This window comes from Vanellus vanellus (assembly GCF_965231255.1).
Source record: "Vanellus vanellus genome assembly, chromosome: 7".
NCBI lineage: Eukaryota > Metazoa > Chordata > Aves > Charadriiformes > Charadriidae > Vanellus > Vanellus vanellus.
Genome location: NC_138912.1, coordinates 7902291 through 7974379, shown reverse-complemented (window position 1 = coordinate 7974379; position 72089 = coordinate 7902291). Strand labels below are relative to the sequence as shown.

The 72089-nt window shown below is 39.3% G+C and overlaps 1 protein-coding gene across 1 annotated transcript; it reads right to left on the bottom strand.

Annotated features, from left to right (window-relative positions):
• Positions 1 to 39090: 39090 nt before the first annotated feature.
• RAB11FIP2 (RAB11 family interacting protein 2) lies at positions 39091 to 68947 on the bottom strand. The gene is made up of 5 exons (XM_082486230.1): positions 68462 to 68947; positions 56849 to 57291; positions 55667 to 56129; positions 43392 to 43437; positions 39091 to 39629 (listed from the first exon to the last, which is right to left on the bottom strand). Exons 1-5 carry the CDS (start codon positions 68812 to 68814, stop codon positions 39402 to 39404), a joined length of 1533 nt encoding a protein of 510 aa, XP_082342356.1. The 5' UTR covers positions 68815 to 68947; the 3' UTR covers positions 39091 to 39401.
• Positions 68948 to 72089: the final 3142 nt, after the last annotated feature.

Below are 72089 nucleotides of genomic sequence, written 5' to 3'. Positions count from 1 at the left end.
AAATAAAAGATTGCAGATAATTGAGGTGGTAGTGGTGAAATGGTTGATCAGGCTAAGAGCTGTCGGCTGCATGAATTCAGATCGGTGTCAGCCATAACTTTGAATTTCCTGCCTTAATATGTGTGTCAAAACTATTGTTGTTTCAAAATAATTTCTTGTTTTTTTTTTTTTTTTTTTTTAAGAAAAAAATGCAAAGGGTAAATAAAATACTCCACTGCAGAAAGACAGCTTTTCTGTCCTGAGCATTTACATACAAACAGTTTTCACACAGGTTGTTATTCACCCATTAGGCTGATAGAGCTCCTCCAAAATGATTTCTGTCTAAGGGATCAATACCCATTTATAAACTTCTTTGCAACGCTGTATAATTTACCTGACAGGCCAAAACGGCTCCTGCAGATATGTTACAACTCCAGACAACCACGGAGACAATTTTCAAGAGAGCAGCTTACATATCAGAAAATCTTTCGAACACTGGTAAATGTGTAAGTACAGCACATATGTTTCTCAGTGTAGTAACTCAGCTGTTTCATTTCTCTCTTTTGCTCAATGTTCAGCCCCTTGAGAGTTCCGACCCTGGCTCCAGTTTGGCAGTTTCACACACATAAAAGTCTTGTTCGTGCAAGTTTTGTGAGCCACCAGATAGAAATAAGATATTACTTTTTTTTCTGCTGACTTTTCTTGCATTGCATCTCTAAATCAGAAAAACACAATTGTTCCTGAGAAACATAATCAGGTCCTTTTCATTTTAATTAGCAGCATGGCTGCTGTTAATTGTCTGCCCACGATCTTTGTCGTTAGACCAAAATGAGATAAAGAATACAGGTGAATTAATCATCTATGAGGACAATGAGATGACTGACCCACAGTTACATTAGACAGAACAATAAAAATTATATTTGTCCTCTAACTGATGAAGGGAAGAAGAAAATTCCTGATGCACGGGTTATACTTGTGCTTCTGTTTAGGTAAAGTGTCTGAACAACCAACAGAAAAAGACAACTGGACTGCAAGTGTCCCTTGCATCCAAGCTGCCTCAAGAGATCTGCACCCCAGATGATACTTCTCTTCCTATGAAACGATGGTCAGAAACACCACCAGGAGAGCTGTAGCCCAGCAGCACCCAGGAAGTAAATTTAAAACCACTCTTCCCTTAACATATCTCCTCCTTGCACTGTTGAAAACCAGAACCCTCCACGCTCCAGATTTGATCTGGAGCTCATCAGTTCTGTCACTAATCTGAGGAAACCTGTTAAATTTGAAGTCATTCCTCTGAACTCCTCCAGCTGCCATTATGAGAGAGTAAGGCCATTAAAATTCAAGGTCAATTAGAACTAATAAGTTTAATAATTTCATCACATCTAATACCTTTTTCGTGGAAACACTGAAGTCAAAGACTTCAGGAAAATTTTGATGCTTTAGCAGTACCTTTTAAGATCTGCTAAAAGATTAAGAGCCACAGGCAGTTGCATCTCGTTACTTCTTCGAATACGAATTTAAGAGCCCAAACTGACTGACAGTCTGACTCCTTACGTGTGGGAACACGTTGATTTGCTTGCTGTGTGCTTGCCAGTTGAGGACCATCGCTGGGCAGAATCTTTTTTCTGCCCTTGGCTCATCCACAGAAAGTAATCATGGCAGGTTACAAAAAAAAAAAAGGCAAAAAAAAGCAAACCAACCAACCCCAGTTATCTGAAATAATAGCAAGAGTCTATCAGAGAGACTTCTGTGAGGTCTCATGTACGGACAAATCTGTAAATTTTAAAGGACGAGAAGGAAAGATGTAACAAAGCTGCCGAACTCTTCTTGACAGCAGATGCCGCCCAAACCAGATTCTCATGTAGATATTGATGTCGCTAAATCTCACAAGGAGCTGCACACTTGTAATAAATGAAAATTTGTCTAGAAAAAAGATTGCAAATGCTGTAAAATTTTTTATCATCATCAGACTCTGTGCAACAACTATGAGACGTACCCATCCTTTGCTCACTGCATGTTCCACGAAAGTGTCAGTAAGGGTGAGGGCTCCCCTCTGTACCGTGCATGTCCATGCAAAGTCACACACATGCACACAGACCCCTTCTCCCCTTTCAGGGTTACATTCTTCTAAAAGAAAGTTGAGAATGAGGGATGCATATTGTCCTCAGTGCATCTACCCATGGGAATCACGTCAACTCCTTCCTTCAGCCTAGTGAGAATTTTATTTCATGGAAAAAAAACCCAACACAACAAACCAACGTGAAAAATACAGGCCCCAATTCCTGCCACAGCAACTTGCACTGCAAACGTAGGAGGACGAGAGTTGTGTGAGAGCAGCATTAAGTAGCGGATTTCATTCTACTCCGCGGGAGATTTATCGCTGTGGATATGTGCAACGCATTGAAAAATTCGTGTACCAAAGACTACCTTCAAAAGGATAGTGTAAAAGCGAAGGAAAATTCAAAGTAACAGAACAACTGCTAGGGAAGAAGCGGCTGAACACTTTTTTCCACCCGTTAATAGGTTGTCAGCTGGCACAAATAACGATTCCCCTTACCTGAGGGTCACTTTCCTGCGTGCCTCTCCTTCCCCCGTTTCCCCAGCCGCTCCGAGCAGGTCACCGGGGAAGGGGAAATCAGAGTGCTCCCCATCAGAGGGAGAAATCAGAGAGGGTACCAAGTTTCACTTAGCTGTAGATTAGTCTAAATTAAATAGAGTGGCCTGGGGAGGGGTCTCAGCTGTGGGGCAACCTGATAGTGAAGCTAGAATCACAGTCTATCTATGTTCTAAATTGATGGCAATGAAAATAATACTCCCCAGACACAAAAGTACACTTGTTTTCAGATTAATGCATCCTGAATGTGAGCTTTTCATCTCCTTTCTGAATGAGTTAACGTGTGCTCGTTCGCCTTGGCCAGAAACTGAACTGCGGATTCATTATTTGGAAACTTGTTTGCGCTGAAGTCCATAAGGCCAGTGGCTTGGGAAGATGAAAACAGCTTTCCACAGGCTCTCATTTTGGGAAAAGCTGGTGGCCCAGGGCTGCCAAATGCATTTCCAAAGAACTCCTCCGTTTGCACGTTATGTTTGGGCTGAAATTGAGACAGCGAATACCTAATTGCTCTCAGGCCTGACCCAAGGATCTCCAACGGCTCTTTGCGAGGGCAACTGATGCATTTGAAAAACAATTCCTACCGCTCACCGAGGAGCCCGAGAATGCTGTCATCTCACACTAGCGCTGCATGTTCCCTCTGCTCAGAGAAGAGCATCGCTATCCGCCATAACTGCCAGATCCCGTGCTCATATCAATTAATTCCTGGAGTGCACTGTCAATTAGTATGTGTAATGGATGATAATTTCACAAATGTTCTAGCTTCATTTTGTGTTTTCTGAATTGTTATTAGTACAGAATTAAATTATTCTTTGATTAATACAGCAACATTTTTTTTTGGTGCTTTCAGATATTGCCTTTTCAATAGTGCAACTCTGTGTATTTTTCTCACTTACCTGCAGATAGAAGATGGAAAATAGAAGATAGTTGTAAAATACCTTTGTCAAGATAAGCTTGTAACTACTGTTCTTCCTGTAATGGGAGAAAAATTATGCTAATTTAGACACAGATGTTTCATTACACTTAGCTTCAGTTCAACTTTCAATGGAACAGAATACTGAAAAAAAATTAATTTCAAAGTTGGATCGAAAAGCCAAGCCAGCATCATCAGTTCATTCCAAAAGATATTTTTTGACACTGACAAAACCTTTTCAGACGTTCTGGCAACACCTGACTTCGCAGAGTATTTCAATTCTGACAAATGATGTGTTCTGATAGAGCGTATTTATACACGGTGTTTTCAAAGCTCCTCCAATCTGACGTCATTTTATATTTCTCGTTAATATTAGACTATCCAAATTAATGGGACTGACGTGTAACATATTTTTCACTGCCATTATAACTCTGCACAAACAACTGCCCTCAGGCTCAGCTGACAGAAACTCCCCGAGCACAACCGGCATCAACACTGTTAAACCAGACGAACCATCCTTGGCCCAGTTCATTAACATACCTTGATCAAATCTCCTTCTTTCCAAGCACTAGTCCATTATCTCCCTGCTCTCTCTGCCTATGACTGTAACTTCATCCCGGAGAACACTAATTCCACATACTGGGAGCAAAAAGAAAAGCCCCACGACCGCTTGTTCTAGAGTCCTGGACAAATGGCGGTTGGTTCCTTGAATCCAGCCCCCCTGAAACCTGCCTTCTGCTTTCACACCCACCCTGCAAACGCCATTCCCGGGCGTGCGACGTTGCTGTGCGCTCATCCGCGGCCGCTTGCTACTTCCACCACTGGCGGTGTCTTGAGAAGACCTGAGGATGAAAGCCCGACGTCACAAAACTCTGACTTTGTAAACTCACGGAGTCACTTTGACGCTTGGAAGAAAGCTGTTAAATGATCGGGTTTTTTTCCCTATGATGCATACGGTGATAATATGCATGGGATAAACCGAAGAACCGAGAAAAACCTCTTTCTCAGCTCTGGAATTCCCCCTCGTACAGTGGCATTGCTGTCCAGTCCAGGAAAAACAGTATCAGGGTTTGCATCAGTGAGAGCCCGGGCCAGAAATAAGCACATCGTGCTACAGGACGGGAATATAAAGGCACAATTCAAATTCCTTTACTGGTAAATCACAGAATATCATCCTTTAAGATCACAAACTCTTCACAAATACATGAGCTGAGAATGTTTTCAGAGGTTTCTGTAAGCTATTAATCTATTTTGGTCTATTTAGTGATTGCCCTGTATTATAGGGCGCATTTCACTGTTGTCTTGACTACAGACAAATCATGAAAAATAGACAGGCATAGTTTTCTGTGTTCATAAACAGAACAGATCTAAATTTAGCTTAATAAGAGCAGTTTATTCAAGTACTAAAATACTTAGAATGAAATACTTATAGCGTAACACTCACGTAAAACATGAGACTTCAGGGTTGCCTTGGCACGACTCTGAGTGACAGCTCACTTGTGACTTTGCGCCTACAGGTAAGCTCACTGTTTCTCACCGGTGTCACTAAAACCCTCTGATCAGAGTGCGTAATCGCATCCGAACCAAGGCTATTCTGTCAAAGGCGAAATATGTCATGCAAAATAAGCTAAAACTGGTGAAAAAAATCCCCAAACAGTCAAACAGCAGCATCATTTCCAATGGTGTTTTAGCTCTGATTTTGGGAAGATGCATGCAGGTATGTAAGTATCTCCTTCTCCTTGTGGGATGTTCGTCTGCATTCCAGCATGTGCGCTGGTGAACCGCTGCGAACTGAATGATATTATCCAGTTAATTCTTTTAGACTCCATTTTAGCAAAGCTTAAAATTAAAATTACTCTCACAAATAAAAACGTTAAGACATTTGAACTCACTGGAGCTTTTGAACACTGGTTAAATTTTAAAATCTATGCTGGTTAAACATGAATTATCATTTTACTTATGAAGCACTTTTAAAAAATGTTACAGTATAGAAGAACTACACAGCCATCCACTAAAGCGAGAATATAAATTCCCCAATCTAATAGTTATTTGACTGAGCTAATATTGAAACACTTAATAGCATTTAAACAAAAAATGTTCAAATTTCTTTTAAAAGTAGTACTCTGATCATAAGATTTAAATCATCTTATTCATTAGAGAAATCCTGTGCTAGGAGCGAAACTCTCACATTGTAGCGAACCAAATTGACACACAGAAATATATTTGCCTTAAAAAGAAGATAGACGCTAATGTGGGATATGTTGGCACATGGAAATACTCTTTGTCAGGGCTCCTGTATTTTTCCCCAGAGCAAGTTATCATTTAACTTTCCCCATTTTTCCATTAAAAAGACAATCAATATTTTGAAAGAATAAATTAACAGTAGTTTCAAAACATGACGGGAGCAGGCAGAAAAGCCACGGTCATATGTCTTCATTCTCATTCTAAATATAAATGAAAACATGAGTGTTTATTTTTAAGCCTGCCGACCAAAGCATCTAATTGATCCCACTTGGGAGACGGGGTCTGAATAAAGGGCCATTATGTTTTGATGAGATACGCAATTGCCTTGAACTTGCCAGGAGTTCAGGTGCGGGGATATCTGTACCCCGAGCGCTTGCAGGAATGTCGGTTTCTGCCCACTCCTGCTCATGCATCTGCCTCGTGCGGCCCTTGTAGGCACCGGCTCTATTTCACTAGAATAACTTCGCTATTCATGAACAATAAGGTTCAAATTGTACTTTTCTTTAACACAACATTAACTCTCAAAGAGCTGGAAATTCGGTATTCTGTTCCCTAAGCTTAGATTCCAAATCAGTCACTGAGAACATTATATGAGCGGTAATCCCATTAAATATATCATCTTGCAAATATCTAAATCCAGTTAATTAACTTGTATTGCAAAAGAACTCCAAGATACAGTTTTCAGTGAGCAAACTTACATTTTAGGTTTCTAATTATATCAGAAATAAGTTTCATATCTCCTTTTTATTTAAAAATTAGAGTAAAATCACCTAAAAATCTATAAGCATTGGCAAGATAGGTGTTATAGACATACAGAAATTAAAAAAATCTCAGTATTCTTTATTAAACTCTTATCTTGTGGAGAGATTATATACAATAGAGGCACCATAAATGTTGAAAAAGAGGAACATTATCTGAAGAAAGTTGTAAAATATTTTCCATTTACTAACTAAACAGGAACAAATAACTGAACAGGTAATAATTGAAATAATTTTGTAGTTTGTGAAGAATGCAGTATTACAATTCCTGTACTTGGAAATTAGTTTACTAAACGCTAGCGCTAGTGACAGTATAAAAAAAAAAAATCAGAAAAAATTCCTTTGCCGCCCAAAGTGATTAAAAAAAAATGGTTAAAAAGATTTTTCAAGAGATATGAACTAAACCATTTTATTCTGCCAGCGGTTACGGATGAGGCGCTCTTCCAGCGAGAATATATTTAAACTGCGAATTTATGTCTTCGTGTGAGTTCAGTTTACAAACGGATATAAAAATAAAGCCGACAGCCGGCCAGCTCTCGGGCTGCTGCTCCGCAGGCTCTGTTCCTAACGTACTCACCTGCGATTTCCCCTCCTTTTCCACGGGTGGCAACGCCTCGCCAAGTCACCAGGACAGCTGTGTTATTCCAGAGCCGGATCGACATCCGTCAGCAGAGAGCGGAGGGGAGTGGAGCAGCGAGGGCTGAGCCAACCTCGGCGTGATACGGAGCAGGATTCGGCGCAGGGATCGGATGGGGAGAAATGAACGCCGTACTTTCAGGGCTGCCCGCAACTATTTACTTTGCTTTCAAAAGGAACAGCAGTCGGGAAAATGTTTTAAGGTGCTTTAAAATAATTTGTCACTGCGCCCAGTTTAAAAGGAAAAAGTGATTCTAAAAAGCCTTCTTAAAGTCCTGTCTGATACCACGCAAAAGATCAGTGGCGTGGCCTGAGCATCTCTCCTCATAGTCCTCTACAAAGATGTATGTTGAACTGTAAACCTCAGCTGAAAATGTGTATCTGCCCAAGGTTTCGCTGCAGTGGAGGACAGAGGCTAAGTTAGACCCAGTTAGACCCAGTTAGAGGCTGGGTTAGACCTGGGCTAACTAGCTAATTCAGAAAGTCCTCCATATGTTAACCGCTCGTTCTTCTCTCCATTCCTACCCCAAGGACAGGGTAGGGTTATATTGGACAATGTCTCTCATGGTAAAAATACAGCTATTTTTTATTCCACGGAGATATTTTTGATTGCGATGTGTTCTCTTGCAGCTGCACCGCCTCCTGCTCCTCAGAGACCTGCTCGTCATTGCCACTCCTTTGGGTCTGCGGGCTCAGCGGCCGCTGCGAGTCTAAAGGAGGTGATGCAGCCGGACTGCCGTGAGCCCTATAGGTCTTTGCCAGTGCACTCGTTTGCTCTAAAAAAAAACCAAAAACCCAACGTAGGGATCATTCACATGAACAGCCCGGCTTACGGGGTTGCGAAGGACGTGTGGGAAATCCGCCAGGAACACGAGCGCGTTAGCGAGGTGAGGCACAGGTCCTGCTAGCTCTGCAGCCTCAGGAAACCTTCTCGGCATCCGTAGGGACCAATCTAGCCGCTTCCTTTGCTACCTGGAAGCGCTCCTCATCACCGTGTTAAAGTCTGCAGTAAGTTTCGCAGGCTTTTTTTCCTTCGGTGTCCTGTGTAAAGGTCTGTTTTCGGCAGCTGCCAGGCAGCGTTGCAATGTCACTCGCATCCATACGACTCTATGACCATATATGAAGTCACTTGAGATTCTAGACAGACCTCCCACCAGTTTCAGGCACAAAGGACGGGGCTCTTTGTTTTCAAAAGGTGGATAACAGCAAAGATTAAAAAAAAATAGGGCAGAAGGGATAAACCCTGCTGTCTTTTTAAAAGACTGACCACAACAGACAATACATTTGCCTATTAAAATAGAAGCGAGGATATTTTAGAAACAAATCAGTATGTGGTTTGGTGTTTTATTAATTGAATTCTGCCCATATTAACAAGTGTTACTGCTTTTTTTTCTTCAAATTATGCCAATTATGATTTCTCTTATGAAAATAACGATTCATGTTTTAGATTGAGTTGTGTGAACATGAAACAAAAGCGGTATGGAGTGAAACTGAAAAGAATTTTGAATTATTTCCCTCCGGTTTATCAGTACGTCAGGTCACAGTCCACTCACCAATTACCCAAATGGTACTCGGTCTCAAAAGAGCTAATAACTACTTAGTCATCAAAGAGAAGCTTCTGGGATTCACAAAACCTCCACAGCCCCATCCTCACTTTAAACCGCCACGAGCTGCATTGTGGTACCGCAGTGCCACTGGCTGCGCGGCACAAAAAAGCCCATCCAAATGCGGGGTCACACGAATACCGTTATCTTCGCTCCCCCGTTGTGGAAATTTCTCTCTTTCTTCCTAGCTGCCCTTTCTCCTTTTGCCTTTACACATTTGGCTGTTGTGGTATCTGTTACTCTGGCCTACCTGCCCGGCTCAACTTCTGCCACGGGAAGGTTGTCGTTTCATCCCAACATCCATGCCGTCTGCCTCAGGCATCATTCGGTCCCCCAGCTCTCCTTCCTCTAGGCCTCTCTCCCTTTTCTTTGGTGATAGGCTTCCCATTTTGGATCTCTAATACACACCGAAGTTATATGGCTGAAGTGGGCCCTGCCTGGGGACACCCCCACCGAGTTAGGTGGTCTGATGGGAGAGCTGCAGCCTACCTAATGCTCTAGTAACTCTGAACAGGTGGCACCCAGAAAGTTCAGGTCCACTGCTCTTGAAACATTGAAGATGACACGATTTTGTGTCACACTTCCAGAACAGGCAATGGTCCCACCATGGCTCCTGAAGAACAAAATATGAGCTAGACTCCATCCAGAACAGTGAGAAAATGCACTGTTTGCACTGGAAAGAGCAAGGCCAGTTTTAGGCAAGGGTGCTGGGTCAACTCAGAGCTGTGGTCCAAAGTCCAGGAGCATTTAAGCACTAGGCAGGAGGTGTCTTGTGACAGCATCTAATAGCACATAATTTTTTACACCGTGGGCTCTAGCTGCAAGCATGGCTGTGATTTTGGATCCATTTTGGATCCAAGAGTTGAAGGTCCAGGCCTCCAAACTAAAGAGAAAACCTTGCGGTTATGTTGTAGCATCATCTGCAGCTTGAAAGTTATAAAAAAATGGAAGTATTTTTCACTTCATAGATTAAACAGCTTCTTCATAGGTTGAAAGCGGCCTTGAACTACGCTGTTGTCTGCAGCCCAGTGTGTTATCTGCTCCTGGCTCCTTCTCAGTGGTTTGGACAATAATTTAGTGTCAGAAATTTCACCTCACGTTTTCCAGTCAGGCAACAATTAGATCAACAATAAAGCACGTCTTCTTTCCCTTTTGCTTGTCTTGAGAAACACACTTCACCATTTCTCCATCTTTGGCCTCTGGCATGACTGTGAGATGGCCAGCTACCTTACTCTTCTGTATTGTTTACTACTGGAATTTTTAGAAAAAGCCCTTGTGAATTTTCCGGAAGCCTCAAAAATATTATGAATTAACTTCAAAATAAACTGTCTTCTCTTAGCTTGCCTAAATACTCAGCTTTATTTTCTGTGAAAGGGTTAATACCTGTATTTTACCTTTTTGGATCCAGTTGTTGAAAGCAGGAGAGCTTCATGCACCATAGGAACCTGCAGTAGTACCCTAATGACAGTATAATTAGAAGTATCATTGTGGTAATGATTCTTTTCATCTGGCAAAAGGCTTTAACAGAAAAGATCTCTTATTCAGTTAGTTTAACCTGCCCGTTCTCCTGCCTCTGCAACGCTCCTTTTCTAGGTCAGCATCAGAAGTTAATACTGGGTGTTTGACAAGGCTTCAGACTTTGTGCTCATCAAACTAATTAAAGAGAAACACATCCAAAGCCTAGTGAATTATTTTACTTTTTAAAAATGCTGCCCATTCATCTTGTTTAAAGATTTACCTGGCTCGGTGGGTTTGATTAATGAAAAGGACAATGGGGCTCTTGTCAGTGCAACCTACAGTCACTTGGTTCAGGGTCAGCAGGTTGAGCGAGAGGCCTCCATGTCTATATTTAGTCTCTCTCTACTTTAAAAATCCAAAGGATTGAAACGTTACTGATTTTATCAGCATACCACGGTTTGGAGGAAAAGACAAGAACTGTCTTGATCTCAAGCTTCATTCAACTCTTTTTGGTTTGTTTAAGTTAAATAACACACGGCTGATCCCCCATGGTTGTCCGGGATATGGATAGGTAGGAGGGCTTTACGTTAACAGCAAAAATGAGTCTGAAGGTTTTGGAATTGGAATACAGACCCTAAGTAAGCTTAAAATGTAGATTCCTATAAACTGCTATTGGGGAAAATTTGCAGTAACATACATGTATGCATAAACTCTGAAAAGACAAAAAGAAAGGGGGGGATATGGTGCATGTTAAATACTGGTGAGCTTATAAAATAATCATAAACGCCTTGATCCTGCAAACATTTTTGCATACAATTAGCTACACTATCAGAAATGCTCTGTTTAGTGTCTTGGAGCTTTGACTCCGCCACAAATTTGAAACATGGTAAAAAAAAAAAATCAGTCATCCAACTCCAGAAACAGCAATAAACCAGATTTCTCCTAAAAATCAGTGTGGTCCACGGCTGCCCTTTGTTTTGACAGAAGGACGTGACGTCCCTCAGACTTTCTGAACTTGAACTGCTTCTCCGTGTCCTCTGTCGGCGCTGCTGCCGGTTGCCTCGGGAAGGGATGAGGGCTGAGGGTTGGCTCCCTCTGCTCCGCTCCGCTCCCCTCCCTGCCTGCCTGCCTCCACCTGCCTGCCCGCCCCCGAGAGCTGTTGCCTCCTTGCGATACAGCCAGCCAGCAGGAAAGCACCCAGCACGGATTATAATCTGCCCTCTAGTGATTAATACAGTTAACATTTGGCAGCGTCATTAACATTATTTATGCATTACATAATTACATATTCATCACACAATGATTTCGTTATGCAACAGCGATAATGCTTACGCTTTACACCTTGCTAAGAGGTTCCTTAATACGATCGATGGACCTAACATCTGATAATTACGGGCTATGATCATTAATAACTCCCTCTACTGATATGTTTATGGCCGTATAAGACACCAACCATGCCTACCATCCTAGGACAGCTACTGTTGCCCAAAGCCAGCTGCAAGCACATACGGAGATTGGGCAAAGCAACCATCCAGTTGCTTCACCTCGGTGCTCAGGGCCGGTGTTTTCAGTTGTGCGGGTTATTAAGCAATAATGCCCAGATCCTCTCCTGTGAGGCTGAATAAGATTTTCTTACTGATTTAGAAGACATAGAAGCAGGGCTGAAACACACTTCTTTAGCCAAAGGAGCTGCACGACAAGAAAGATTTGGAGGGAAGGGCATGGTCCCTAATGTTTAGTCTCGTAAGCAGTCTTTGACAAGTAAAAGGTTTTGTTACCTTGATTTTAAGACAACCCTTGAGGTCCTTTATCAAGAATTAATCGCATCATGCCAGAATAACTCACCAGTGCATCATGGCGGTGCTCCACTGCCCTGTGACAAGCTCTGCTTCAGGAATCTGGACGAGCTTCCATAGCTGCTCCAAATGCCAAACCTTCTTCAGGGCAGGCACCGAAACCCCACTGCGATCCTGCTAATTCAGCTGGGCAAAAGCACGGGAGAAGGCGTCATGAGAGTCTTGGTCCTGAGTTTGGCCTGTGATGTACTCTAGTCCCCAGTGTAGAAACGGGAGAACAAGTCCTGCAACGATTGACCGTGCCTGCTGGAGCGCCGGGGCACCACCACCAGGAACGCGTCCCCTTTTATCTGCACACGCTGGTCTCGCATCTCATCCGCCGAGTCGGCACCGACTGCAGCTGGTGGCTGGTACGGCGGTGGAAACCCACCCTCATCCAACACTCACTTTATTCTTGCAAATAGAACACTTATGGGCTTGATCATTTTATCTACCCTATCATCTAGGAAATGCATTTGGATAAAGGGACATTTATTGAACTGTCTTTTATCACACAAGTATTTCTACTAAAGAAAGATTGCCTGGATTCAACTCTGTGTATTTAAAATGCAAAATTCAAAGAAGTTTTATTGCCAGACTTTCACTTCTCAATAATTATGTCTTAATTGTTCTACAAGTGTGCGTTACAATTTGTCATACATTCGAAGAATTAGCATAGAGGAAAATCCACCTTCCTCCTGCTGAATAAATCAAGAATTTGTGTTTTTAATGTGGCTTTTTAAATGCAGTCATGCACTAGCATTCTCCCTAGATTTTTAAACAGGTAAATACTACACTGGGATGTTTGCAAGAATAAAAAAGAAAAGATTAAAGAGAGACGAGACTGTTGGGGGGGAGAAAAGCGTCACCATTTCCACATAGCAAATTAGATAGCAAATATGGTCAGCTAAGAAAAAGATCAGACACTGAACTCGATTTTTTTATTGTATTAAATTTGAAATACCACATCTCTTCATTCCCGTGAGAGAATTTTATGTCATCTTTCACACTGTACTTCTGCAAGAGCCATTTGCAACCACGCCGCTACGGTTTTTCAACCCTTTCTAAGGTAGGGAGGCGAATTTTTTTAGCGTGCCATCAGTCACGGTGCACCCACCCACTGAAGGTCTGACCATTTCCTGCAGTGGCTTTGAGATAAAGATTTCCCGACACCTGCAAGCCCTGTAAGAAAAATATTGTTTACAAATGAGAAATTCTGATGCCTGATATTGCAGGCAGCACTAGGTGTTAGATCTTCCTTCTCGACATCATTACACGTTTCCAGGCATTAGGTATTTCATTATTTAAGAGCAGGTAGAAAACCCAGACAATAAGTATTCATAAAATGTCAGACATTCTCCAAAGGGCTGTTGGAGTTAATACAGGCTATAAAGCTCTCGCTTTTATTGGGCTTGAAAATGATAGTTACTTAAAGGAAATTATGTCACTACTTAAAATATTTTACCAGAAGAAACTGCTTAGCACCATCTCTTTAAACCACCGAGAAAGCAACCCCAGAGTTTCCACGACGTTACAGCTTTCTGACAGCTCTTGCTAACGTTGCGAAGCTACACAGGTAAAACAAGAAATAATCTTCCTATGCCGGGTCAATAATACCAAGGCCATCAGCGCTATTTTTGCGCAGGGCCTGTTCCAAACTGTGCGCCTTGCTTGATGAGCAGCCACGCTCTCGGCCCTCTCAGCGGAGTCCTTCGCAACCCTTCGTTGGAATCTTGGATTCGTTGGGGTACACGAGGCGACGCAGGGCCGGCTGACGGGCAGCTCACTTCCAAAACACATATGAAGGTGGGGGCAGACAAAACCTCAGTTTAAAAGCAGAATTAAGAGCTAAAAGTCGATATGAAACAGCTCTCGACACTACCCCGCGGCTGAAAGAGTTCTTGAGATCTTAGTTGTTGCCTTGCAGCTCCGGAGCGGAGGAGCAGCAAGCGGAAAGTCTTGCTGTATGACAAGAGCATGACCAAGACATACCTGCAGAGTGGTTCTCTTCAGTTTCTTATTCAACCCTGTGGGGGACCGGAGCAGCCGATATGTTCAGGTGGGGCAGGTCCCTGCCGTCGGGCACGGGCACTGCCCCCGCACAGCAGAGGGCTCGGGGCGGCTCTGGGAGGGGGAGAGCCAAGGTGCAAGAAGACGATGCACGTGAAAGGCGACAAGATCAAACGAACAGCCAGGATGAGGGAAGCAGAGACCGTGTCAGATAGGTTCCTGCTATTGGTAAGGTGTGGGTATCAAAACAGAATCGAAATATGCGGGTTTGGGTACGGAACGGGCTCCAGCTCCTGCTAGAGAGTCAGGTCTGTGACAAATACTTGCAGAGTGTATTTGTTTGAAGTCTGCACATCAAAGTCAGCGCATCAACTATGCTGTCACTTATACCTTTACAAAACCCCCAAGATACTGAAAAACCCGAATGGCTAACGCAAGAAGAGGAGTAATTCTCTGAGACAGCTGAGAACTACGGTTGTATTTAAGAATTTTACACTGACATAAATAGATATCATTTACCTGTACAGCTTTACGACACTAGCGAGAGCTGTTTACCTCCTGGTGAAGAGTTCTTGTTATTTGTACACACACATCTTAAAACAGGATGAACAAATAAAAAGTGCCAAAGTATCCCATTGCTGTCCACGTTTCTGACCTCCCAGGATAGGCTCAGAAATCAACTACGCTGCGTAGGACATTAGCTAATTAAGAGGGGTGAAAAGGGATATATAGTACATATTTTCTGAACAGGGGCAATCTAACAGAACCTCTTTATCTGTTATTACAAAAACCTCTGAATTAGCAAATAAATGCCGCAGCAGAGAATCTTTCCGGCACGTCTGCTCAACTATGCCATCAAAATTGTTGGTGACACAGCGGCTGTGATACAGCTGCCGGTTCGCCTTTGCGACTTTTGCCGGACCCTTCAATACAGTCCTTCTGAAGGTCCCAGATGTTCAGCCTAGCAACCCACAAGCCTTATTTGTGTTACAAGGCCCTCACTCTTCGGTGTGGCTGTGCTTATTCCTGTAACGACAAAGTAGGTATTTCTTTCAATAACATTCACTTGTCATTAGAAAAATATCCTAATTATGAATTCAAAAGTGACAGATTGTGAGATTCAGTTTGCAAAGATGATGTCACTGGTGGGGAATTGGTGGGTAACCTGCAATTACCTCTTTGAATAAAGACATCAGTGTTGTATCTCGAGAAATAATGGCTAATGATATGTCTTCCAAAAGGAAATAGCGTTATTAATTACCTTACTGTGAACACACCACTTATTGACAGCTTTGAAGGCCATTCATCCAATTAAGTATAATGACTAAAAGCTTCATTTGGCCTTCATGGTTATACAGATGGGCTAAGAACAGAGAGCAAGATCCTGATTTCATTTATAACCTTCATAAATATTCAGAGAAAGTCACAAACACCCATGGAGCCACCCCGGTTTCTATTGCTGTGATTAGAGTCAGACTGTGGCAGGTAATGATGGTATAGAAAGCGCTGTAAATTGATACCTCTAATACCTTGAAGACTTATTGTTGTGCAATAATACAATCTGTCATCTCTTCTGATTGTTACTAAGCACTTTGCTTCCAAGCACTTTCCTATCAACATTTAGGGGGTTTTTCTTTCCCCAACTAGCGTCCAGGCCTGCATATATTTCAGCGACAGACGATTTAGTTGCAACCACAACCGTTCCTAAGTTACCTCTTATCAACAAAACTAATTTTTGCAATATTTCGCAGTTTCCGCAATTTTTCCCTCCCTCCGATGAATTTAACAATCATTCTAAAAATCGTTCGTTCATGTTATACTTTGCCTCAGTTTTATGGACCTGCTTCTGATTTTATTCACACGCTGCTCTAAGAAGAGTAACGCAACCGAAGCCAACAAAATTTCTTTGGATTTTCCTTTTTGTAAGTGAGAACAGAACCTGGTCCCAGGCATAAAGGATCATTCGTATGGACCCATCTCGGCACCCCTACAGTTCTCATTTACATGCCATTTTGCTGATTAATCATTTTAACGGATGGCAAGACAAATCCTAGTGCACGGCACAGCTCAGCTAACGTGTCTCTGAGATAACGGTGCGGCTATTAACATTACTTCTCCCATCACTGGCTTTTATCTTTGAGCAGCAACAGGTTGCTAATGATATGTGGTTATCGTTTTCACATTTTGGAACATCAAAAATGCTGACGGACTAAGGTGGCAACAGTTTGTAAGCACTCAGGTAGAACATCAAAGACCTTACTAAAGGTTTAGTACACACCAGCAGTAGCAACAGTTTTAGATCTACCGGTACCACTGGTCTAATCGCTCAGAAATCTGACACTGATGCTCATATGACGTCCAAGAAATGCTTTTTTTTGTTCAGTGGAAAGCAACATTACAGCCAAACGGCAAAGCATCTGCAAGTGCTTTGTTTCTATGCAACACCGAAGAGCCAACGAAACTCACAACCTTGTAACAGCTGACATTGTAGAATAACTCAATGCTGCCAACAGGGCTTGAGAGAATGCAGAATTATATGTAAATATATCAAGTAAATGTTTTTAAGTGATAGGTCTTCACCCTGTGCAAACAAGTTGCCACAGCAGTATTTATCAAAAGGGTGCCTGATGCAAAGAAGTCAGATTAATTGTTTATGCAGAGGCATTCAGTCTGCATTGCAATGAGTGCCAGCACAGAAAACAAATGTTTCTAGAAACCACCTCCTTCGTGGGAATGACTGTGAACGAACAAAACACAGCGGCAGCAATTTCTAAGCATGATTTTAATACCTTCTGCCACTTTGCATTGGCTGGGTTCGTCACGCCTGAGTATATTTAGAGTTGACGAGAAGCAACTGTTACTGAGCAGGGCAGAAATACGACTGCTTTGTAGATGAGCCTCACGCCTGAGCGTACCGAACTGTGGAAAACCACACTCTTGCCTGAGGATCCCTGGAAACCCACCATCCCACAGACAAAGTGATTTTTTTGAACTTGAAGCTAGTAGATATTGATCTCCTCTTGCTGCGTTACCGTATTCCGATTACTGTAATTAAGGTCTGATACTGTGGCAGACAATGCAGGATGGGCAGCGATCCCCAGGGTTGGTTTAGTTTGGTTTTCTTGGCTATTCTTCAGAAGTTACATCTGGCCCCATAGTTTCCCAGAGAGGGCAACCATTTCTGCCACTAGGCAAGCGGGATGTGGCCATCGTCAGAATAGAGACAAAAGACAAATGGAGCAGATGGGCCCAAGTGAGAGTCCGGAGTCTGGTGCAGCGTTACCTCCTGGCACACGCTTCACAGCCCCGCAGTGTTGCAGGGTCGGTCCCACAGTACGGCTTTGCAACCTGGTCAGCCTGGATGGAGATTCCGACTCAGCTGTGGCGCTGGAATTCCGTTGTTTGGTTTTGTTGGTTTTTTTTTTTTTTCATTTGAGACATCTTCATTTTGCTTATGAAAGCAGGAGTGAAAGTTTACCCTGAAACATTATCTGCAGCTTTGAAACTAATTAAGGAACAGGACTGTCGAGTGGACTTCGCTTCCACCATATCATGTGCCAAACAGCAACGAAGCACAGGGACCGCAAAACGGTGGCGATACATCCTCCAGCCCTATGTGGATCTCCATAAGGGATCTCACGCACCAGAACCAGACGAGGATGAATTTTCTTAGGGTAACAACTGGTTGAAACTGAAAGCTGAAAAACGAGTCTAATGAGCACGACTGCCCCCCCAAGGCAAACAGAAACATCGTGACATCCCCGTGTGTCACCCTGCTGCCCCCAACTCTTTCCACTTAAGGACATCAGAGGAAACTGAGGAAGGCAGCAATGCCGAAGTTTCTTTGGGTCCCTTCACTAATACTTTGCCACCTTCAGTGGCACACTTCTCTGGTTGTCTGTTTAGCCCATAGCAAAACAAAAACAATTCCCCCCCCCCCCCCCATTCCGCACATTAAATGTCACTGGATGGCAAAGTCCACATCAGAAATGGCATAAGTTGGGAGATACAAATTCTAAGCATCTCGGCAAAAAAATCGAAGAGGACAAGGTCACTGTGCTTCATAACACGTATCATAAGCAAAACTATCTTTTGATCTTGCAACTGGTTACGTGCCAGTAACGACACATAATGAGGAAAAAGGTTCAAAAGCCTCATAAAATCATTGGGGGAACTGCTTTACATTGATCATGTCATCTTGTAATGAAGCTCATGCAGAAGTCATACAAAAATATCAAAACTTCTTCTCAAGAAGTACACAAAAAATATTTTCCAATTAAAGCATTTAATTATGACAACTACTATGATGAGTGAAAGAAAAGAACATTACCGATGAAAATCTAATTTCTCTATAGCACCCTAATTCAGGGTGTCATTTTCCGAACAGGTTTAACTTTAATAGCAAAAATAGCAGCACTGATTTCATGTGATCTTTTCTGATGCTAAAGGTAATCATGAATACAAACATTTTCAAGAGTGGAATTTAAAGTTAGCAAATACGTGATAAAATTTAGGACTGTCTCCACAGTACAGAAAGAAAGGAGTGTAATAACTTTTTTACCTTCTACAGTACACAATAACAAGGCAAGGTTTATGTAGGCTCTCGATTTCTTAAACCAAGTCACTACCAAAGCGCCTTTGTCGCAAGAAGGGATGAACAGTTGAAGTTAGCAGAAAATATTATAAGTGCCAATGTGAATGAAGAACAAATCATTGACAACAGCAATCCTGCCACCCAAAAATTACTCAAATCAGTGCGTATGCACAAAGAGCGCCGTAATAAATAATGTTAGAAGCAAAGCATAGGAGGAAGAATCACATTACATTATATACCAGCGCACAGCATATTACACACCTGGGATGCAAACACCCGCCCCGCATTCAGTTGTACATTACTTAACCGGCCACAATAATACTGTTAACGTCCTATTAACTTTGGGTACCATTAAGTAATTTGTGGCTGACAATGATTTAGAAAGACGAACGCAATACTTGTGCTTCCGTAATTTACACCAGTAGCCAGGCTATGTATCATCCATGGCAGGTGTTAAAGCAGGGCTGAAACAATAGTGTAGAAACTATATCCCAATAAATTATCTCTACTGCATCGTTGAGACAGAAATTAAAATTAAAAAGGAGATGCAAAATTAAAAAATTTGTCAGAAGCACATTAAAAATAAAATAAAATCGGTGTTCTGTTTAATGTTCTTGCCATGAGAAAATCTCCCAGTGGAGTCAATGAGAGATTATCTTGGGCTGGGAGTACTGAGCTGGCCTTAACACATTAAAAGATAAATCATATATAGCTGAGGCAAGTCGGGGGGGAGGGGGAGGGGAATGTTACGGGAAATGTTTATCTTTTCCAAATCTTTCTTGAGGGCAGTGTTAAAAAAAGGTTGATGTGATTGAAGCATAATGTCATTACTTGCCAGGGGAAATACAGGATGTTAAGAGGCTGATTAACCTGCCTTCACAGTGCAAGCATGTCGGCCCTAAATTTATATCGTATTAACTTTTTATCTTCTGAAGTTCTCCAACGGCAAACGCACAGCTAAACTCAAAAGGTCCGTTTACTGCAGTCAAGGTGCGAGATGGGAGCTGTGTGCCACATTTAAAGCCAGGGCTCATCGGAACTTTTGGCAAATCCGAGGAGGGTCAGCTCGAAGGATTTCGTTTAGATCCATGCTCAGCTAAAGGTAATTGAGGGCAAATTATGACCCCTTCGATCGGGGGAACTACAGAGCAATACCGCTTTTGCCAGTGCTGCTTGGGCTTGCGCAGAATTTCTTCGCGTTTAGAACAGAATTTGATCTAAACCGCACAAATTTCTAATCCACGCTCTCTGAACTGCATGTATGTTTGGTTTTTTATGCTCCGGGACAGAGCTACTGCTAAACAACTACTTTCCCGTGGCCTCCCCCAGCTCGGTAACTAACACTTTCCTTTGATTTACAAAACAAACTTCTCACCTTCGGTTGTTAGGAGTTTCTATTTTGGGCTCGGGCAGCGCTCCTGGAATGCAGCAGAGCACGACCGGGCGCTGCACCTTCTCCCCAGGCATCCACGCTGCACCTTCTCCCCAGGCAGGGCAGAGTCTCCCGGGAGCAGCACCCGCAGGTCTGAGGAGAGCCCGACAAAGCGCAGCGCTCCGGCAGAAAGCCCCGCAGGCAAATACGCGCCTGCCAGCTCCCATCTCTTAAAACTGTAAGAACAGGCTGTTCCAGAGCATATATCATGAGATCCCCGACCTCGCTGACACCTCGATGTCTGTTGAACACCAACGAAGGGCATCATTACTCTCAAATTCGTTAATAAGGTCACTTACTCCTGGGTGACTCTCCAAAGGCGTCAGCTTATTCACCCGCATTACAGTGAGTTCATAACTCCTCCCAGCGCCAGTGGCGAACAGCCTTATGTTCAAATTATATCAAATTATAGATTAAGAAACGTTAGGAATATAAGTTGCTAAAGTCAAACGCTCCAAAGCTGAGAAATAACAGGATTAGGGTCGCCCTATTATTCACATCTAATTTTTTCCCCAGGATGTGCTGTGCTCACGTTGAGAGCTGAAATTATACCTCTTGCTCTCTCCCTGCCCCCTCTCGATTAACGAGAGGAGACACGCTTTAAAGACTCGTTTCTAAGAGACTTTTATAGGCCCTCAACGGTCCCTTGCATCCGATATGTTTCATACTTGTTAACTAATTATTTTACAACATCCGAGTGGGGTGAACTGGCCCTGAAGCCTCAGCAGCTGCCGTGGAAGCACAGAGCCCGCAGTCGGCTCTGACGGAGGGACGGACGAAGCAGAGATCTTGTAGGAAAAGGAAAAGCGTGTGCCTATCGTACCGGGAGAGTACGGCTCTTGAGGCGGGTGGCCAATGGAGCACATCTCCATTGTGATTTTTTTTCGACTTCTGCCAGTCCGTGTGGATGCAACCACTGCAGGACAGCTGTCAGTGTCCCTGCAGGCCTCTCCGCCCCGTTGGGCTTGTGGGTTTGTACCACACCTATTTGTAACTGTCACACCAGCGGGTTCTAATTATGCCTCTTAGAATTCTCCCCTGTGGAGCCCCCAGGATCTGCCACGGAGAGGATAACTTACAAACAAACCTGATCCTCGTCATAGGCATCGTCCAGGACAGACAGCAGGGCCAGAGGAGGAGGACTGGCTGATTATATCACCAGGCTGAAAGATGGGTGGCTTTGGTTCAGGTTCCTTCTCCATTACCGCTTTCTACATGATTTGTGGCAAATCGCCAAAGCCATCACCTGCCAAAGGACGCCAGCACAAAAAGCAAGACAAGAATAAAATGTAGGCACTCGGGTACAGACATACGACTCCTCGAGTCACATATGCGCATACATTATCAACAGCAAAACTTCCTCAGTGTTTGTGGCCCAGCACCACCGTCATCCTCTGAGGGCTCAGTGCCTGGCTCTAATGTTATGCCTAAACATGAGTGGCATCGTCTTTAACGCTGAATGTTCATCAGCAGCTCTTGTAGCTTTCAAGGCACCAAATACTATCATCACTGAATCAGAGAACTGAGATTCTGCCTCCTCCCTTGCCCTGCCCCATACTTCGTGCAATGCTGGCAACGCTTCAGCTAGGCAAGCGGAGTGCCCTTGTGCCCGAGGCTACGGGGGCCAGCGGCAAAAGCATCTTCCCGGAGAGCAGATGGTTTGGACCCTAATAGATTCATGCAGAAGCAGACAGAGAACCTGAATGTCTTACAGCTTGGCCAAGCCCTCTAATCACTAATATGCTCTTTAGCCTGCTCCCATCTCTCTTTCCCTTCATTAAAATAAAATAAAAAGGACAGTTATCACTTCAATTGTTAAAAGGAACTACATACGCATCTTAATTACAGAAGAGCACCTAGCTCAGCGGAGTCTCCATATTATTTTGGCTCAGTCAATCAAAACGCCAGCTTCAATATCTCAACGCTGTCCTTAGATTCCATTGCACCAATGAATAATCTGCAGTGTAATACAAAAACCTCTTCCACATATGCCAGCGAATGTAAGAAAACTCTATAACCGTATACACAGCGCGTGGTGCCAATCAAATATTTTTGAAGTGAATCTGGACAAACAGAAGTGGTGTAATTTACATGCTACAGCGAGCGTATATGTTACTTGATTATCAAACCCTTTATTCCATTTGCTGCAACAAAGGTTCCAAAATTGGAGCGCACCCATGGGATCACCGTTTACAAGATTCGTTCAGAGAGGTATCAACAATTCGAGCCCACTAGGTACAGGAGAACATTGTAGAACATTCACAGTTCATAAAACCTAATATAGCAACTGCCAAACCCTATAATACCTTGCTTTCAGAAGAACAATTCACCCCTTTATACATCAAACGGCAATTTTCTTAACTGCAGCGATTTTGTATGTGATGATAAATTTGGGTGGAAATTAGCCCAGTAGTTTCTCGAGAAAAGCAATGCAAAGAAACTCCCTAAACTTACGGGTGCATCTCTTTCAAAATTCATGTGTGATTTAAATACTTAAATATACTTGCATTTCTTTGGAAAAAATGAGTACCTGTGCTCCTGATACTTGCACGGGTCTTTCTCTCCCAGGATTAGTCTCACTGTAGTTTGCAGGATTTACCATGACTACTTATAATCACTGGTTGAAAAATTGACAGGCAAAGTATTTTTTCCCAAGAAAAGTACTTTGTAGGGCTTAAGAAATAGATATCTTGCTAATCGAATTCAGAAAGGGAATGCATATACACGTAAAGAAAGGTCATTGTTAGCTGAAGTGTGACAGATCCAGTCCATATTAATCTACACTGACTTGACGAAAACCCATGACTTCACTGAATTTTGGACTGACTCCTAACAACTGCAGATCCCGGCCAAATATAACAAGCTCTTACTACGGCGATTTTCAGATTGACCCATTTGGGATAATACGCTTCATAAAAACCTAGGCTGTAAAACTTATGAGTTCTTTCTAGCTTAAACAGCTCCAAGGAACTAGACCGACTGCAAGATGAACTCTGGTTTGTATAAGCCTAGATGATATCTTGAAGTATCATAATAAATCCTCAATTTTTTAATTATTGTACATTAAGTACCCTAAGTCTCTCTCAGGAAAAAAAAAAAAGTAAGTCCAGCAAACCCAAATAATAAAGTCTACTTCAAAAGGAGATTTGTTCTTTTCTTTTTGTTTTGCTTTCTTTGTGTGAAAATATTGTGCCTTTCTGAACCGCGAGTTTTGCTTCAGTCCAGCAACTCGGGATTTCAAACGTGAGTTACCAGCTACAGCCTAAGCCTGTATCAATTTACTTTAGGGGAGTTTGGAGAAGTTAAATAATGATAAATACATGATAAAATGTGAGGATTAAAAATAATTTCTGTTTTATGAGCATCAGTACTGTGGTCAAATTCCACTCTTTTAAATCAAGATAAAATGCTTTTTACTTATTTTCATTCAGCATCAAGAAAACCGTGATTTCGCTTGTTTGGAAATCAGAGCACAGTTCACATCCTCCTTGTCCTTGGTTTATTTCTCTCCCCATTTATCTTCCCTTCTGCTCGATCTTCTGGTTTCAGCTTGAGCAGACCTTGCACTGGACTCAAACAATTAGAGAATTCTCCAACAACTGGATTAGGTATCTTAAATTTCATATTCTTTGGTTTGTTTTCCATTTATCCACTGTAAATTGGTATGACTAACAGAAATAATCTAAAAAAGCTAGATTTCAAAAAATCTTCCCAAAATAACTGCATTTCAATAATAATTTCACAATAATTTTTTGTTAGTTCTAATCTTACTATTATCTCTTCAACTACATAAAATTAAGAAATATTCATAGACGTTTTTTCTATATTTTGAGGAAAGTCAAGCTCCTGAGCTAGCTGAAGTCCTGGCTAAACATCTGGATCAGTTTGTTAAGTCTTAAGTCAGGTTTTGATGACACTATCCTTTTCCATTGTATAAGAACACTATTTTTGCCTCAGTTTATTCCACTAGTTCTGATTAGTAATTAGTTCCTCCGCAGCTGAAAAAAAATCAAACAGGAATTGAAAAATGGAAGAGAGATTATTCTCTTCTTTCTGTCTGTGTATACAGCGTAAGAGGAAGAGATCTATCATCTCTCAAATTACGAAGGATAAGGACGAACGTCAGTAAATTGATTCAATTTTCTAATTAAATACAATATTCTCTTTGTTAAATAATTGAATTTAGATGCATTTATATTGTTTTCTGATATATCTAGCCTACTTAGGGTAAGATATTTCAGAAGCATCAACAAGATTAATTCCTAGATTTTTTTTTTATCCATTGGAATTACAATTTCTACACAAATGAGGATACAATCATTACCCAGCACATAATAAATGCAAATATATGAAAAAAACTATACCAGAGCTTAAATAATATATACTAGGTATTTTGTGCCATACATATTAGCAAACTTAACACAAAGTTACAGCAGTCTTAAAGGTGTTCTGCTTGCTTATTAATATTATTTAAATGCCTTTTTAGTATTTGGGTTTAAATCAACTCAACGTGGCTCACAGAAACATCTTTTTGTTTTCTGTGGCTTGTAGGTTTGCTCTAATCTTATGGTAGGTATTTGCTGACCTTTACGTAAAAAAGATGAATTTCAGTTAATTTTCCTCTTTAGAAAAAACAAGTATTGGGTTTTCTTGGATGAGCTTGATGAGTACAATCAAAACATTTGCTTGTAAAATGTTTACCTTTCTTTGGATGTCTTTGCTCCAATAAAAAAGAAACCAAACTACTGTGGCTTTTCAACCTCTGTATAAATCCGTTTATTTATCCACACTGCACTTCTGTCTGTATTAAGTTTTAAAGCAAGCTTGAAATTGCCTTCAGAGCTGCTCACTCTTGGAGGTCTCTCAGTATGCTGTCCTGAAACTTCATGGGAAGCTGGACTTGATGATCCAATCTGAGGTCCCTTCCAACCTGACTTATTCTATGATAAAAATGTCCCTATAGCACTTGGTGAAAAGAGACGTCCCATCCCAGCGAGTCATTGGATATTTTTAAAACTGATTGGGAATTTCTTTCCTGCTGGTGCTTTAGTCGGGAAGAAATAATTCAGCCTTCTTGATTAGACTTGCTGATGGCCTTGTTGCACAGACCATTTCTTCCACAGTGGACACGAAGAAGACATGTTTAAGTCCAACTTTTTCTCCTCTCTAAGGCTGTGTCACTATCTTCTCAGCGGTGGCTTTTCCCAGTGCCTCACCAGATGATCTCCTGACTCCCCACAGATGCCGAGTGCTGAGCAGGTAGTAGAGGTGAGCGCTGGTGATGTGGCAGATCCTGGAGGGGAAGGAAAAGCTACTAATGGGAGGAAGACCCTAAACCAGGATTTCACCTGCAAGCTGTGGAAGGCAGGGGAGACGTCTCGGGGGCTAAACAACATCGAAGGATGAGAGCAGATCCCGGAGGGTGACAGAGGTAGTTAGGGTTTAGAATTTACTTCCTTTACTCCATGGAATTTGAGTAATATTTACAAATATGTACACTTTCCTAGCATAAGAAAAGAAAAGGCTGTTCGGCTCAGTAGAACTGTTACAGAGTTAATTGGACAGCAAATTCCCACATACTCGGCTAATTACACAGGGAGATGCACAAGAGTCCTTCCAGGTGCCTTAGCCCTGCCTAGTAGGAAGCGTCACTCTGTCAAAAGCATTTGAACAATTGTCATAGTAAATTTGTCAGTTTAGAAACTCAGGTTTTGGGCTGCTTGAAGGAGAAATGCTTTGCAAAAGCAACGCGTGCTTTTTTCCTCCTATTACAAGAAGATACTTACAATAACTTAACATTTGTTCAAATGGTGACAATCCCTTTTAATTATATAAATTTTCTGAAAAGCTTCATAGCTACAATAGTTTTATGAGTCATTTATTAGAAAAGATTGAGGTTTTTAAGAGGATCCAGCTGTAACTTGCCCTGAGCACTGTACAAATTCTTTAGTGAGTACTGATGACTTTTTTTTTGTGTCTGCGTGATTGAAAAAAAATACCCAGTAGTTTTGTTTATCAACGCAAAAACTTGTTTAAACATATTCAGAATGGTGTTTCTGTTTTTACTGAACATAATCCGTCTGCTTCTCTTATTAAGAATGCTTTCATACAAATGATCAAAATTTTGAAAGCTTATACCTCAGATTCACACAGAAATTGAGAAAAGATAATGGTGGTAAGTTTTGATGTTTTCCGAAGTAGCAAGACTACAAAATATCTCTACCGTGTTTTGGCTTGGGGATAAGTACTTTAAATAAAAGCACAGCACGCGATGTTTTCCTTTCACCTAGAAAAAGAGAAGTAAAGTAGAATTTTTTTGGCAAATTAATTATCCTAACTTCTGCGTAAATCATCCGAGTAAACTGAGTCTGACCTCTCCGCTGCAGCCTTTCTGGGAGCCGCTGTCTGGCACCACCGCGTGCTTGTGATTTCCAATTATCTGAGGGAAAAGAAAACGAAGGATAAGGAAAAGTTAAGATCTTGGGACAAAACCACTTGGATGTGACAGCGTTTGTTTTAAATATTAAGAACATAAACAGTAAAATCCGCTCCGCCTTAGCGGGTCCCTTGCTGTCTCTCGACCGATCTATTTCTGGATTCAGAGGTGTTGCCTGAATGTTCTACCTGTGCAAGCCAATGAAATGCGACAAGGTGCCAAATGGCTCCAAAGTCTCCCGCTGGTTCGGCCGCCTTCAGCGAAGTGATGTGTCTACTACACATTCCTGGAACGAGAGTTTGCCTTTTGAGTTACTGATCTAAAAATGACAAGTTCTGCCAGAATCGCATCATTCTTTGTCAAGATTCAGGGAGAAACAAAAGAAAAAAGAAAACCCCTCCTGAAATTCCTCTGATATTTTTACCTTGGCAACCTCACAGATCCCAACGGAGACTTGAGGCTGTAACTCAACACATGATTTTGCATAATTGGACGCATCTTAAATTGCAGTCTTCTGGTGTTGCTAACCCTGGAGTCTGCCCTTGGCTTTAATTTTTAAAAGTTTACTTTGCCGAAGCTGCTCCTTCTCAACTTCAGTGCTATTCAAAACAATGACGGAGCAGCTAATAACTACAAAGCGGGCAAATAACACAGCGCTCATCGAACTTTTTTGTACTCGGATACCATTTTAAACACGAGCGATATTAGGAACAGAGCACGATTTAAATGTGCTTTGACACGGAAGATGATACCGGCTAAGATAAATGTTTTAAATCAAACTCTATTTTAAGATAAGCGCGGCATACAAAGTAGCTACTTGACTCTTGAATTTAAAAGCGCAGTTATTCAGATACATACTTAAATATACAGAACTGTATCTGGAAAATATGTTCAATGAGCAATTATATTAGTAAAGAAAATAGAACGTGCTCGGGCAGGATGCCATTTTATTTATTATTATTCTTCAACTAATTTTTACAGCTTGCCAAAGTGCATGCGCTATACTGATCTGAAGCCAAATTGAAAGTACAGGTGCACCAACATGTGAGAAAGCATTTCAACAGCTGAAGAAAAAGCTCATATTCAGAACTGAAGCTGTGTAAATCAACGTTTTCCTCTGCTTAGCTGTGTGCCAGAGGAAGGCAAGGGCTCGGAAAGACACAGACTGATGCTACCGCCATCTCACAAAAATCCTGGGCTACAAACACAGCGTTTTTGTGTAACTTTACCTTAGGACAAGCCAAAATGTTTCCTTCTTAGGGACCAGGATTTATACGCAGCCCTAAATTTTCCTTGACGTCAGCAAAGCTAATTGCCACTTTGCAAACAGGTGTGGTAAAGGTCCACTGCCCGGGATCTAAGATAGGCATTAAAACCAGTGCATAGTGGGAATAACCGTTAATATTGAAATGTAGTGGCCTTTTAAGCCCCTTTTGACCTGGTATAATGCCAAATTTTGGCATTAATGTCGAAGCAAAAATACCCCCACCAATTACACTTATTAAGAATTCCACAACCTTCTACTTAGTAACGGTCTAGAGACAACAAAAGGAAAAAAAAGTTTTAAACAGGAGTGAGATTCCTGAGTTTTGCCGCTCCCAAGAAGTGGTCCGAGAACAAGAGATTCGTGTGTTTTTCAGCAGATATGCTGCCGGCTTTTCTCACAGGTAGCAACAGTGTAAACTCCAGGGCCCCGTCTAAAATAAACACATTTTATTCCTGTGGGAAGCAGGGGAGGTTCAGTTTTCCAACGGTCTAAATAATTCATATCCAGCAGCTGCGAGATAGCAGCTGATATGACATGCAGCGGTTCCAGTGGGTGCCGCAGCAAAAGGATAACAGTCATCCAAACGTCAGGCTGAGACCTGCTGCCGTGCAAACTGCAAGGGCTGCAACCAACTAGCTCAAAGGTTTTCAGACGCTGACTCAACCGTCCAAGCACCAGTCCTAGGTTAGCAATGAGAAAAAGACGAAATCCTGGAAAAAAAAATACATTAAGTTACGATCTCATCCCCCAGTGTCTTTTTAAGTGCCCCAAAGAGAAAGCGTTGCCTTCTAGAATCCTTCAGAAAAAAGCATCGCTTTGTGTTTGGGGTTGCACTGAGTGGTTATTTCAACCGGCCAGTGCTCCGCCAGTAACTCTGGCCAAGCCAGAATGACGGCTACTTTGGATGGGGATTTATTGAGGGAAGGATGTTTCCCGGGACATCGCAACAAGTGCTGCTGCCAGAAGATCATCACTTCACAGAAAGATTTTCCTTGTAAAAAGAACTCTCCTAGCCTTATATATATATATCTCCTCTGTAGCTGCATCACTCCTTGTTTATTTGTCAGTCTTTGAACAAAGCCGTGACCCCATTAGCCTTTTATCGAACGAAAAGCCCCAATTTTTCTTTCAGAGACAAGTCAAAGGAGGAATCAAATGAAGCAGCGAAAGACTTAATATTTTGTGTCTCTCCTAATTGTCCTTGCAGTAACAAATAAATAAATAAACACACACATTCAGGGGGTTGTAATTTAAGCAATTTACTCTGGGGGAAAATTTGTGTACTTTTTTCCAGGCACTAGGAAAACCTGAGAAATCTGTTACTATTTGTGCTCACAGCATCTAGCACGCTCCTGGAGTGTGGTGCTCGCTGTAGCTACTCAGTTATCGCCTCCTGTAAGGAATCGGTTATTGCTTCTCCTACCTACCACAGGAAAACTCAACAAGCTCATTCTTCACCTTTTATATTCTGAGCAAGATGCTGTTCCCTTCCACAGCTACCTTATATATCAGCATTTGCTCAATCTTCAGTATAGTAACTGTCTAAAGCCCATCTTCCTCTCCCAAAATGAACACTTTTTACTGAAACGCACAACTCCCAGTTGCTAAAGACCGTCACTGCTGAATGGTTTTCTCCTACTTCTTTGTTTCTGATCACCTTAAAATATTTGGACTTTGGGAGACACCGTGATTGTGAGAGGGGCTTTGGTTAGGTTCTTGACAGAAGAACTCTCTTTTCTCCAAGGCTAGCTTTTATTTAACACACACATTCAACTGCAAAGTACAGCGATCTACTTACTCAGTTACAGCAGCTGTCGTTTGCAAGTCTATGCGTTTCTTAGACGGATACAGGAAAAAATGCGCTCTCCTCTTGATTCAAATGAAATGGCTGTAACTAATGAGTCGAAGCTGAGTATTCCCCTATTTTTAAGTTAGATGAGAAAGACGCTGGATGTATTTAACAGAAACCATCTCCAAAGTTGGCAAGTTTTCAGACAAGTTAATGATGTCCCACAGGACATTATCAGCAAACGCTACCTTTTATTTTGAATGCTCTTGGGCTAACACACGTGCGGGTAGGAAGCTCAAAAAGGAACCGCAAAGCTTTTTGGGCTTGCAGATGAAAAACACCCTCACCGACCCATCCCGATCGATACACATTTGGAAATTCATCTGCTTATTCGCTTCCTTTCCCCTAAGCCTAAAGGGACTGTCTGCTCTTAGGGGGACACGCACCCCCACACGTATTCAAGAACTCTGGTCCCACCTTGACGTTTATTTCGCTATGCTCTACTCTATTCAGACCGTGGCTTTGAGTCATGCTTCCAAAGTTCAAGATAGTTTTCCAATGAGCCCTTCAGAAACCTGCTTTGATCCCAGTTTTGGCAGTCATCTCTCGTCACATATTTCATTTGTTACTTTAGACGTAAGTCCCCATCCAAAACAGTCCAAGAGCAAAGAGGAGGAACAGCCTCCAAATATGGTGAGAGCTAAGCTGGTTTCTGGAGTAGTTTAGCACATCGGCGTGCGTAAGAATGAAGAGAACTGGAACGAGTTTTAAATAATGCTCTAAATAGACTGTGGTGAAATGTTTGGAACTTAAAACTACACAGAAAATCATGAAACAGATAAAAGAATAGCTAAAACCCCATTAGTAAATATAACTCCGTCATGATCAACTCCAGCAACAAAATGTTGCTGCAACTCTCTGAAATCATAACTGATGAAACAAAGCTTAAGCGAATGTATTTAACTTAAAACTCGGTTTGTAAAAAGCGAGTAAAGTTTACGCTCCCAAATATGAAGGATGAGGTTTTTTCCAAAGCAGTTATACTGGACGGTTATAATAAAAATACTTTCCAGAAAAAATACTCTTCAGTATCCACCAACTGAATCTTAATTCAGATCACACAATTCTTTTGCTTTTAATTAGGATTATTTTCTTTCTCCCCACTGCTGTTGGATGTTCCTTTCATTTAGTGTCCCAACTTAAAATTCACAGTATCTCACAGCATTCTGTGGGTGGATTATGAGGAGGCCAATTACGAGAGGGTCTCCCAAACAGCAGTAATGTTAATCAAGTGAACTGTTACGTATATTGTAGCCAACAATAACCTGGCCCTTAACAATAGAGTTATTTATACAAGCTTTTAGATGTGAAAATATAAGAAATAGGAAGTTTTCTATATCTGACCCTGGAAATGCATAAACCTGGTACTGACGCTTCTCACACACAAAAATCTCACGACCGCTTCTTACAACATGTCAGTCTTTTTTTCCTTGGTCCGTAAGAGCAGTACCGAGCACCGGTTGTAATCCGATTCCTATTCTCTTGTCCTCCACTTTATAAAGAAAAGAAAGCGAATTTGATGTTAGTCCCTCAGGTAAAGGAGCGCTGGAGGCTACAGACCCAACTTTAGTTGCACTGCAGGTCAACACATAGGCTTGTACAATTCTTTAGGAAAACTTTAATTCTCCCAGAGCTCATTTTTAACTTCTGCGTTACACAGAGGAGTGTATCGGATATTTTGGCTCTGTATACTTTGGAAAAAATAATATGGGATATCGCAATACTACAATTTAAAATACGTAATTGTGGTAGCTTTTGAATCCTAACTATAAAATATTGGAGCACATATCTAGAAAGGAATTAAAACTATAAATTGCATGAACACTTTAGATTGTTTCTTGTTATACACATTTAATAATTTAGTTTAAAACGGCGTGTAAACACTCCTTAAAAAATAGCGTATTGTAAAACACTTATCCAAATGCAATTGCTATGCACAAGGCAAAACTCCTCTCTCAACTAACCCTGACATTTTGCATTTTGTGCTTCAGCGTTCCTTAAAAATAAGTACTAAGTAATCTACAATTAGCAAAATATAAGCATATTTAAGCTATGAATTGTAAGTTAATGAAATAAGCTGCTTTAATGGGGAAAACATTTTATTAGGAAATAGAAAATACTCATAGCTGGAGAGTCAGCAGCTGCTTCTAAAGGATGCCATTAAGCTGCCATTATTTTGATAAAGCTCTGGCCTCAAAGAGGCAGATCTTCTTAATGCATTGTACAAGTCCTTGGCAAATTACATAATATTCATTAAATTTACATGCAGACCCTTGATGTCTCCTGTAAAGATGTCCCAGGGAGTCAATTTTCAAGGAATTCATAATGTAAGCAGCAAGTTATCGGAGAAGGAGACATTCCTCACCTAAGAAGGCCCCGAATGAATCATTTACAGAAGGAGGCGATATGACACATTTTCGAGGTTTATTTGTTTGATTCCACGAGACCCAGAGCCAGACGCCTCTGTCACGTAACAACAGAGGCAATCTGGCCAGCCACGTGCTGCATACACCAAATTTCCTCAGACGCTGCCTAACTTTGATAGGAAAGCGGTTCGTTTAATCCCTGAAGTTAATACTACAATGTCAGAGGGACTAAAGAAGCAGAGGCGACAGCTGGCTAAAGCGCTGTGCTTCTGCTTGGCATCTGCCTCGCACCTAACACCTTGGGATCTAATCCTTCGGTTAAACTCCCACTTTTTTTTTGGGGGGGGGGGGGGGTTTCACCCTGACACTGATCCTGCTAGTGAAGGATGCGGCGTTAACTTTTCCCGTTACAAAAAGAAGCTGGCACATGCTGGGCAAATAGATCCCTTAACATCTGGATCCTACTCCTATTAACTTTTTGCTGGTGGTTTTTTTTGGATCCCAACAGTGGAATCTTCCCAATGCTGCTTTTCCTCGTTCCCTCTACGTCACACAGCAGATCTGGTTAAGGCTGAAACAAAAGACCATTCCAGGAAGTTCTTCCCCTTTTTAATATTTGGCTTCATTTAAATGCGGCACGTCCCCAAAACCTTTTAAAACTGCCTACTTTGAAAGGACAAACACGTCAGTATTTAGCCTCGGAGGGTACTCTTCTGTCTTCATTCACCATCCATTTATCAAAGACTGATCTATGTTGCTAAATGCTGTAAAAACACATTATAAATACATTGCAATAATCTCCACGTAATAGCCACTGGCTTCCAGCATTGAATAGACTGATATTTATATAAACATTACGCAGACAATGCCACATGGTTTTCAAACTGGGCTGTACCTATTGTGGCAGCCTGCTATCATCCTTGCTCAATAAATCGTACAGACAAGAGAAAACAGCTTCCTTTAGCAGATAATCTTCTTCATATCTCTCAGAAAATGGCACTATAACAAAATAATCCAGCAAAATAATCCAACATTTAATTTATTAATGCAGAATAAGAGACGGGATTTGTTTTTCAACATCATTATTTATAACTTTACTAACGTGCCCAGTGTTACACAGAAGGGCAATGTATCCCAAGTGAGCTGCAGCTTGCACAACACTCCCACAAAAACAAATTAAACAACTTAAAATATGGAAAAGAAATCCTGACTTTTACTCTGTATGGTTTCATAAAGAATTAACTTTAATAAATGTAACTGGAGAGAGAATTGTCCTTAATCGTGCTTCTAGTTTACGTCTAAGAATTTCAGTAGCTCTTTAACTACTAAACTATATTTAAAATATCCCAGAAAACCTTTATTAGGGGGTTGAGATGTTAAATAATGAAAACTCAAAAACCAAGTCCGTGCTGGGGAAACTGGAAGGTATTTAATGAAGCTGGGCTCTTACATTGTCAATAGAATTACAGTTGGTATCAACTAACAAGCATTGTGCTTCTGAGGTAGGGAAATTGCACCGGCTCCATTTCCAAATGGGCATAGGAACTGAGATTAAAGTTACCAGACGTGAATTACAGATGGAAGCTAGTATTTAATATGCAGCATGGTACTTTCGGAAACTTGTTTTCCTCCTGCCCTCATTCCTCATCTACTCACCCATCCGGACAGTTGCCAAGTCAGCGAGACATGGGGTGACGGAGCTGATGGAAACCTGCATAACAAAGCACGTATAAGTACATGTACTTCTCAAAAATTGACTGATTTCCCGTAGCCACCACGTTTCATGGACACCTCGATAAGAAGAAGCCTTTCTAAACCCTCGTAGGTCCATAGTTGCACGATGAAGGACCTAGTCACCGAGCAAGTTAACTACAAGGAAAGGAATCGCATCCCAGTGAAATTCAAGCTGCCAAGTAAGTGGGTGAGCTACTCACAACGTTCTTCTGAGCCAGGACCACTCTTCATATCTCCTTAGCATCCAGAAAACCTACTATCATCAGGGGACAGACTTGCTGTCTCAAGGAAGAGGAAAAGAAGATAGGCAAAAGCATTTTTTTTTTTCTGAGAAAAGTGTGTCGAAAACTTGTGGGAGCATTGAAAAAAAAACCCGATGGGGCAGGGAAGTGGGGAGGAGGCTCCAGTTTTCTGTCATTCTGGCTGGCTTTTATTGTCTCAGGCAGGGAGAGAAATATGCATCACGTTTTCCGTATCAAAATCTGCACAGTGTTTGTCCTCACGCTAAACGTCACTCTGGCCTGCAGCGCCGAAGATCTCCTTCTAATATTTACACAACCACAGAGTCAGAGGAATGGTGCACTTAAAGAACTGCAGCGGTCATTTAAAGAAGACATACATATTAGCCCATTAAGAACATGCCATTTTTTCACTAATTATAAGTTTCGGACACTACTGAAGAGATTTCCCTTAATGGCTACCCTGCAAACAGCTGGGATATTCCTTTAGAGCTGTCCTTAAGGAAATACCTCTCTGTGGTCCGAGAGTCTGAACAGCGCAGCTCTTACAAACACACAGTGAAGCGGAGCTTAGGAGTTACATGCTTTGCATAACGCAGATTCATATCACAATTCGAGAAATACTGCGGTAGTGCATTGTGGTGCTTTATTAGTGTTAGACATGCAATATTTATTTAATGAACAGAAAATAAAATATTAAGGTAACATTTTAATCAAATTAAAGGAGTTGAAGTTGCAACAATGAAACAAAAATAAAGTTTTTCATGCGTTCTAAGTTTATAGTTCTCACATGTGCATATAGTTGCGATTCTGTACCATTATTAACTGTAGACAAACTACCATTGATTGCACGAGACAAAAATCAACCCTTAAGTTATAAGTAATGTTCGTATCTTTTACAGACTTCCTATATAACCCGGATCTTCAGCTTTTCATAGCACATTGTAATACAAGACATCTGGAAGCTTCTAAGATGAATAGGAATGGCTCTACCATGGCTTCTTCAACGTACAAATTATGAAAGAGAAAGTAAATGCCCACCATGCTTCAGGAGACCATGACTTTTTCAACAGAAACAAACCACAAAACCCTTCATAAACAGATTAAAGTGCTACCTATTGCATATTAAATACTTCCAGTGACTGTATCTACATTTAGAAGTTATAAATCCCTGAAAATAGGGTTTCATACCGAAAGTGCTGACAGACCCTTAAATCTAGCATCATCAACACAGCAGCGCTATAATCCTTCACCATGTACTTCAAAGAGAGGAAGTTAGTCAACATGCTTTAAATATTGCCATTTTAAACCCACAGCAAACGCCTCTATCATACCTACAACAGTAATGGATACATAAAGAGCAAAAAAGCACGAGCTTACACTACGTACTTGATGCAGGACAATAATTTTTCTTTAAAGCTGGAAGTGGAAATAAACCTCCAGTGCAGCAGTAAACATATTAAGACAGCAGTTCTCTTTGTTGTAAGACGCATCTAAGAAAGGGCATCCTCTACAGAAAGAAATGCAGACTAGTACCTAATGAGCATGAGCTTCATTAGGTCCCCAAATCATGAAACCTTTCTAAATGCAAGGCAACATTTTCACAGCTGGAAAATTACAAATAATTCTTGATACAGAGCCAACAGCAATAAATGGAGTTATGTATAATCTAGGGAGAATGCTACATTCATGAGTAGGTGGAAAACCAAGCTCAATGTAAAATACAGCAGCAAGAGGTAACATAAATATTAAACAACCCTCTTGAATGGCAGAAAGTTCAAATCTGTTACTTACAACATTAAAGCATGGCCTTAATATTTGTTCTTTAAAGTAAATAAAGTACATGGCTATGAACAGAGGATATGGGTCAAAGGACAATTTCAAGTGTACCGTGTGTGTGGATGAACTCTTATGATAATTTTTGAGAGGAAAAAAAAATAAAAAAAACGTGATGTCCAAAATTTTCACCCATACATTTTAAAGAGCAAGAAAGGCTGATCATAAGTGGCAAGTTATTATGGTTTTAAAATGATCTGCAAGACAGTTTACAAATTTATCCTGTGGGAGAAACAGAACTTCCTTTGCTTTCAACATATAAATTATTCCATTTGAAACGTTTTCATTCGAAAGCTGCATAGTTCAAAAAATACATGCGGGGTGAAGATGCTTTTCAAAAATTAGCTCAAAATACAGAAAAATGTTAAAATCTTCCTTCTAAGCAGAAAATGACGTGCATGTAATCTTTCCAGAATTGCTCCAAAAGAAGCCTATCTCTTTAGCTAGAAGAACTCTATAAAAATATTTTCATAGTTGTAAATGTCCCATTCTGCCTCACTTAGTAACTTTACCTCTTCCTAAATTGCATTTGTCGTTCTCCCCTCTGTCTTGGTAAACTGTTAGAAACAAAAGGTGCTTTTATTCACTTATAGATCAGATAAAGACTAGATAGCACATTCAAAGCTTCTCTAAATTTCTTCACTAATGCACAAAAATTGATCTTTTCGCTACCTTTAATCTGCTTATCGTTCTTGGTATGCAAATATGTCAAACGATCTGCTTTTAGTCAATTATGCAGTTTGATATTCTACATTTACATTCTAAAAGAAGTGATTTCAGAGGTGCTAAATATAGTAGAGTTTCATTTTAATAATTATAAGTTGGCTTGCAAGTGAAAAGTCATTGGAGCATACTCTCTGGTTAAAACCCCATTGGTGTGTATGATTTAATCATTGTAGATACTACAGATGGTCTCATACCAGTTAGTTTGAAAATGACTGTGGAATTCAAAACAATTGCACAATACTTCCCCATTTACAATGTGGGAAAACCACTTGCTTCGGCCATACATTTGAAAATGTTTAAGAACTTTTATGGAAGTACTGAGTAACTGAAATACATCTTGGTGTAATTGGGAAATTAAAATCTAATTGAGTGCAAAACCTAACTTCCAACAGTAAACGTACCATAACTTAGTACATAACCTTTGGCACTTCAAATATATTACAACAAATTTACAGTCATTTAGATCTTAAGTGGGTCAAAAGAACATTCATGTGGTTTATGAGGTACCGAACTCGATAAATCCTTAGGTTGTCAAAAGAGAGACTACCTGCTGAAGCGGGCCTGTTTCTGTGTTACAAATGCCTAAATGCAAAGCACTGCAATTAGGTAGGGCTTGAATCACTCAGGCTCCATCCAGGCACAATTATCTATGATAAGGGATCCCAACGTTGGGCTGGGAACACTCAAACTGCATAAATTTTAGGGACATAGCGCTAGGGGGATGGGAGGTAGTTCCTAAAAAAAAGGAAAGAAAGAAAGGAAAAAGGAAAGAAAGAAAGGAAAAAGGAAAGAAAGAAAGGAAAAAGAAGAAAGAAAGGAAAAAGAAAGAAAGAAAGGAAAAAAGGAAAGAAAGAAAGGAAAAAGGAAAGAAAGAAAGGAAAGAAAGAAAGAAAGGAAAAAGGAGAAAGAAAGGAAAAAGGAAAGAAAGAAAGGAAAAAGGAAAGAAAGAAAAGGAAAAAGGAAAGAAAGAAAGGAAAAAAGGAAAGAAAGAAAGGAAAAAGGAAAGAAAGAAAGGAAAAAGGAAAGAAAGAAAGGAAAAAGGAAAGAAAGAAAGGAAAAAGGAAAGAAAGAAAGGAAAAAGGAAAGAAAGAAAGAAAAAGGAAAGAAAGAAAGGAAAAAGGAAAGAAAGAAAGAAAAGAGGAAAGAAAGAAAGAAAAGAGGAAAGAAAGAAAAAAGCAGTAAACTAAATCTGAGAACAAATGTACACAGGAATATTTTTCTAACAAGAATAATTCTGTAATGTCACACAACACTAACATTGTCAAAAGCATTCAGATCGTAGAACTTTTCCAACTTTTCCAGGTCATAATTATTTAAGACATTACTAATTTTTGCAGTTTTTAAAAATTAAAACATATTTAGATCTTTTACAACAACAACAACAAATTTGAATTTAATTTCAAACTTTTTTCCCTCCTCAGCAACAGCCATTACATGGTGCTGTGAGAAAAAAAAAACAACAGATCAGGTGTAGAAAAAGAAGAGGTGGAAAAGGCATCCAGTTTTCTTAAATCCAAATCTAAAATGTTCTCTCTACTTTTAAGAATATCTTACTTTTTCACAGCATCAGATAATCCAACTGAGAGTTGTATGAAGGAAATTAAAATTAAAACCTATTTATGTTAATATTGTGAGGATTCTTCACCTACAGTACTTTCCCATTATACATTCATCACTATATTTTGCCAATTTATTGAATAGCGGGTACCTTTGTCATATGTCATTTTACAAACGATTATTAAATGATCGGGAAGACATTTACTACATTCTTCTTTCATTTGCCTCAATGAAAACTGACTTACAAGGAATACATATTTCTTTTTTAATGAAAAGCCTTTCTAAGTACTCTACATGTGTTTAAGCAACATAGTCTATTTCTAAAGGCATATACTTTGTTGTCATAAGATTTAAAAAACCTAAGATATATATCAGGTAAAACTCAACTTTAAATTGAGTCAGTTCTATATTTTTTGAATTATCATGTCTATTTAAGTCAGCCTGTTCATTTCTCCTACATTTTCACTGTAGTAGACTTTGACTGAACAAAGTATTCATATTCCTATTCCATATTTTTCCCCAGTCCTACCTCCGACTCTATTAACACTGTTCAAAGTACTTTAACATATAAAAAGGCATGCAATAGCTTCATACAAAAAGATCCTCAAAACAACCTTATGACATGAGCTCACTACCAAAGTCCGATCATCATACACAAAATTCAGCATTTAAGTGTAAAATAAGCGATTCCAGCATGTACCATTACTGAAATGGCATGGTATTTTTTACAGTGTTATACAAAAAGCACATCGTATAGAATGCAGCATTTACTCTGCAAAGATTGTGCATCACTGTTTTCCTCTAGTATGTGTAGAACAAACCACATTCCACTGCAACAAACCACACTTAGGTTTAGTAAAGCATACCGCACTGGCTTGAAAACAGCGGTCTTGATGGCATGCTGTAACATCAGAATTGATATATTTGCGTAATACCAATAATCATTCAAGAAAACATTCATAACAGCACAGACTTCCCAGCTGAAACTGCCACGTGGTGAACACCAAGCTATTATATAAATTGCATGGACATATTTAATGTGTATTATTTACTCTACTGTAAGTATTCTGTACCTAAAGGTGTTTTCAAAAAGAAAAAAAAGAAAAGCTATGTAGGTACTCTAACAGAATGTTACTTTGGCAGTCCCTAGTAGTGTTCAGAGTAAAAAACAAATGAAAAAAACCCACGCCATCGTCCTGTCTTCCCCTGATTCCTGGCATTTCTTAGGAGACAAGGAATGAAGAGAATTCAAAATGTTAAAGTGTGATTTCTTTCCAGTAACGTATTCTGCAGAAAGTACCATCAAGTATCGTTGTCTTAACTTTTGGAAAATTTGCCGGCTTTTCGAGAAGGTTCATATGGCACTCTGAGAATACTAGGTGTTTCTTCCATCACTCGGACAAGAAGGTTATCAATGTAATCCTCAAGTTCACGAATATGAGTGTCCTTCTTCTTAAGTTGCTCTTTATGTTTCACCAGCTCCTGCAAAACCTCTTCATAAGTAAGATTACGGTATCCCGCAGTGGCGTCGAAAGGATTTCCATCCTACAGATAAGTTAAAAAAAAAAAATCAAAAAAACACCAGATTTTATTAAGTAGTTGAGTTTTCTAAACAAGTTGATGGGTTATTGCTTTTTATGTTGCTCATGTGCACCTCTTGACAGACGCAACAACTCTTAGACAACATACCTCCATTTGCTCTAGAGCTTTTCCCTCCAACACCCCCACTGGAGCAGACAACTGGAGACAGGTTGCTCAGTTTAAAATAAGCTTCCCACATTGTCTCAGAAAAAATATATTGTTCTCAGCGAGATGTATACACAGCTAATGACCATATAAGCAGTACCCGCAAGAAGAGTCAGCAGGTCCATTTTGGGAAACTGACTATGTGGTAACCTTAATTACAGAAGAACAAGAGAAAGCCCTGAGAATTCAAGTCCTACTGTAACATTCCTGAGTTCTCACCTTTTGAGCATATCATAGCAAACCATTTACTTAGCTTTAAAAGACATCAGCCCTCATCTGTCCTTCGTGTTCTGTTTTTAATCATCAGTGGTTCTCCAGGCCTTGGCCTCTGAATTATATAATAAAACTTTCAATTTTGAATTTCAGGTGAAGTTAAAAGGCTGCATCTTATTTGCACCAGAGCCCTTATACAGAAATAGGTACTACTAAAAGATCTTGTTTTCTTGTTCTAAAGCAGGAGGGACCCAGAATTAAGCGGCAGGGAATACAGAACTGTTTCTGTAATGATTTCAGATGACTCAGTAAGTGCAGGTGTTAACAGAGATGGACAAATTAGTCCCCTTAACAAAGGGCAATATGCGATGCAAAACACTATAAACTCGAACATCTTATTCTGTGTCAAGAAGAATTAGCTGTGACCTTACCTAACCAGATTATGAAATATTTGGAAATGTGTAAGGGAGAAAAAGATTGTGAGAGTTGGTTTATAAAAGTGTTAGACGTGCAAAGCAGTAAGCTTTATCCGATTCAGAAATAGAGACATTTAAAAGATATGGAACCTCTAAGTAAGTAAAATAATCTAACCTCTCAAATCCTGCACTCTAATAGGGCAGAAGAAGAACACAAGATGGCTTTTGTTTACAGTAGAAGTGTGTCATTAAAAATGATAAAGCTTGCACAGCTAGAAGCACACCACATAATAAAGTCATATTCATTCCTTTTCCACGCTTCACTCCTTTTCTTTCCTTTTCTTCCCATACAGCTCCACATTTACACATTGGCATATGCCAAATAATGAAAATATGCAGGTGCCCAAAGTTTTCAAATAAACCTAATTAAAACTGATGGGGCACTGCAAATAGGCTGAAGTATGACAGATCAATCAGCCTCTCTCCATCAATTATATCCTGAGAGTAGATCTTGAAAATATGTGCTTTTAAGGGTTTCTCACTACATTTGAGATATTTGTCACGTTTATGTAAGTGTATTCAGTATTTTAAACTACATTATCAAGTTACAATATTCTAAGTGATCGATAACTCCCACCTTATTAAGATGCCTCGCTATACGGAATTTGCAAATTCATTAGCAATTGATTTCCAACAAGTATAGAAGAGAAAATAACTTCACTTTGTGGACATTACATTTTTAGGACATATTCTTCCACAAGAAGGAAGTGAAATTTTCTCTTTATGGTACTAATTTTTTGCACACATTGGAAAAGACCTCATTAACATTTCCATATCTAAAATGTAGGGTTTTCCTAATTTACTGATTTGGCAAAGGAACAGGAATTAAGATGCAATGATGTCTTTAATTATTATATAAAAGTTTAATTATTATATAAAAGTTTACTGGAAAACTGTGTGTAATACATATGCTTTAAAGATGTTTTGTCATTCACATGCTCTATACACATCTTTGGGAGGAATAACCTATCGCATTAATTACACAAAATTCTAGTTAAAGGTTGTTAGTACACAGAAATAAGTATTGTTAAAGTTAAGAAGATTTTAAATGTTCTGTTTGAGCAACTAATGATACTTATATGTATAAGGAACAATTATATCTTTACAAAAACAGCTACTAAAATTTTAATAGAGAATATTAATCTTATAATGAATTATTAAGAAAATAAGGTTCTAAATAATAAGCTATGCAAAGAACGATTGTCTCAGCCACAGAATACTATTGGGGTACACACCGACAGCCAGAGGAAATGGAGTTAGATAAAAGGAAGGCCTGGCAATCTCTGATCATCTCTTTATTGTTCTAATGAGGAATTCTGCTCTGGGAATATCATCTAAGCTACTTTCACATCTTTTGTCCTACTTACTTCATCTTCCTTTCAGTTCTTAATTAGGCCTTAAAGAGCTCACGCTGCCCTTTCAACTGGCTACTGCTCCCATTTAAACACTGCTTTCAGAGACAGGTGTTGGCACCAGAGTAGAAGACATACAAACATAATTACTAAATGTGATGCACAAGGAAGAAATATAATAACTTGGTGAGGGCTATTATTGCAGAACCTAATAATAAATTACTTCAAACACCTTAGAAAGTAATCTTGAATATTAAAAAAAAAATATTCAAATGGTTTCATTCAAAACTATGGTTGAGATATAGTTTCTTCTCCTCCTAATTTGTATTTTGTATTAAATGAGCACCACCTCATAATCCTACAACTGACATTTAGGATAGCTGGTATTCCAAAAGAAAAATCATCAAGGATTTCTTTTATCACCTTTAAATCCTTTAAATAAAACAATTCACATCTTATTTCTTAAAAGAATTAAACTGATGCTTTCACCAGCAATAAATTACATGATTTGCGGTAGGACATTTGCAAGCACATAGAAACTGTAATTATGGTTACTTTACAGACAATAGCTGCTAAGTTAAATCAATTTTTTGATGTCGCTTTTTGTCAGAGATTAAGTAACCGCCTGGTAGAATTCAGTTTACTATCTGATCAAAGGCAGCCTTCATATACTCTGACATCTCCTACCAGTTACTTACATTATAAAAACTTGGGCGTTTACAATAACATCAAATGTTATTACAAGTCATTTACATAAACCAGCAAAAAACAAACAGTACAAAGTCCTAATTGCTTGCGAAAATTGTTTTCTATATATTTTAAAGATTGAAAACAAACCCACTTTTAAAGATTTCATCTATTCACAGAATAAATTCTAGTAAGACCACATTTTCCTTCAAACAAAGACACCGCACAGGAAATTTGTGCTTTTTTTTCTGCCTTTTCTTAGTACACAATTTATTCCAGGAACTTTTATAGTCAAAAGAGTATTTTGAATAATAGCTGCTAGTATTTCTATTTTTAGTGTTTTCTGAGGGGCGGTTCATTTAATATTTGTATTGTTAATCCTATCATATCTCAGTTCATGACTTCCATTTTGATTTACCATCTAAAGATTGTCCTCAAGTCTTCAACTATAGTGATACAAAACTCCCGTTACAGCAATTAACACATCGCTGCCTCACGCAGAGTTCCTCACCTGACTGTTACTTCTCTAGAGCCACCTGAAATACCCAAAAGCAACAGTTTTCTTTTGACTTTCTGTGCAAAGACATAATTTTTCCCTTCTTCTCTAAATCATAATACCAGAAGTATACTACATACTGAGTCCAAAACTCTGTGTTTCCAAATTTGTATTAAGCCTGTCATTTTCTAATTAGATCTTCTAGATATTTCAAAAGAAAAACAAAAACCCCCAACATTTCCTTATAAGAGGTGAAACAAGAATAACAGCCTATATTCTGTCAAGCACCAATTAGCCGGCATTTACTGATGGCTTTCCATAGCACTCCATAACTCACCATTGTTTTCCTGAGGTCCTCAATGCCAGAAGGATTCACATTAAAACTGTGGGGAAAAAAACAAACCCGCAAATATTAGCAGTGCATATTTATCTGACCAAAACATCTACTAGAAGACACTACTGAATTAGGTATATATCTATAACATATTTAATATGATTTATTTTCTTGATTTGTTGAACTTATGAAAAGTAGGAACACATTCCAAGTTAACGAAAATTTTCATATATTCCTTGTTCACATTTTTTTTGTATTTTTTCACATTCTTTTTATCATAAAATTTGAATAAGTAATTAAGAAATGCAAGAAAGGATATTACGCACAGGGCTCCCCTCGCTCTTCTCTCATCTCTAGACTTACCACGAGCTTCTAAGCAAAGAGATATCCTTCAAATGAAATATTCTGAAAACAGGTCCCAGGGATGAGATTGTTAAAAAATACTACCAAAACCCCGCAGACTAACACATATTCCCATCTTTCGTGGCAGCTTCTAGAGAAAGGTCCTTTAGAAATTCCAGTGAGATCACCAGCTTAAGTCAGAGCTGAAAAGCCATCTTCTGTCAGCAACATTTGTTTTGTACTTAAGATTGAGTAAACAGTCTATTATTTTATAACCCTAGTGATCATCCTACATATGCAAAAAGCAAAGCTATTTCATGATGTTGTTGTGTTGGGATTTTTTTCTTCGTCAGCTGCAAAAGTGAGGCTGATATTGATAAAAGCGGCCATTGTCTTAAGTGTCAGGCCTAAGAAACTGTCCACTGATCTCTCAGGTTGACGTAATTATTAGGAATTATCTTCAAAAATCAGCGCTGCTATGTTCTTATGTACTTGCTGCAGCAAGTTTGGAGAGAAAAATAACTTTCTGAAAAAGCGTTCAGAATTCGGATACGGCTCACAAATTCTATTTACTTGGTAGCATCATAGCAGACATCATTCCTTCATATCCCAGAATCTACTATTTAGTCAGATCACATCCTGGCTGTCAAGGGTGATGTTTGTTGACCGAGAATAATACAAAAAGTTACAAAAATATGTTTACACTTTTTTTTTTTAATTTTAAAGGTAACTTAAAGTAAGGAACGTGCATTTTGTGACTGTTCATCACTTTGTTATCTGAATTTATAAGCCATGTATTCCATGGTCTAAAAGTGGAAGGGACATAATTCACAAAAGTAAATTATGTAAAATACAAACCACAATTTTTTTCTGGAAAAAAAAAAGTGTTTACATTACAATTTTTATTTTTTACATTGCATTTTTTTCTTCTGTACATTATCTTTCATTTCCAAAATAGGCAGGCTTTTGCTCATACAGATGTCCCGTGAACCATCTGCTGGACTGAGGATATTAGATAAAGATTGGATTACGCGAACAGACACAACTAGAAATCAAGAGGTGTCTGACAAATCAAAGTTCTGGCTAATTCCCATTATACCTGTTTGTAACAGTGATCCGCAGCAGTCTGCCTAGTTTGCTGGAGACCAGTTTTGAATGAGGGGCCTCTTTCATCGGGTATTGTCTAAAAGCTAAAGGCAGGAACCCTCCCTCCCAGCCTGCCTTTTAGTTTCACACTGATGTGTCAAACACATGATGAACTTGCTTCATTCATGGCTGCCTTTTGTGATCCGAGTACAAAAAAAATGAGTTAACTGAACTGGATCGAATTAGCTTGGTGAAAACCAAGAATGTCTCTATTTAACGAAGTGTGGCGTTAATTTGGGATATCTTTCTTTTGGGACTGTTTCCTCATGTTAGACAAGATATAGAATAATACGGCCTGACTGCTCAACTGAGTGACTTTCTGAAAGGTTAAAAAAGCAAGATCTTTCATTGCCTTGAATGACTTCATAGTTTCTGTGAAATAAGTTCTGGGCCTCTTTTTCATAGCAGCAGCTTAAAAGAAAAGCAGCAATTCTGACTACAAAAAGTTACGTTTGAAAATTAGAAATATAAATCACAGGCAATACGAACTAATTTTTTTTTTTTGTTGTTAGTTAAAAAACCTGCAATCATTTCTGTAATGTTGCGGACATTGTAACTGCAATTACAAAAGAGAACATCTGCGTATTTCACATGAAGCAATTTGAATACGCTTGCAAAAAATGAAAAACTATTAAACAGAATATTCCCCAATAAAACCCCAAACCCCATGAATACTCTTACTCATATTTTAAAGAGATATATGGAAAATATACTGCTTCTCGAGGAAGAAACAGGTGCTGAGAATGCATATAACATTTTTTAAACCAGATTGTCTACTAAGTAAGGTGGGAGCTCCGCGGCCTCGCTGAGCCCCGCAGGGTTTCCTGCCAGCGCTTCCAGCTGAGGTGAGCGTGAGCAGACGCAGGCAGGCTCTCACCGCCGCACACATAATTCACTGTCCCAGGACCAAGTAATACCACGAAAGAAAACGCTGTAAAATTATGAATGCATACAGTTGGGGGGAGCTGCATGTTTGGTGTATTGAAATTCACGAGCGCGTTTATTTTTTAATTTAAATTTCATCACAATTATACACCCCTAAAGTTATCGTCTCACTTGATTACTGGCAATAGCTTACAGAAAACACACCTCTAGGACCACAGCCCACACACTGTATGACCACCATAAGACTCCTTCAAGCCCCCATCTTCTTGACTTCCTAAGAGCATTCTGAATCATTGAGCTAAGCAATTATAAAAAATAATGTCTTTTTTTTTGCTGTGTTACAATCACAGTTCACCATGATGATGCTTGTTATAGTCCCATCTCTATTTTTTCCCCAGGGTTTGATAAATTGGCAGGGAACTTTTGCTATGGTAGGAGGCAAAACCTATGTCCACAGCTTGGGAAAAAAGAGTTCTTTTAGCTTTGTTTTGAGTACAGTTTCCTGTGAACTGTGATTGAAAAAAAAAAAAAAAATTGGCATTGTGGGATTCTATAATTATTGTTTCTCAATTATGCCCAAAATAAATTTGCGCAGTTTACAAGTAAAAAGATGGTTATTTTCTAACAAATGGACTTTCTGCCAACTCACTCTGAGAACTAAAGTCAATCTGGGTTTCTCTGGCTCATTGTCATTAACACTGTGTCTAACTCCCAGGTGTTATGTCTAACGCCTTCTTACTGGACATACCTTCCAACCGACACAAACTGGCTCGTCTACTCCTCTTTCTGCTCGCTGAAAAGAGCTCATCTACCTTCTTCCTCCTGTGTTCTTCATCATCTCAAGGAATCAAGTAATTTTCTCCCTCTTCCACTTATCCAGACGGGACCAGAAGCACCCCCCTCCATCACTTTGGAGTCTCATGTGCTTCAAGGTGATGTCCCTCGTCCCATAATAATTTTTATCAGTTTGTCTCTTACCACTAATAAACTTCCATTCACTTCGATCACCTTCAAGAAAGGTAGAAACTAGTAAAAGGGAGGTAAATTGCACCAGCACAGATTCAAAATCAGCTGCAGCAGGATCATGCAGGTGACTGACCGATCAAGCCACCCAACTTCTACATCGCCCCCACTCCACTATAGGCAGAATAGACTCCTTCAGTCTATCTCAGCAATTAGTCGTGTTGCCCATTTCACTTGTCTGGGACTTCAACGAGTTCCCTTAACAGCTACTTTATATCAGATATTTTTACCAGATGAAATCACATCCATTATTTTATTGCTTGGGATATAGCTTTTTCTTTACATGTACATTTTTACTAAACAGTAAAGTTTGTTTGAATTTCTGGGGTTTTATGAGCTTGGATTTCAATTTTAGCTCATCTGAGATGAGAACCCTTTCCTATCACCTTGTTGCTGGGAGGAGAAAAGTGATGAGAGATAAAAATAGTATAAGCTAATAATGGAGACAGACATACTATAATGCTGATTCTGTAGAGTGTTTTGGATTACTATTTCATAATCATAGCAAGCATATTATTTTACACTTCCTTGTTATTTTCCCTATTTAAATACATTTCATTAGAACTACACGGAACTCGCTTTTTCTCCTGTAATACCTACTTTTTATGAGGTAGTTAAGTACTTACACTGCATGCTGATTATTTCCAGTTTGTATAGAAGCTTCAGTACAGTGGAGTTGAGTTCAGGATGTACCACAAGCTCAAGTTTATGACTGGAGCTTGTAATTTTGTCTTTTTAAGTTTAATGGTAGTTAAAAATTAAAACGTTAGGTCTAGTGGCTGCTTAAATATTTAGCTTCTAAATGTCTAGAGATTAAAACAATGTTTAAAAAAATCTTTCCTACAACTGATTTAAACATTTTAGTGCCTGAACCATTTACTCTGACAACATAATGAATGGGAATGAGACTCTTACATTATGCTGTATAGAAAGCATATTTTCTTAAGCAGCAAAAGCTTTTTACTTATCTTTTGCTATTCATATTAGTTATATGATCATTGTACTGTATACTATGAGAAATTAAAACTAGGACATTTACATTAATCATTACTATTCAAACTACTGAAATCTTCTACGCTAACTTGACATCCTGTAAAATATCCGTTATACCAGTAAGCTCACTGTGAGCTTTCAGGTTTCTTCCTTTAATATGGAAGGTTTGTGTACAGGTAATTAGCAAAGCTCTACCGTGTTCCTTTTCCATTAGAGTTGAAATATTCCTGTTCCTACTTTTCAGTCTTTGGACTGATTCTTATTACATTGCTTATGCATTTTTCTTTGGATTCTCACAACACATATCAAAACCTTGAAATATTAAGATGTAATTTAAGTTATTACCAATGTACTCGAAACACAAAAGAAATGAATAAAATCAGATACAGCTAATGAAATTCAGAAACTTAGCTTTCCATAGAACATTATTAGCCTGCTGTGCCTGGCAATGCAGACATCATTTTATACTCTGAGAAGGAATGACTGTCATGTCTGGCAGCTAAGCAAGTATGGAATAAGCATATTACCATTTATTTCCCAATCAGATTCTGGGGAACATCACTTAAGACACTTCACTATATAAATTGTCCTGCTGTCAAGCCATGCTCCAAGGTCTTCTGGAGTTTGTGTAACCACAGGAGGACACAAAAAGAATATAAGGTTTTGTTGATATTACTCCATTTCTTAATTTACTATAAAGTCTCATGCCAAGAGTTAAGAAACTGGACCAAACCCCCTGAACTTTGAATGCGAGACGCGCATTTTTTGCAAATCATTTGTTCTCAAGCTACATATTCTTTATATAGACTACTTTGGAAATGGTCTGTTCACGAGTATACTGCTGCACTCTGTAGAGCCCTTTAAAGACGGCAGAAGGTTCCCTGAGACAAAGAAGTTACAGTTTCAGAATATAGTCCTTGATAATGGTCCTGAACAATATGCACTTCAAGGAAGTAGCCTTTTTTCTTGTAGCTCACGTATATCTCAGATTTAGTGCAGTAGAAACACAGCAATGCAACTATATAGAAGCACAGAAACCTTCAGTTAAAACAACTTGAAAAATTTAACAAAAATTTGGCTTTATGCATAAACACCTTCATTTTGAAAACAGACATGAATATGGATCCACAACAGGCTGTTGAGCAATTCTCAGGTGTCTGATACTGCTGGGGACAGACCAAGGGAAGTGGAGGCATACAGGGCTGCATTCACGAGCTCTACCTGAATGCTAGCCTTCTCCTGCCAAAAACAGAAGTATCTTAAAACAACGACACTTGAACTTGCACACTGCTGGACACATTACTTGTGCAAACTAATTTATTACTCATGACTTAAAAGACATTCTAAAATCAAAAGTGATCTCACACAGGGTACTCAACTGAATTTTAACTTAAGTTTCTAGAAAAAACAACAGTTTTACATAAAAAGTTAAGATTCTTAAGCATTTAAATATTGTTCCTTTTACTAGGCAGTTGTGCTATGGCTAAAAAACTAATGAAGTTTTATTCTCAAGTAACCACTGAAGAACTTTTAGTATAAAAGTTGTGCCAGCACTGCCACTAGAAGACCCTACCATTAGAGATCTATAAGTCAAACAAAAATATCAACCAACCCTAAAGTAAAATTGTGTATTGAACCTTCCAGAACCATTTTTGAATGCTTAAAAAAATAGCATTAATTCTTAGTTCTTATAATGAAACAGGGGAAAAAAAAGGTCATCAATTTGATATAGCTTCTGCATTTATTAACAAAGAAACTGGATATAACTATTTAATTTTTTTTTAAGCAAATAGAACAGGCAGTGGATTCCCCCTTGGGACAGATGATATGCCTCGTGCATCCATGCAAAAAAAGTTTTCACATGCCCTAATGTGCACCAACAGACAATCTTGGAAAAAATCTTGTTGTTCAGCCAGCAGGATCAACTTCTAAACCAGTCTTCCTAAGAGATACAACTAATTAGGAGGAAGTGATTGCCGGTGAAGAGTTGGCAAAAGTCAAAATTAACACTAAGTGTTTCTACAATCTCTCTCTAGGAATTAATTGCTCCAAACCATCCTAGTAATATCCCTAATAGTGTGACTGTTGCTTTGTAGTAGCTTTGTGAAAGATTTCATTACTCTCTCATCTTTCTAAATCGGATGACAACAGCCCTGGCAGGACAGACTAAGAATCTTTGCATGACTTCTGCTTGTTTTGTAGTTTCCCCTTACTGCTCGCATACCTGCAACTTATTTGTTTTCTTGAAAGAATGTTCAACCGACAGCTTTACCACACTGAATTAACAAAAATTAACAGTCTACAATATAATTAATGCAGTGCCATAGACTGTCAATATTCTACCTAGAATATAGATAATCGCATTTGACTAGAAATAAAGCTAGTCAAATTTCAGTAGAGAACTGAAAAAAATCCTTTCATTTCAAGAAAAGCAATGCAGAAGTACATTGTTCTTAAAATAAGACATACTAACACTGACAGAGGAAACAAAATTCTATAAATAGCATAGTTCACCTCATGTCATTTTTTGACTAACAGAGAAATCTATGTTAAAATGTCAGAACAAACTTTATTACTCAAGCAATCACAGTAATAAACTTGTTAGAGATCAACATTTCTGAACAAGGCATACAAAAATTAAAAAAAGTGAGTTGCATTGTATACTGGAAAAGGATGACCTACTTGGTAAAGAAATCCAGAGCCATTACAACAACCCTTTGCTCTGACCGGGCAACTTCTGGGGTTCATTTCAATGGAGCTGTGGCCAGTAAGTATGCCTATAGCACATCATATGTAACAGGCGGGACAGAAACCATTTAATAGTCATTTATCTTTGATGATGTTGAAGTTATTGCATTAATAGCTTATCTGCACTGTGGTTTAAGCTAACAGGTTTTACTTCACAACTGCATCTGACTAGAGCCAGGCACATGCTCTACTGACTTAGCTCCACTGACAAGCAGTAACCTAGAAATTCAGAGTAACACCACAATTTTGCAAGAGCTTCTCTAACTAGCTGACCATCACACATACAAAATTTTAATATTTTCTGAAATGTAAAAGACATCAGCTTTTTTTAGACTTAACAATTTAATATGATCCAAACACATCGCGGTTATCGAGAGCCTCATATTTTCATGGCACCTCACTTGTTTTTTTTCCCGAATCTAGTAATGGACATATCAAAATGCAGAGACATTGCTTATTTCAAACATCGCATCCATCGGGAAAAATGAAACTGCAGATAGTGATTTGTTTGGAACAGGCAACAGTGGAGAGGGAGGCAGCTCTAATGCCTACATGTGACGACAGTATAGGGAGAGAGGCTGAAGAAAATAACCACACTTGGAAATGAGACAAAGCAAAAAGATGCAAAAGAGATGAGTTTAAGGGTTGGGCTGGCTGGGTTTTTTCAAGTTGCGCTTTTTAGAAAAGGCTGAAGCAGTAAAAGAACACAGAAAATAAATAATATTTCTGTATTTTATATTCCAACTGACTAATTACTACTGTTATAAATATGAGCATTATTCATAATTGTTACAGTGAATCCTAGTAAGATACATATTTCTTTCTCCTCCACTATTCCATCTTCCACGTTGCTTAGAGTATAACCTATTTATTGCAAGAACTTGAGTTGAAGTGTAACTAGTATGTAGGCATAAGCTTTATCTTCTCTAAGTTTAACGATACTTAGGTCGTGGAAGTGCTACTCGGAAAGGATTTTTTTAATGCATCTCTCAATATATGTATATGTATATACAGACACACACTTATATTGTGTGTATGTATATATATATTTTATATATAATATTTCTGAGAAAGCTCCCAAATGCCTATCAGTTCAGTTTCCCAGATATGGAATTTGATCTGACTAGTAACAACCTGTCAGCTTTAAATATTGGACTATTTGTTTCCCTGTGTCCAGTGCCTAAGATCTTGTTAATTACCTAAACTCTCTTTCTGTAGGTCTTGTTAATTACCCGTCTCCTGTCTCAGAGGACCTTGTTAATAACTTGTACAATCTCTCTAAAAAGGTCCTAATAACACATTAAAATTAAAGATGCTTTTCTTTTAGCACTTGTCAAGTGGTGTAAATTGAGAAATTTTCACATCAGTTTATTAGCCTACTGTAGTGTATTTTCCCAAACTCAAACACTTTCAGAGAAACAATGCGCGAGGCTTGGTCATGGCACAAAACAATCTTTGTTTTCCAGGAGTATCCTCAATTTCTTTAACTGTGTTCAATACAAAATCCACGTGGCTCCTGACTGCATGTTAACCTCTTGAGAGCCAGGACAATAGCAGTAATTGTAAGAATGAGTGCAACTTACAAGAATATTAGGTAAAAGTTTCAAAGGAGTGGAATAATAAGTACGGAGGCAAAAGTATTATTGGTAAATGCTGGCTAAAAATACTAGACATATTGTGTGCTTAAAAATTTTTCATTGGCTGTATGATATAAATCCTCTGGAACTAACAGACTTTGTAATATTTGCAAAAACAGCGTTTCTTGTTTCACTATGAGACTGCAGCATTTTTAAATAGTCAAGAAATCAGCTCATAAATATCTATATTACACCTACACCAGACAATAAAAACCCCCAATCTTAGCACTTATGTAATACTGTTTTACCATATCTATAAAACCCTTAAAAAATACTAATTTATCCATTCAGCATTTGTAAGAGGTAACAAAATATCATCCTCATTTTACAGATCAGGAGCAGGGAGACTGGGTGATTTAGCCAAAGCCACAGAACAAGCCTTTGCCAGAGCAGAGATTAAGAGAAATTAGGGTCCATATTTTGTGATTTCCTGACAAGTAGTATTATACACAAACCAGGCAGGTTTTGTGTTTTGCTTTTCCAAAATAGTTCTTAAACCTTCTTGGAATAATAATAAGTCATAGTAATAAAAATAAATAATAATTTTCAAATAATCCTGGGATACTTCTTGCTTCTAGGAAAAAAAAAATATCCCATAACTGTTGCTAAACCACTTCCACTTTTTCTGTATCAGCACCTAAGAAAAGCATGGAAGATGTATTTATCTTCATTCTTTTAATTAGTACGTAAGAGTAATTAGTGGCACAGTACCCATATAGCCAGCTAGCACTTAATGACTGGTTGGATGAAGGGCTATTCAGCAACTCTGTTCTCCAACTCACCTAGCCAGCAGTTAAGTGAGGTTGTTAGGAGCTGCTGTCCTGCACATCATTGTTGCTTAGTCAACATTACCAAACTCCATTAATTAGGATGGACTTGAGCCTGACCCAAAGTCACTGAAAAGACTCCCACCAACTTTACAGGCATAGGTTCATCGGTGCTAAGAACCTGACCTTCACAGTCATTTTTTTGAGGGTGGTTTTTTTTCTTCCACTATCTCCAGCCTCGTCCCACGGACTGGATGCCCTTTTGTGGCTACAGTGTGCTCCTAGAATTCATTTTTCAGTTGAGTTTCATCAGGCAGGAACCCAGTTCACCTGCCCAGGGACCGTTCCATCACTCAAACAAAGGCTTAGCTAAGTGGGGTTAACTGGGAGATCCATGTGCAAAGCAAACTCCTCATCCACACCAGAACACTCATTTTGGACACAACTTAATAAAAAGATACTGCCTGGTTAATAGCATCTTGAGCAAATAAAAAGCACCTCAAAGGCTAAATTCCCTGTGTATGCCTTCTGCATACTGAATCTGTTACTCAGCCTCATTTGTTTTGTCCCCACAGACATATACAATTCTTTCTTCACAGTATTATTAGTTCGAAAATTTTAAAATGGCTTCTATTCAACAAATCCTCCAGATAAAAGGTAAACTTAAACTGTAAACTCATTAAACATGCACATTTTGTATTAGTTTCTACTTCAAAAGAAGATAATTGTACAAGATACATTTGAAAGAAAGTGAACTTATTCTAAAAGATTCTCACAGAACATAATACTGCAGCATATAAAAATTAAGAGCTTCTAACTTAAATTATTGCATGCTAGATATTATTTCATAATAGCTGTCTTATAGAAAAAGGTCAGTGTTTACTATTTTTTGTTTTTTGAAAATAACAGAATATCTATTTGTCTTATCAAAAGTTTATGTTTACATAAAAGTCAAGAACTAGTAAAAGAGACTCATACAAAGAGGAGGAACAAATGACTAGAGTCCTTCTGAATGGGCACTGTGATGAGCTTTTTAATTACAAAATAAAGAAAAAAAAAAAGTCCATCATGATTACCGTTAAAGATTTATATTTATCAAGATCTGCTGCATTCAAGAACTTCAAAAGATTTCACTACTTATATCTAGCATCTGCTTGAATACATTTTTTCATTTAAAAAAAAATTAAATGCTATGAAATTTTAATTGTTATTTAAATTACTTCTCTTTAAAGGAGCTTATTTAAATGGAAGTTTAACTTCTGACAAACTAAGCTACATCCTAACCTTATTCTAATCTAGAGAAATCCTTTATTACATAAATAATATTCTAGGACACTGTCTGTAAACATGTTTTTTAAGACACTAGGAACCGACTTGACTTGTAGAAGACACTAAGAAGATAATTCATTGAAGTTTGTATGAGCTTGTAGCAACCAAATCTTTTCTACAGATGTTCCATTTCAGTTCATTTATCTAATTCACATCCATGATTAGTTTTGTTGAGAAAATTATTATAAGCTCATATCAGGAGTGCATGCATTCTCACCTATAAATAAAACTGAGCTGGCATACAGTAAGATAGATCTGTTCTAAAGTCTTAAAGAACAACATAACAAGAAACAAATTACTTTTTTCTTTTTTTAAAGACAATACTACTCTGTCATTAATTAAGGAACTAACAGACAGTGAAAAGGCACATTTGTTAGAACCATGTTTTCCATTTAAAACACTGATTTATTTTACAACCTTAAAATTCCAGTTTGGAGCATTTAAATTTGAAATTTAATCTCTATCAAATTTAAGTCATTAAATAGAAACGAATCATCACCTTGAAAAAAAAAAAATTCTGGCATTAATATACAGAAAAAAAAGAATGCAAATGAATAAAAGTTAAATAATTAACTGATTAAACATTTGTCCATCGGGAACAGTATATATGTGTGTGTATGTGTGTGTATATATATAAAGAAAGAGACAGTGTATCTTCCTCACTAGCAAACAAAAACCAGAAAGGAAACTAACTGTGGGATGTATTTTTGAGTTTTTGTTCGTTTGTTTGTTTTAAGGAAAACAAGTAAACTGTTGATAGACAAACAAAGAATAAAATGGATTATTTAAATCAAAGTTTCTTATCAGCACTGGTCACTCTGCTTAACACAAAAACTGCTGCCTTGTGCAATGACTTGAATACACAGGAACTCAGTGAGCCAAAGGAATTCAAGTGTGGTAAATGCCCATGTGGGTGCATGAAACAGAAAGGCTGTCAATTCTTGTGCTTTAATGTATAGAATCTAAATCCATTTTTTTCCCAAATGGTGAAATCCATAGGATTTGTTTCCATTACTCACACTTTTTCAATCCTTTAATTTATTCCATTTCATCTTTGGCTTAGACTTGAAACTTTTGCCTCTAAAACCTTGACTTAGGGCAGTGTAATAATTAGCAATGAGTGTTCAGTTAAAGCAGAACTTTCAGGAAGAACCCATTCTGAAGCACGAAGAAGGTCTTCCACAAACCCAAGTACCCAAGAACATTCACAGTACATATTAGTAATAGAAATGTAATTTCAAAATGAAGAAAAGATCAAATTATATAAAAAGTTCATAACTTTTTCTTAGAAACAGATAAGCAATGATATAAACGTATATAAAGCACAAAGATTGTGTTCCTCAACACTTCACATTTTCATTTATATAACATGGTCAAGATATCAGATCGAAATACAGCAAAAACCTACCTTGAAGATGGCAACATGCTTGTAGGCTTGTAGTTTGTCATAAACGGATTAGTCGAATCATAATCAAAACTCTCCTGATGAGTTTCACCAAACGCACTAGGTGATTTCAAGTCAGTAGAACTGTCTGATCCCCCATTGCTAAGTTTATCTGACCTCTTGCTATCTTTTTTTCCAGTCACTCTTTCAAAAAGACTAACTTTCTCTTTTTTCTCTTTTTTAATTTCTTTTCTGATTTCGACTGCTTTGGAAAACAGACTTATGTTTGGATCCCATGTTGCTGGGTTTTCTTCAAATGGATTCTTCTGTCTTGGCAGTGTAGCAAATTTTTGGGGTAACGAAGCACTCACATTGGTAAATGGGTCATTTTGTGCTTCAAGTGTAGTTTCGTCAACTGTGCTGTCAAGCTGGTTCATTTTAGAAGTATCAACGCTTAATGTCCTTCTATGTGGAGATTTTAGACTCCCTGCAAACAATCCGTCATTAGTATATTATCAACGAGACACTTACAGTTTCTGACATGCAGAGAACCCATTTTAGCTCAGGTCTAGAAGCTTTGCAACTGAGTCTCAGTTCAAAACCCTGCTGAGTAACTAAGCCATTTAAAAAAAAAAGGCACAGCTGTGGCCTTAACTTTGTGATTCAGAAACTTTTATGGATAGACACTACAGCAAACTTTTGTTTCCTGTGTGAAAAGTAAGTTCTATAAAGAAGACAGCTATGACTAGCATGCCATTCCAGAAAGCAACAGTAGTCTATTGCTGCATAACAACTTTGAACAATGCAAAGTATTTTCAGTTCTTCATATAAATCAAGTTTAAAACTTTGGTGATAGTTTTCAACTTTTTAAACAGACTTTTATTTTTCACAAGACGCTATTTTGCCCTCTAGAATGCAGTGCTTCCCTACAAAATACTCTCCAATGAGGACATAAGAAGAACATAAGAAGAAAAATGCTAAATTACCACAAATTATGACCAATATAATTTATTTCTTATGCTCAGAAACAGCAGTTATGAGTTACCACCAACTAATGGAAGTGTAAAAAAAAAAAAAAAAAAAAAAAAGGCCAGTAATAATTCTTAACTTTTTGGACTCATAATTGCTCCATAAACTAAAGAAACAGACTTTTGAATGCTCTAACAGCAGTGAACTGTAATTATAACGGTCATGAGTTTTACTTACCACCTTCTTCAACCGAACCAAATGATTCTAGCTGACGCCTGAAAAGATGCGAGTAGCCAACTGTGCTGGATTTCATTTTTTCTGAGGAGACATGCGATCCCGTTAAATCTGACATTGAATGAGCTGAGGATAGCCGCTGAGGTCCCAAAAGGAAAGGTTTTTTTGGTTTTGATTTCATTTGTACTTCACCACTACATACCTCTACGTTTGCATCAGGTATGTGAGTACTCGGAATGATTGCAGAGGATGTATCCGAAAACGTCCCATCATTTTTTCGACCCTTCATTTTGTCTTTTAGTTTAGCAAAAGGGGACTTAGTTTTGTCCTTCATTGACAAATCAAACATACTTGCTGTCATGTTATTCCTCATGAACTGAATATTGACCTTTATTTCTCCTCTGTCTTTTGTTCTCTTCCCTTGTCTGGACTCTAGGTGAAACCACCTTAAAGAAGAAAAACAGCAAGTTAAATTGTGTTTTCTGGAGGCTAGTCATTAAATTCTGCTTAGTTGGTTAATGTATCTGGCTAGAATAATTTAAAATATGAAAACCAAATTCCACACCAAAAATTAAAACATTCCTGGTACTGAAAAACTTTTTTGTCTACATTTGTTTTTGAAGAGAAAACTTAATGACTAAGCAATCACAAAGGTCTTTGCAATGATCACTGGTTTCGAGAACCAAAACCAACTCAGTGGAAGCTTACTAAACTTCATCAAAGCTAATGGGTTCACATCTACTTCTGAAGGAGAATTTGTATCTAAATGTTAATTATAAATACAAACACATTTTATTTGCTTTTTAAAAGAACACTTGATATTTTTCAAGTGGCCTTTATTTAGCAGTGACATAAATTACCTGAATATATACTATGCGGCAAATATTTCAGCTAGTAACCTTTTCTCCTTTGATTTTGCTCAGGTTTATATGTTAGCAAATGTTTTTCCCCTCTGTCCCTTCCTTCTAAACACTGATTAAGATTTATGTCAACTGCACTAGTGAAGAAATAAATATCTGAGACCCCTGCATAGTCAACCAGCATTTTGTTCTGCAACTGCAACCCCTACTAACTTTGATGGTAACTCCACAAGCATTGGTGGGAGAACAGGGAGTGTGTAGGACTATCTAACAGCCACCCCTTCTTTTGCAGGTCACCAGTAGGATTAACTTCAGAAATATTTCCACAGGCTCTGGAACCATGACATAAACACTCCTTGAAAAGAGATCAAAGGTGTGATAATCTGTTTCAAAAAGCCAAGTGTGCTTCTTTGCCAGGTTCAATAAAGGCTTTATCATCCAAGCGTCTTATTCATTCCCTACTGTGCTCCACTGTCCCTTGGAAGCATCTGCAGAATTATGGCTCAATATTCCTTCACCTAAATGAATGACTGACAGACAATCCCTTCCCCACACCCATCATCAATAGTTTCTTCCTACTTCAAAAAGGGCACAAGGGCATATTTCAGATCCGCCAGCTCCACAGAAGTGCTGTAAACCCACAGTCAGGAGAAACGCATGCAGGCACGCTAATGCAACAGCGCATTGTCACGATGAAGGAACTTTCGAACTGGAGACCAAGAAACGAAACTGCCTATCAGCACAGATGTAAAATTGATCATGCAGTTATATATACATTCTGCAATACTGCCAAATATAGAAAACAAGGTCAGGAAAGGAGAAAAATAACCCTCAATTTCCTTTCAGATTTCATAAATATTTTTAAAGGTGACAGCTGAAATAAAATTTTCAGGCAGAGGTACTATTTTTTGAGTTGAGAAAATACTTCTAAAAGAGACCCACCAAAGAAATAACAAAAGGATAAGGAGCATTATGACTTTTTTTGGTTGCTTTGCAGTGTCCAAAAAGTTTTCTATCCCACATTAAATCAGAATAATTAAGAAATATCAGACCTTCTGTGTCCTGGCACTGGACAACATGAATCCAGACCAGATCCAGAAGTTCAAACTGGTGGAAGGACAATTAAACCTTTAGGAAGAAAGTTTTTCTTCTGTTGTGAGGTAACTTCATTTATGTATTTTAAATGAAAGAGCAATCCTGAAATATGTTATGTGTCTGACGAAGATGGATCATTTTTCCTTTTACTTAATAACGTTTCACTTCTTGGTAACTGATTCCAGAAACTCTTTAATTCATCTACAGAGTTGTTACAGAAAACACACACAACAGAACCAAGAGTAAACCTTTTTTGTGATATAGTATTGCAAAAAACTGGAAGACAAGATAGCCTGCTTTCTTTAAAACTCTTCTTTAAAAGAAAATATGTTCATATATTCTCTTAAAAAATGAAAACAATACACAGCCATAACGAACAGGCTCTTGCTTATAAATCTCCATCAGACAGATCTTGCCCATGCAAAAAAAAAATAATCCCCAAACAAAAATGCACCCTGAAACTGAGAAATTTCTCACCATGATTCCTGTGACAGACACTAAACATAAACATAAGTATAAATATAAATAAGGCTTATGAGTGTTTTTAAGAGGCTTAACAGGCAGAGAGGACCTCACTTTTTGACATTCAAGCTTAATGGCTCAATCTACGCTGTAAGAAAACATACTCCCCTTCTCCCTCTTTCCCTCCCCTCCCAAGTCTCAAGCATTAATACTGGATCTCTGATAAGATTCCTGAATTTTCATATGTTTCTACTTAGGAATTAACAAAATGTATGACACTTGCTAACTTTTTTTTTTTAGAACAATATAAAAACATAAATTCTTTAGCTTTTGCTGTGTGGAAGAAAGCCTTTTCTTTTAAAACTTAATTTAACTCAATTATTGATTTTCTTATCGTGAATCAACAATCACTCTGTGTCACTACCAGTACTCACCTGCTAACGGCACGTGTCTACATACTATTTTGACATTCACCAGGTCTGCAGGAGAGAATTCCAGCACACAACTAACATGTTGCCTTTGCAGCTTGCACATTTCTTTTCAAAGTAGACTTTGAAGAACTTGACACTAAAAATAAGTTCAGCTGGGAAAATAGAGACTCTCCTTACCCCAGGAAGATAACACAACCTCATAAGGGACTGGACCTCATACCTGCTGGGACCAGGTTCAACAATACTACTGATTCCAACAGAATTTAATCATAAACTCTTTACTCCAGCAAAATTCCTCTGGACTTCAGTGGAATTTCTATTTGAATAATGATTGCTGGATCAAATCTTTGTACAAAACACAGATATTTAATTTTCATAGGCATTTCAAGAAGGTTTCTTTGTTACCTTGGAGAGTTTATCTTGTTTTAGTTATAATGAAGGTTCCATACGCTTCTGCTCATAACAAGACAATATGAGAAGCAGACTCTGATCATGATTTTCTTCAAATTCAAAGGCAAATGATTACTTTTTTAAACAGATGAGAACAAATGCAGGCAATGCATTTGTGTAGAGCTACATGTGAATGAACAACTAAGTCTGTAAATGTTTCTTATTAGAATCTGTTTCTACAACACATGGGCGTGAGCAACAAACAAAAAAAAAAAGTGCTGCACATAATAGAAAAAAGAATTGGAAAATGAAGTCCACTGTTTTCAGATAACAACATTTGGTCCTAAAATACTAAATTCCACTATACCACTGCCAATTTAAAAAATTGTAATGCATTATAAAAGCCAATAAAACTTGCTATTTTGGTTTTGTTTACAGTACTTTTAGCCACAATAAATGCTCCATTTGTCAGGCTGCCATAAGCTTATTCTATAGAAAGCCTGCACAAAGTAGGAAAATAGCCAATAACATACACGAACAAAACAGGGTGGCTTTTATGAGAGCAGATGCCCTTTTATTTAATAACCAAATATTACATCCAGTCTTGCAGACAGTCTTTATTTAAACAGACCTTGTACAAAGTCTGGCAAATTTTCCCAACTTCAAAGGAAGCCCTATTGCTTTCTGAATCACATTCATACTTCTTGCTCTCACCTTCAAATGTTCTGTAGGACAACGTCCTCCATACACCCTCTAATTTTGACTTTTCCCCTATGGTTTCCATCAGGACAACCCTTGCTTCTTTTTCTCATCTGTTTTTGAGTGCGCTAATGGGCTTCGCCTGTCTTGCACAGGTTTCTGATTATTTTTATTTTGTAAGTATTATATAAATTGCCACTCTATATGCTGAAAATTTTTTTGGAACACAAAGAGAAGATCAACATTCAAGACTGAAAAATCCTGCTGCCCAGTCAGCTCTGAAAAACTTAAACCCTACCTGAAGAAACATGGCTATTTTCTAACTATGACAAAATCACTCATTTTGGGCCATACCTATAGTTAGGCATGGAAAAAGCAAACTCCCTTATTTCTATGAAAGACAGTAATCATCTTCTGCATACTATTGAAGTGATTTCCATAGTCTCAGCAGTACTGACCCCTTTACCTAAGAAAAGGTAGACAGGAAGGTTGAAGGAGAAAACTAAAATGTTACTATTAATGAGCAAGTTGCACTCTTCATTCTGCATTCAACAAATATTTTGAAACCAGTATCTTGTTTGTCTTCTAATAGGAGACTGATGTTGTGGTGTCTTATCCCTCAAATTTGCCACAGAATTTGACAGTTCCAAGTCTTAGCCTTCTCTCTTCTTTGAAGAAGCATCAGTCAACCTATTCACCACGGAACAATGAGCAGGATAGGTTGACAGTATGGGTAAGAAAGATAACAACATTACAGGTAAGAAAAACCAATATGTAATTTTAATTACATTTTAATTATATACTTTAACAGCCTCCAAAAACACTGGGATACTTTCTACTAATTTCAACAGGAATTAGCCAGCACATTCAACCTGTGCATGACAGATGACCTTCTGATTCCATCTTTTGATCTGTGCCAAAGATGGAAACGACAAAAGGAATTTTCCCACTCATTTTGCTGCTTCTCAAATACACCATTCTGCCTTCACTCTACCAGTAAACATCTATTGACCTGATCTAATTTACCTTTGCTGAAATCATTAGATTGCACCCAAAGTTTTTTGTGAAATCTTAATTTCAATCCACAGATTACTGAAAGAATTCTGCAAAAAGCAATACAATCGCAGCACCCACAAGGCTTCTAACCTTGATTTTACAGGTAAAATCAGCATCCTGATCTGTTAAGCAACTTTAATCTGCTACACAACGATGAGGAGAATTTTCTCCACCAGCTGGTACTTCTAAAACTACTCTCATAAAACACCATCAAAATCCCAATGATGGAACATGTCCATCAGCTGTCACAGGAAAGAAATACTTCTTCATTTAGATTACTACATTCAAGCTAGATACACTGAAGAAACTCGCTTCACAAAATCCCACTAACATAAATATCCACAGCTAATGGACAAAAAGCAACATCCAAAGCCGAGCACTGTCTAACATTTTCATTAGCAGCAAATGCACTTTGAAAAATGCAGAAATATGTTTTGTGATAAATCACTCAGATACCATACCAAAAGACTGCCCCAAAAGTCAGTAAGAAAATGAAGTCAAGGGGCTGAGCACAGACTACATCGAGTATGAGGGGAAATGAAGAAGAAAACAGATTATTTATTAAAATAAGTGATGACATTCACAAAGATGAATACTATTACTTTCTGGAAGCCAACTGAAATGAGATATACAAGTAGAGTTTAAAAATAAATATTACGGAGTGACATCGTAACACCACAAAACATATGGGAACTGACACATATCACAACACCCCTACTAAGGGATTAGCTAACATCAACTGGAATCAAAGTAATTAAAGTGGTCTTAGTTTACTTATTATTTTGGCTAAAAACTAAGTGTGAAAACTTTTATTTTAGAAACAAAATAACTGCAAGAATGCGAATTAAGGCCAGTTATTTCAGTTGAGTGTGTGTATAAGCATGTGTGTATGCACAGAAAATGGAGAAGTATTTCAATCCAGATGGCACTCAGTCTCTGACTCAGAATTATGACTTATTCAGAGGATGTGCTTGCATTTGTTGTCAAAATGTAAATGCTGGAAATATTACTAGATAATTTGAAAATATAGCTCTAATCCCATAAAGCTACAACTGAGCACAATTTTTTGTTGTCCCCCATAACCATCTTTCTCTTCTGTTCCTCACTACCAACTTCCCTTCATTTTTATTACATTTACTGAGCGGTACCACGAAAGCAACAACACAAATCCACACGGATCACCAGGCTGCTCATTATTTCTGTGCCTTTGACAAACTTCTCAGTTACTACTCTTCCCACTTTTGACTAGAGTGGAATGAGCGTTTTCTCTCACTTTCATCACGACATTTTTATAATTTCTATTACAGCCTGCCATTTCCACTCCTATTTAGTTTTATCACCTAAAATAATCTAAAATGCATTTTTCTGGTTTAAACTAAATTTAAGACTCAAAATTAGCAAATAATATTTATAAAGTGTTACGTTATGTAGATTTATTTTAAAAGAGGCATTAACAAGCACTAAGCCCATGACATACTATCTATTTACTAGTTGTTTGCTTGTTCCTAATTCAAGTTGTATTTGAAGCCACCTCCTTGAGCGCCTGCCTCTCGCTCATGCTGCTGCAGATGAGAGAGGGGACAGGGCAGAGGCAGCCGAAGGAGAGACCTGTCCATATCCATGAGGGAGGCTGCCAAGAAGGAATTCACATTAATTTGGAGGAAATCACACAATTTTTGTATCTTTCAGGAAGGTCAGCAGCCCTAAGGAGTAAGTGCTTACAACACAGAGGTATTGATCATGATCGGTCGTTAATTCTTTTTGTTTGTTTGTTTGCTGAGAAACTGTTTTTGACTGTTTTATATGATAGATGTAAGCAGAGGAGTAACAGCTTAGTTAAGGCCAAGACTCCTTCACTGTATTATGCTAAAATAAGCATTTTTTACAACATTGAAGCAATTTGGGGGTGGGGTGTTGAGGTATTATAGAAACCAGAGAGAAGGCGAATTAAGTCGCAAATAAAAATGTCTCCTCCAACAAAATTTCTGTAAGAAACAATAACTCTACCATCGCCTGCCCCCCTCAAATTTATAACATTCCAGACAAGTGTTGCATCTTAAATCAGCCAAACGTATAATAAAATTAGTTCTCCAGGAAAGCTAATAAAGGAATGGACAATAAATAGTGTGGACTAAGAGAACGGCGAGGATGAAGCAAATACCGATGAAATAAGTAACATTATGATGAAAGCTAACGGAAATTTGTTCCTCTATTGCTGTGTTAACTTAGCACACAGGAAAAAAAAATATCTAAGTACATTTATTAAAAAAAACTACTGAAAAATACTTCAGTAAATTCAGACATGTCAGTAAATGAGTATTTTTTTATCCCATGATAATTCAAAATTTGTTCTGATGTTACACACTGTCAGATCATCAGCAGTATTAAGGTAACTATGAATTATAACTGAATTGAAATTATTACAAAGATGTATATATCCTTTAAAACAACACATTCATTGATCATCATTTACATTTAAATTGCAAGAGCAAAGGAGGTATATTTATTCTGCAACAGGATAGAAGCAACTGTCATGTACTTCTCACGAAGAATTAAAAAAAAAAACACAAGATTTTACTGCAAAAAATAAAACCATGTCAGACATCTAAGATCTGAAAAGTTATGCTAAATATACTTCCAATAAAGCAGTATCTCCCAAGTTTTTTGAACTGTTAAAAAAACCTCAGGAAAATATCAGCTTCTGGAGCCTAGTTTTCAACTCTGGAGAAAAGAGCAGAAGTAACAAGAGCCTGTCCATTTCCAACTACATCAGAGATGCCAGAGACAGAAATTTACAAAGTCAGAACAGTGCAATGGGCGCTTTTGGACCAATACAGAAAGAAAGTGAACTAGGATCTGGCAGACGCTTTGGCTGAGGTCTCAGGAAGAGACCTAGTAAGAGACCATCTGAGCCACATCTGGATCTAACTGTTCCAGGAATTTTCACTTTTAAGAATTCAAAAAATCATCGGTTTCAGAAAGAAAGAGAAAGGACATCGCGTGATGGTACGTACAAAACTTTCACTATCAAATTATAGTAAATATACTCCTTTGTTTCATTGAATATTGTGTGAAATCAAGTTTATTAGAACACAAGACGTGCAAATCCTATCATGAGGCCTCTGCTTGAAAACTTTACTGCACAGTATTTTTAAGGTGTGACTAGTACCAAAAAATCTACAGAGAAAAAAAGATTATTTTTCCCTAACATATTTCTGAAGCTGCAGTGAATTTTTTAATTAATTTATTCCAAATTATAAAATATAAAATAAAAAAATATATATACAAAAAGCTTAATGTCACACACCCCACAGTCTTCCTAGGAATTCAAAATCAGCTGGTAGCCTTCACTTCTCATACCTCCTTACTAAAAAAGCACTAGGGAATTGCTGACAGGGTTCAGCATTGTGCAGAATATTAAATATCTTTTTTGCAATACCCTGGTGACTCTTGAGTCTGTCTCTTACAGCACCATATGTACAGCTGTGTTGGAAAGAGGAAGCTATTAAATATATTAAAAAGTAGAAATATTACCAATAGACACTTCATCAAATAACTGGATCTCATTCATCCCCAAACAAAGCAAGAAATGTTAAGGTTACATCAACATGAGAAAATAACTCTGGATTTAATAACACCACAAGCCTGTTGAACATATTTGAAAGTAAAAACATTGCTTAATAAAACAGATTAGTGTTTCTGAAACAATGAATATAGCTTTCAACCATCAAAATGCTTTGGTAATAAAGACATTGGACTTGGTCTTGAAAGGCACTGGGTATCTCAGTTCCCACACCATAGTCACGGCTAGAAGGTCTTTGGGTCCAAATATATTACCCTCAGTTTACTGCCAACACAGGACTAGGAATATTTTGTATCAAAAAGGATTTAATAAAAGGGGAATAAGAAAGAGTGTTTTGTTTGAGATCACATTTGCAAATATATTCTTGAAAGTTTGCCCTCCTCCCACATACACGTACAAATATTGCATCCACATCTCCAACTAATGCTTAAAGGAGTCAGCATCAACACACATGCATTCCACGAAGGCATGCAAGCAGACAACCCTGACCAGTGTTTAGATGTTTTTGAAAAGTTAAGGACTCTGAATTTTTTCAGAAGTGAGTTTCAAATAGGGCATTTCCTAGGTTTCTAAACACCTAAAGACGCAGACAGGAAAACCGGACTTTCAGTGGCTCCTATCTCGTAAGAATTTTAAATTGGCATTAAGTGAGCACATGCTGCCAAAAATCCCACTAACTGCCTATCTGCACTTTTACATGTACATAAGACTTTTACAAGTGCGGCTGTTCGGCTCTAGAAGCCTAACAGCCACCAACTTTTAATAAGATCCGCAATCTTAAATGCTCAAGTAACTTCTGAAAATAGGATTTAGGCTGTTTGTAAAAATTTCCCTATAGGCCCCTGTCTTCCGCAGTACAGCTTGCAGGCGGAGCACAGCTTTCTCAGGGAGCACTGGTAATTTCAGCGGTGGTCTAGAGCAGCACCGCTGCACATTTACATAGTGTGAGCTCCTCTCTCACACTTCAGAGAAAGAAATGAAAAATAAAGCACACCTACGAAACCCTGCTAAACACAACTTCATATAAAAATACCAAAGAGATCTGAATGTTTATTTAACTGTCGCAAGGACTATGTTAATTACCCCACTTACTACTTTTTTGCAATAATTTTGTAAGACGCCAATACTACTTTTGCTAAAATTGGTGCAAAAGCATATGGCTCCCCAAAGCAAAAAGAGGTTTTGTTACGCACAGTAATACATGAATAATTTACACATTTTCCTCTGGTTTCTGAATACATATTTCTACCCAGACTTAGAAAGTTTTCACTATTAGTAGTGTTTCTACTTGATTAATTCACCTGTTTTTCTGTAGAGCAGCTAGGTGTTTAAACCAAAGCAGCTGCCTATGACTTGCAAGATAATTACAACTGATGATTAAAGAATATTTAAGAGGCATGTCTGAAGAAACTTCTTGAAACAAGTGTAAATAGAAATTAGAACCCTAAGGCTACAGGCATTACCATGTATTGCATCAAGATAACTGGTTTGTCCTTAAAAAGATAAGCAATTAAAAAGTATAACACTTCAGACCATGAACCCACAAGAGTTTCTGCACTGACGTGTTTTTTCCTATTATATGTTTAGTGAACATACTGTTTTGCTAAAAATTTATAGTTTACAAAAAAAAACCCCAACCACCAGGGCAGAGACATCTCTGACTTGTCTTTGGTGCTCCTTCAACCTCAACCACTGCCCATAAGCAGGACATGGTTTTGAGATGACTTCTACAGAAACAGTTGTCTGATAAACAAGACCTGGCTGGTGTTGCTGTACTGATTTCCACCTCCAACTGCCCACTCGGACTCTGCTGGAGGTTCACGCCTCCCCAGCAAAGTCAGCGACAGAAAAATGATGCCAGCCTCTTAGTCACTTTGACGCAAATTTCAGCATCTTACCATAGATCCACCATTGCTAACAGGAGAAATACCAGACTTTAATTTTAACAGCTGAGATTTCATCACAGGAGCCTTTCTACTCTACTGAAGAGATACTGAAGGAGGAAAGGCACCTGGGGCAGGAACTTTTCAACCACTGCAGAAAGATTTGTCAGCTCCTAGCATGGAGGTCTCCGTGCTGTTCTTGGACTACTTCTGTGGGACAAGCATAGCTAACACAAACACAAATCACGTAGTCACAGGCACACCTGCAGTACACTTACACCTGCAGTTTATTCCCATACGCTTTGGAGGATAAATTACACTGGTACCAGACATCTTTGTGCAACCACGTCCTAACCAGAAATTATAAACAATCTTACTAATTTAGTTGAAAAACCCAGAGAGTTAGACAGGTTTACAGTTCAGCCTGATAAACTTAATAAACGGCCATGATTTTTTTTTTTTTTTTTTTTGCATTCCAGTGCCAAAATCTGCTGGCAAATAGCAATTTTATTTGACAAAGGCTTATGTAGGTAATGATGGAGACTACCACAACAGCAGAAATTTCTCTCCAGTCTGCTCTGTTGAGGCCTGCTGTAGAGAGCAGCCTGCAGGATCGCGGCCTAAGACTAATCAGGATCAGAAAAGCACTGCACTGCTGTGGAAAAGCCTTCACTAAGTCACAGTTCATTGACCACTAAAACATAAATATTAAATATTTTAAGACGCTCGGTTACAGCGACTGAAGGAAAACATTTTTAAAGGGCACGACACCAGGCTTTGAGAGAGTCTGAGTCTCGTACACGGTTCAAATTGAGGTAGGAGCTGAATGGGGGGATACGGCCCTGAGCAGAACGAAGAAAAATCTTTAGAAAAACAAACTGTAATGAGTTAACGTTGCACATAAGAATTTGTCAAAAAATGTTAATGACAGTCCTTCCCTGCGCAGGGCGACCGCTGTGATTACAGTAAACTCTCTGGAAGAGGTCAGGCCGCAATGACATAACTGTATGCATTAGGGGCTTTGAATGCACCACAGAAGAAAGAAACATACTAATTTCATTTCCAAGTACGTTAATAATAAGACTGCTATTCCCCCCCACCAAGTGCAAGTGTACCAGGAATACAAATTATAATGAAAAAAAACAACCACCACTTACTCTGTTTTCCTCCTTTGCTTGTCCTCAAATACATCATTCAGACTTATCGCCACCTGTCCCAAAAACTTGTCCAGCCCCACCAGCGACCTGTGCATGACGATCAGGTACAGGATGTATTTTTCTGGATTCTCCTGCATGAGTAATCCAGGGAGCTCGAAGGAGGCCTCTTCTTTCCAGACAGGATCCAGGGTCTTCTCGGCCACCGAGGTGGAGTACTTCTCCTTGCCCAACTGTATGATGGTGTATGCGTCGTTGCTGCCATTTTTACCTTTTGGCTTCAGACCTTTGGCTTGAAGGACCGTAACTTGCACGTGAGTTGGGAACCACTTCTGGGCTTGCTCTGCTAACATCATCTTTGAGGACCGCGGCAGTGGTAACAAACATAAAGTCTGTGAGTCTTCGAGTTACTGCGTAAGGGCACTTACGGCAGAGACACCTGTCAGGGGGCTCAGCCAGCTCCTTCCTCCAGCGCTCCTCGCCGCGGCGGGCACCCACCAGCCCTCAGGTCCCCCCCTCCCCACGCAGCCCCACCCGCGGCTCCATGCCTGGGGGCTGCAGGGTTCCCCCCCCACCACCACCCCCGGCAGCACCGACACTACTCCCCTCCTGCCCCCGGCCTCCCCCCGCCCGCCGCTGCCGCCGGCCCGGCTCCCCGCCGCCCCCCGGGCATCCCCCGGGCAGGGCCCCTCCGCCGCCCGGCCCGGCCCGGCCCGGCCCGGCCCGGAGTTCCGCGGCCCCTCAGCGCGGCCCGGCCCGGCCCGGCGCGTGCCCCGCAGGCCGCCGCCGCCGCCGCCGGCGGCCTCCCTCTGTCCCTCGCAGCTCGGTGCCTCAGGGCGGCGGGCAGCGCTGGGGGGGGTGTCTCGCCGCCGACCCGCTCCTGCCGGCGGTGTCGGTCCGGGCTGCCGCGGCGCTGCCCTCCCGCCTGCCTCAGCCTCTCGCCGCGCTCCCCCCACACCACCACCACCGCCGCCGCCGCCGCCGCCGCCCGGCCTGACGGGCCGGCTCCGCCGCTTCCGCCTTCCCCATGCTGCCAGCGGCGGCGGCGGCCTCCGCGGCGGTCAGAGGGCAGAGGGCAGGGTTCGCCCCCTCCCCGCCGCCGGCCGCTTCTCCTCTCCTCTCCTCCCCTCCGTTTCCCCGCCGCGCCGTGGCTGGTCACCCGGGCCAGGCGCCGCGGAGGGCACCGGCTGCCACCGCTGAGGGACACCACCTCCCCTACCCCCCCGGCGGTCGTGCCCCAGGGCCGGGCGGGGAGAGGCCGGGGTCCCCCCGGGGGTAGCGGGGAGCCGGGCCCTCGGGGTCCCCTCCCGCCGGAGATCCCCTTCTCTGTAATTAATTCATCGCTGGTTTTATTTCTAGAAGGGAGAGAGAGCCCTACGGGAGCTGTGGGCGAGAGGGAACATCTACAGACATCTATTGTTGTTATTACCATTATTATTATATACTATGATATATGAGGGGCTCAGGGGCAGCCATGGAGTTGTGCTGCTCTGGAGGAGGCTCTCCGTCACCCCATCCTGCTGCAGACACTTTGGGAACATCTTTATTTTTCCACCCCATCCACTCACCCTGCTGACTCTGTTGGATTTAAATGAGAAAGCAGAAATAATTCTCACATGTTTGCAGGACACATCATGTTGTTGATGGTACACCTGGAGGCTGGAGGGGTGTGTGCGTGCGTGTACATGCGCACCTGTAAGCAGAGTCACAGGTATTATCTTAATTTCTAGGAAAAAAGAAGAGAAGCCCACGTGCAATTAGGGTTGCAAAGCTCCGTATCCCACCCCCAAAACCATAACAAGCGGGGAAATTAGCAGCCAAGTCAGATAATACTTCATCCACCACCCCTCACTCATGAGTCCCTGGTCCATGGCGCATGGGTTAGCGAGCAACAAAAAGCTTGGGAGACCTTCTCATACTGCTGAGACCTACAGGAAATTAAAAAGTTAAAGCTGAAGGCCATTAGAGAGAGTAAAGTATGATGCTGCCCACAACACTTAGTGCTGAGCGAGTTATTGTCCAGGGTCAGAAAAGGTTGGGGATTGCTGGTCTACACATAGTCGTTAGTCTGAGTCCCAGCTCACATTATCTTTGTACACAATTTAAATAACTACTTAAATGACCCCTTAAGTTTGGACTGGAACAATATTTGTGTGCGTGCTGTGATAATCAACACAGTGCTGGCACTTCTCTTTGCATTGTATCTGATTTTTGTTAATGTTGGAAAATAGATGGTCCAGTTGGAAATTACGGGATTCATGTCTTGGGATCACATTTAGACAAAAGCGTGTAAATGGATTCTCTAGGGTAGTAATTTCTTAGAGAGTTATAAATGCTATGATTATCTGCCTTGGTTTGTATTGGGGAGATATAAGGGTCAAATTAAGGCTGCATGTCAACTCTTTGGGATAGATCGCCGCCCCCCTCACCTGAAAATCGCCTCCCCTCCTCTCCAGCTGCCAATGTCCTGCATCCTCAGGTATCTTTCCCAAACGTTTTGCAGTGAGTTGTCAACAAAGCTCCCAGGGTGAACTGCTGTGCTCGGGGAAAGAGTAGCAGTATTTCAGGCAGGAAGAGCCAGGAGGGATTATGGTGACAGTGTTCTGCAGGAGACACAGGCCATGGGGGAAAGCCGCGGGGTTCTTGTTGGAAACCAGGGAGACATATGTACATCACATTATTTCTTAAATGAGTTTTACCACATACAAATTCTGTTTTAATAGAATATTCTTCGTCGCACTAAATCGAAACCAAGCATGATGCACTCGTCAAATCAAAACAAGAAATGAATTTTAGGTAGGCAGAATGTATTTATTTAATCAGAAATTTAAGTCAAACATCATGTCTTGCATGCTGTGTCTTAGGAAAAGTTTTATGGGTTCTTATAACAGGCAGGATTTGTGCTTTTTCCTTGTCTTTTATTGGTAGTCTATCGTTTCTTATTATTGACTCTTTCTAAATGGGGTCTGACTGGAACACACGTGCACGCGGCTGAACCGGGGAAGGTGGAAGAACCTTTGTGCCTCCACATACGCTATATCAATACAATACCCAATCTGCCATTCCTGCTTTCAAAAATAAGCAGATTATTAGTCCTCTAGTCCTTATGCGCAATCTGGTGTGGGAGAAGAAGAGAGTGGAGCCTTTCTGCCTTTCTCATGTCTCTCCTCTCTCCTCAGCTGGTGGAGCAGGCGTTGGGGAGATGTCCTCTCAACTCCCCCACCCCTGTGCTTGAAGTGAATTCTGCTCAAAGGTGCACCAGATATATTTTATTCCCTCTTACGCCCCTCTAGGGTCAAGTTGCAATCCAGCCTTTTGATTTCGTTCTCTTTGGAATAGGGACATTGTCGTCTTCTTGAATGTAACGTGCGATATAAATGACAAAACATCTCAGAGAAATAATGATATCTCCAGCAGCACAGTGTCCCCTGGCACTGTGTTAGAGCATTAATCCAGAAACGACTCAGATTCCAGCTTACTACACCACCGCTCAGTGCCTACACGCACTGTAGGTTTTGCTCATCACTTTCCACGATTTAGTGAATATTATATTAGAAAATCCATTTTGTTTTCTATGCACCATTTTGGTTATGAGACTGTACAGTACCTTTGCTTTTGCTTTTCCTCCCCA

Coding starts and splice junctions, on each gene's coding strand:
- RAB11FIP2 (XM_082486230.1), bottom strand. CDS start 68,814: ATGATGTTAGCAGAGCAAGCCCAGAAGTGGTTCCCAACTCACGTGCAA. Junction 57,292..68,461: donor AAGCAAAGGAGGAAAACAGA/GTAAGTGGTGGT, acceptor TTCTTCTTTAAG/GTGGTTTCACCTAGAGTCCA. Junction 43,438..55,666: donor AGCATGTTGCCATCTTCAAG/GTAGGTTTTTGC, acceptor TTTTCCCCACAG/TTTTAATGTGAATCCTTCTG.